This window comes from Glycine soja, chromosome 14 (genome assembly GCF_004193775.1).
Source record: "Glycine soja cultivar W05 chromosome 14, ASM419377v2, whole genome shotgun sequence".
In the NCBI taxonomy this organism is placed as follows: domain Eukaryota; kingdom Viridiplantae; phylum Streptophyta; class Magnoliopsida; order Fabales; family Fabaceae; genus Glycine; species Glycine soja.
The window spans coordinates 7,047,607-7,118,642 of record NC_041015.1 but is presented as its reverse complement, the minus strand read 5'-3'; the positions used below and the strand labels follow the sequence as shown (position 1 = coordinate 7,118,642).

The following is a 71,036-nucleotide window of genomic DNA, read 5'->3' as shown; positions in this document are numbered from 1 at the left end:
TCCAAATCCAGGCGCCTGTCCAAGAGGTACAGATGCCTAACAATCCAGGGATGCAAATGGCTCAAGCACCACAACCATTGGCACGCATAGAGCCACCAGCCCAACAGGTCGAACCAAACCCGGGTATAGTATTGGTAAATAGGAACCAAAATGCTGATGAAGTAATAGGGAATATTCAACAAAACCGTTTCGATAGGCAGAATAACCTGGCCCAAATGGTCGAAACGATTTTGGTTCAGAATGGTTTGAACTTAGGCTTACATAGGCCTAATTTTGTGTCTCCATTGTCTGAGTATGTGTTACAGACAGAATTACCAAGGGGTGTGAAAATCCCTAAGTTTACTAAGTTTGCAGGAGAGACAAATGAGTCCACTGTCGAACACATTGCTAGATATTTGGTCGAGGCAGGGGATTTGGCTAATAATGAAAATTTAAGAATGAAATTTTTCCCTAATTCCTTGACTAAAAATGCTTTTACATGGTTTACAACTCTTCCTCCTCATTCCATACATAATTGGAACCAATTGGAAAGGATTTTCCATGAGCAATTTTATATGGGACAATCTAAGATCAGCCTTAAAGAGTTAGCCAGCGTTCGACGCAAGGCACCTGAATCAATTGATGATTATTTGAACAGATTCAGACTCTTAAAGGCAAGGTGTTTCACCCAAGTCCCTGAACATGAATTAGTCGAAATGGCTGCTGGTGGTCTAGACTATTCGATCAGAAAGAAATTAGATACCCAGTATTTAAGGGATATGGCTCAATTGGCTGATAGAGTTCGGCAACTCGAACGATTGAAGGCTGAAAAGGCTAGAAATTCTAAATTCCACAAGAAGGAAAAGGTTGCATATGTCGAAACCAATGACAGTGACCAGGAGTTCGATATTATTTATGAAGATATCGAAGACAATGAGGTTGATTTAGCAGAATTAAAACCTGGACCTCCTTATGTTTGTAAACTCCTTAGACCTTCCAATGGAAAAAACCCTGTTGAACCTAAAAATGATAAATTTGTGTCTAAAACTTATACATTTGACATAACTAAATGTGATGAAATATTTGATTTATTAGTCACAGATGGCCAGATTGTTGTTCCTAAGGGCTTGAAAGTACCCCCAATCGAACAACAGAAGAAAAGGGGTTATTGTAAATTTCATAATTTCCTTGGCCATAAAACCTCACGTTGTGTTCTTTTCAGGGATTTGGTTCAAAAGGCTCTCGACGAAGGGAGGCTCAAATTTGGTGAGAAACCAAAGGTTGCTCAGGCAAATGCGGAAATATCCAAAGCTGCTGAAACTCTTTATGCAGAACCTCAAGAAATAATGATGGTCGAAACAATGGAGGTGTCCCATGTGCAAGTTCAGGACATATCTGAAGAGGATTACAACGAACAAATGAAGGTTGTGTATCCTCAGGCTGAGGAGGAGTTAATTGATTTCTTGAACAGATGCAAACTCGAAAACAAAATTGTGATGCTCTGCCCTCGCTGCAGTGCAGTATGTGATAAGGAGGCTATTGAGGGCCTCAAGAAATACCAAGTTGTTAACAAGGGGGCAAAGCAGAACCAACGTTTCGATAAAGGCAAAGGAGTTATGGTGCAGTCGAATACTAATCAGAAGTCTGGTCGAAGGAATACTTTCACTCCTCCGGGTTCAGTTCCGGTCGAAAAATGGATGCACCAGGGACTCATAAGGTTCAACAAAGGGATCATGGAAGTAGGTGGTTCGAGTGGAACGAAGCAAGTTGGCCCACAAGAGGCTAATAAGTACTCTTATAGGAACAATTACAGAGGAAAGAATCCTATGACGAGGACTCAATGGCGTAGGTTCCAGCGTCAGAAGAAATTGGCCCAACAGAATCCGCAAACGGGCCAGTATAAAGAAGTATCTAGGAGGCCAGTAAAAGAGAGGCTCCTTCCTCCAGTGGATGAAGATAAGATGGAGGATGAGGATTTACTGGATTCTGAACCAGATTTCGATGTCATCTGTGTGGTATCTATCTTGCCATCTGAATATGATGTCCAATCTGAAGTTACTGAGATCGAAAGTGAGTTCGATCATTTTGATATGGTTGACCCAAAGCCAGTATGTTACTATGTTATGAATAATGGCTGTGTGGAAGAGCAATTAGCTTATTTCGAAAAGCCAGATTTTCAGATGAAAAGTCATCTCAAACCTCTCTTCATCAGAGCAAAAGTTGAGAATGTTGGAATCAACAAAGTGCTCATTGATGGAGGAGCGGCTGTCAACTTAATGCCTCGATCTATGCTCTACAAGATCGGGAAACATGACACTGATCTATCTGCCCACAACATTGTGCTTTCGAATTATGAGGGTAAAACTGGCTATTCTTTGGGAGCCATTCAAGTAGATGTTGCTGTAGGCAGTATAGTTCGACCAACTCTTTTCCTGGTGATACAGTCTAAGGCTAATTTTAATTTGCTATTAGGAAGGGAGTGGATTCATGGAGTTGGGGCTGTGCCATCTACCCTTCACCAGAAGCTCATTATCTGGAGGGAGGATGGGATTGTGGAAAATATAGAGGCGGATCAAAGCTTCTATAAGTCAGAGGTCGATAATGTTACTGCACAAACCTTTGACAAAAAGTTGGCTAACATAGCACCTTGTGGTGACAAGGAGGCTGTTGTCGAATCGAGTGACAATGTTGTCCACTCTGTCAAACTCCATCCTACTTATGGGTTTATATGGGAGAGGGAGGAAATTGATGCTGTTCCCTCTAAAGATGGAGTCATTCCACCAACTGGGTGGAATACATATGAAGATTAATATGACTGAGGCCATTGCATGGGCCAGAATTACGGCTTATATGGCCGAAAATAGACTAAATACGGCCTTTGAGGCTGAATCTCAACAAAATATGGCAGTTGAAGCCAAGATCGAAGATCATGAAAACAGAGAAACAAAGGATCGAAGACTGGATTGTATTTATGATGATGAGCCGCTGGGTTTTGAGAAAAATCCCATAAGTGAGGCGCCAAAGATGCAGGCTCAAGATCCTTTGGAAGAGGTCGATATTGGAGATGGCTCGATTAAAAGGCCAACTTATATCAGTGCCAATATCACCTCAAGTTTGAAAGAAAAGCTGGTGCCTCTTCTTAGAGAATTCAAAGACTGTTTTGCTTGGGATTACCACGAAATGCCTGGGTTAAGCAGAGAAATGGTCGAAATGAAGTTACCTATTAAGGAAGGAAAAAGACCAGTAAAACAACTACCAAGAAGATTCGCACCAGAAATCATGTCCAAGATTAAGGAAGAGATCGAAAGGCTGCTGAGGTGTAAATTCATCAGGGCTGCCAGGTATGTCGAATGGTTAGCAAATATAGTCCCTGTCATTAAAAAGAATGGAACTCTTAGAGTATGCATAGATTTTAGGGATTTAAATAATGCTACACCTAAAGATGAATATGCTATGCCAGTAGCGGAAATGTTGGTAGATTCGGCAGCTGGTTTCGAATTTTTAAGCATGTTAGATGGTTATTCTGGTTATAACCAAATATTTATTGCTGAAGATGATGTGTCGAAAACAGCATTTCGATGCCCTGGTGCTTTAGGCACTTATGAATGGGTGGTTATGCCCTTTGGGTTGAAAAATGCTGGGGCCACTTATCAAAGGGCCATGAATTCCATGTTTCATGATTTTATTGACACATTTATGCAAATTTATATTGATGATATAATCATCAAATCCTCCTCAGAAGATAGCCATTTGGATTATCTAAGGCAATCTTTCGAACGAATGAGGAAACATGGATTAAAAATGAATCCATTAAAGTGTGCTTTTTGTGTACGTGCAGGAGATTTCCTTGGTTTTGTGGTGCATAAAAAAGGCATTGAGATAAATCAAAATAAGACAAAGGCTATTCTTGAGACGAAGCCTCCTTCGACCAAAAAACAGCTTCAGTCTTTGCTAGGAAAAATCAACTTCTTGAGGCGATTCATTTCGAATCTAAGTGGCAAAGCTCAGATTTTTTCGCCATTACTTCGACTCAAGAAAGATGAACCATTCAAATGGAATGAAGAGCATCAAAAGGCTTTCGATGAAATTAAAGAATATCTGATCAAGCCTCCTGTGTTAATGCCTCCTAGTCGAAACAAGTCTATGAAGTTGTATATTGCTGCGTCTGACAAGACCATTGGTAGCATGTTGGCTCAGGAAGATGATGATGGCATAGAACATGCAATTTATTATCTTAGTCGTGTACTAAATGATGCAGAAACTAGATATACTGCCATAGAAAAACTTTGTCTTTGTCTGTATTTCTCTTGTGCAAAACTTAAGCAATATATAAAGCCTGTTGATGTTTATGTGTATTCTCATTATGATATTATTAAACACATGTTGTCAAAACCGATTTTACACAGTAGAATTGGAAAATGGGCTTTAGCATTAACAGAATATTCTTTAACGTACAAGCCTTTGAAATCTGTTAAGGGTCAGATTGTGGCTGATTTTATTGTAGATCATTCATTGATCGAGATGCCGCAAGATTATGTCGATACAGAGCCTTGGATTTTGTATTTCGATGGATCGAAACACAAACATGGAACTGGAATTGGAGTTTTAATAATATCCCCCAATAAAGTTCCAACTAAGTTCAAATATAAAATCAAAGGGCTTTGTTCTAATAATGAGGCTGAGTATGAAGCTCTAATTACAGGCCTTGAAATTTTAATTAGCCTGGGGGCAAGAAATGTTAATATAAGAGGTGATTCAGAATTAGTGTTGAGGCAATTAACACAAGAATACAAATGTGTTAATGAACACTTAGCAAAATATTTTGTTATAGCAAGTTCTCTTCTGAATCATTTCGATTATATTAACATTGAGCATGTACCTCGACAAGAAAACCGAGAAGCAAATGATTTAGCCCAAATAGCTTCAGGGTACAAAATGTCGAAGGAAAAGTTAACTCAGTTGATCGAAATAAAAGATAAACTGGTGTTACTAGAGCCATTAAGCACTAAATTGCCAATGCCAAAACTTGTGGGGGCAAGTACACCACAAAATAATGGAGATGAAAGTATGGATGATCTCCAGGGAAAAATTCATGGTTGATTTAGATGAGGAGAGGTTAAGAGCATTAGAGGTTTTGACTAAACAAAAGGAAAGAGTTGCTAAAGCTTATAATAAGAAAGTGAAGTCAAAAACTTTTAATGTTGGAGATTTAGTTTGGAAGGTTATCCTGCCCATAGATAGTAAGGATCGAGCCTTGGGCAAATGGTCCCCAAATTGGGAAGGACCGTTTAAAATAATTCAGATCTATTCGAATGGTGCTTATGAATTAGAGGAATTAACCCCTCAGAAACGTACTTTGAGCATAAATGGTAAATATTTGAAAAAAATATAAACCAACATTGCTCGAAGTTAAAATAAGCATAGAATAGACGGAAATAATGGAAACATAAAAATGGCGATAACAGTAAATTGCCACAAAAGGGCATTTGTCAATATTACATAAAAAGTAGAATCGAAATACAGAATTCGAAATAAAGAAATTATAAGTTCTACTAATGCATGACTAAGTCCTCATATAGTTTCTTCAGGGTGGCCATCTCTTTGCTCAAGACCTGGTCAGCACTCTCCATAGCTCTCGCCTCATCTGCTACCGCTTGAGATGCACTAAAGGCCTTCCCTCCCTTTTTCAGCAACGAGTTTCTGAATCGAGTTAGCGGCCTGCTCCTGGAGTTCTTTGCGTTTGGCCTGCTCTGTTATAATTTTCTGCCTTAGATCATCGACCTGAGACAACAAGTTCGTAATAGTTGCTTCCCAGGAGGAGATGTTATCATCACAGGCTTTAACCTCAGAAGATCCTTCTTTCGCCTCTTTGGTAAGACGTTCGACTTCACGTTGAGCAGCTTGGGCTTTCTCGAGCAGAAGGATATGTGCCTGTTTCTGGGCATCCAGTCTGGCGCTATTTTCGCGTTTTTTCTGCACGGTACTTGCAAACTGGTCGATGATGGCCTCGATTTGGATAACTTTGCCTAGAATCTCATCAGAGGTAAGGGGGTTATGCAATTTCTTCAAAAAATTCAGGTGGCCAAAAGCGGCAGAGGGGTTCTCTTCAATGGATTTAAGTACGTCTTCCCGTGCGTATTCCATTGATAACTTCAAGAGCAGGCAATCTTGGCGTACTGAAGAGGTTATGTCAGCATCAGAGGAGGACGAAGCACCAGGAATCTTTTCACTTGAGGTGTTGGCTTGACTGGTGTTCAGCAGGAGTCGAAGGGCTGCAGCAGGGTCTTCGTCTTGCATTTGAATGAATGTATCCTCTGCGATCCCTATGCTAGCGGAAAGCTTAGATGTCGAAGACGCCGGGAAAATGTCCGAACCTCCAGCTTCAGCCTCTTGTATGGCCTCTTCATCGGAGAAGTTTTCTTCAGATGAACTTTTCTGACTCGATCCATGAGGGCTGCTGGGTCCCATGCCTTGACCTTCACCTTGTTCCTCAACATTCACTGCATCCGTCTCAGGAGCGGGAGATGTTCGAGCATGTGAGGGTATTTCTTCTACAGAAACATTTTGTTGTACCTGATTCGAATTATCATGGAAAAAGGTTAACAAATAGTTTCGTATAAGCTATGATTTAAAACACATTAAGAGGATGATACCTCGATGGCAGGTTGTGCTGGTGGTGAGGTCGGTTGATCGACAGGGTTGCCCATCTCAGCAACAGAAGGAGTAGCCTCTACTTCAGTGCCGTCAATATCGGTCGAAGGTGGTTGGACATTAACAGTTTGATTGTCACCTTGTTCTTTTGAGGGCTTGATCTTTTTCTTTTTCTTCTTGATTGGCTCACCACCCTCAATGGCCACAGAAGGTTCAGACTCGACCTGCTTCACTTTCTTTTTCTTCTTAGGCATTTGAGCCTGAGAGTTGCCTGTTTCTGTTTGTTCAGCAGATTTGGTCGAAGTCGAAGGTAACTTTCTTTTTCTTATGAGTGGTCTTTCCTCTTCTTCCTGCATTATGAGGGTAAAGAATTGTCAGAATATAGACTTGAAAGAAAGTTATAATATTGACATTAGAAATAAAACTTGCATCTTTCTCTTCGTCTAATTCGATAACCACACGCTTCGAGCGTTTTGAGGTTGTGGTAGTCTCAGTGCTATCATCTTTCTTTTGACTCTGAAAAATAAAGAAATATGAGGCAAAGACGTTAAGAGTAAAAGATAAGTTCAGAAGAGTTACCTTCTCTTCTTGTTTCCATTCTTGGATCTTCACCCCAGTGGGTTTCTTGGGTCTCACATCAGCTCGAGACGTTTCAGCAATTTTCTTTGTCATGATTGTTTTGCCTGAAAGTAAGAATATTAGAAAAGGCAAAAATACATATCAATTTAGAAAAATCAAAAGTAAGTTAGTACCTCGAGCTTGAAGGTTTGAGCGGATATTCTCGACCGTTGGTTGTGTAAAACCACTCTCAAGTCTGGAGATCATGATAGTAGTGTCTCCAACTGAACGGCCCGAATAATATTTCTCCCACCAGGTAACAAACCCTATGGTGCAGAAGTGGGAATGGTTGAACTCAAAAGGATGCAAGTTATAGTTTTCATCTAGAGAAATCTTCAAAAACTTCTTGAAAGTTTTTTCTGAAAGATTGGCTCCTCTTATAACATCTCGAGGATCTTCGAACAAGCTTTTAGGACGGATTTGCGAGAGGCCAAATTGTCTTGAAACCAAATTAGGCTGGTATCCAACCAAGCCTAAATAGTTCGATTGAACACCTGTACGACAAGACAGGATCTGTGGATTCAAGTAAAATGACCATATTTCGTTCACTTCTTCTTCATTGTCCGGATCGACAGCAGGAAAATCGTCAGTGAACCAGGCCGGGCCAACCTCTCGACTAATGAATGGAGCATGTTGGGGAAGAAACTTGTCAAAGCTCAGAAAAATCCTCATGTACTTTAGGAACAGCTTTTGTGGGTTTTGATCGAAGGTCTTGGGTGTTAATCGAAGTGCTCTCTGGCCTTCGATCGAGCGATTCGAAACTTCTTCAGCATAATCTTGTGGGATTATTAATCCCATTTCTTGTTCGAAAGTGGCATTAAGCCACAATTGGAGAAGCCATATAGGCCCAGACACTAAGAAGGAAGACCCATCCTTCGATTTCTTCAGATCATCACATGCCTCACCAAGCGATTCGTATAGCACTGCTAACAAGAGGCATCCAAATCCAAAGGTCTGACCTTCATGAATTTGTATTGCCATTGGAATAAATCTTTTGGCTACTTGCAAGGATTTTGTGCAAAAAACATAGTGAGATAGCCACAGGGTTAAGAAGGCTACATGCTCTTCATCAGAAACCTCCTCTTCGACGGATCCTTTGTGTTCAGCTATATATTTGGAAAAGGTGTTCTCCTTATATATTAGCTTGATATTGTCACTAGAATTAGTGGGGTCATACGTTTCTCCGCTAGGCCTAAGGCCTGTGAGGGCAGCTACATCTAAGAGAGTAGGGGTCATCATACCACATTTAAATTGAAAGGTGTTGGTAGAAGACTCGAAAAAGTGCATAGCTGCTATCAGCATTTCTGGTCGATATTCAGGACCAAATCGAGAGAATTGTATCAAGTCAAATATGCCATATGTTTTCCAGAAATCCTCATACGCTTGTTCGACTCGATCAAGCCAAGGTAGGTAATCCTTATGGGCTATTGACGGGGCGGATCGAAAGAGTTTGTGGGGTTTGCTTAAACAATTGAAGTTGTAAGGCTCACTATCAAAAATCCTAGGTTCGCAAGTTGGGTAGCAGGGAAATACCTTGTTCATTGAACTCGAAAGTGACTCTTGGTCTGGCAGAGGTCCACCGAAAGCATAAACTGTCCTTTCTACTGCGAAGGGGATCATCACCTCCGATTCCCAGGTTTCTGTGTGTTCGGCGTCACCATGTGGTTCTGGAACCACCTTTTCTCCATCATGCCTGACTGTAAAACGATGCCATTTCCCAGCAAACGGAACTGCTTGTCCTTGCGACATTGTAAGAAGTCTGAAAAGAGATGGTTTTTTCTCGTGAAGGGTTTGGTAGTTGTTGGAATCAGTGAGTGAGAGCTTGGGTTCACGAAGAACGGTGGCAAAGGTCGGAAATGCGGTGAGGTTGATGATAAAAGGAATAATGAGTATCTGGAAATAAGAAAGCTTCGCCGGAGATAATGGATGCAAAGAAGAAGAAGGGTTTCGGGAGCAAGGAAGAAGAAAGGTTTTTGAAACAAAGAAGCTGAAGGGGTTTTCTGAGGTTCTCTGTACTATTTATGGGATTTCACTTTTAAAAAGGGGAAAAACAATATAATAAGAATCAAGGGTCAGAAATCAATCACATCAGATTTCCCTTTTAACTCCCCAGCGTGACACGTGTCCCACTCTGCCTAGAAAGGTGGGATTAATGATGGGTAGTGGGAGATCGAGGCGACGGTTACATTAAACGTGCCATCGTGTCGCCGTTTCAGGAAAGCTGGTAGAAGAAGAGAAAAAATGTCAACTTCTCATCTTCCTTCGAACCATTCGAATCGAAGCAGACATTTTTTGGGGGCAATTTGTTAGCCCATATTTTCGACGAGCTAAAATATGCTCTAAGTATGCATTGGATGTCGTCTCGAGGTTTGAAGCGTATTACAGAGCAAGAGTCTGGTCAGGACCTGCTCGAATCGAAAAGAGAGGAGAGTCTTTAAGAAGGAATTCCCAGGTTCAAAGAAGTATTTACGAAGTACAAAGCTAAGACAAGAAAGAGGACTTCGAGCCATTGGGTAATTCGAACTGGTGTATGGACGAGTCGAAGTCGAGGCAGCAAGAGTTCTGGACTTAGCGTAGTTTCTGAACAAATCTTCACTAAATCAGTTCGATTTCGAGTAATGTGGATAACCGTTCTAGGGAGCAGTTATGTGTGCATGCAAGGTGTACGTAGCAGGACACTTGGCATTAGGATAGCGTTCGACCGTTAGGGCAGTTTATTTTCGAAAATCTATATATAGCAGTTTTTAGTTAGATTTCGTGGTCGCAATTCATTTATACAAATCCTTCTATACTCAAAGTACCCAGCGCAGAGAGAAACGAGTACGCAAGGAGAATGTATGTTTGTGAACCATTTTAAGTTTCTGTAAACTTTACATTTCGAATGCAATTTACGTTTCACTTTATAATTTCTGCCTTTTAAATGGTTCATTCGATCGAATGAACTCACTGCTCCTTTACATTCTGCAATTTATCTTCCTTTGTCAAGTTACTTCCAGCATTTCGATTTCTGTTAAACAATTTTACTTTCTGCAAACTTCAAAACCATCAAGTGTTCGTTGCAACGATGAACATCAGAAACTTGACATTTAAAGCAAACACATAATTGACATGCTCCTGAGATTCACTAGTTGGTCTCGCAAGCAATTAACTTAGACTAGCGGTTGTTTACCAAATTCCAGTGTAAACACAGAGTCATCAATATTTCTGAGGTCACCAAAACCTGTAAGACCTGGGTGGGTTGCAAAGACAAATATAATCTACATCAAGGTATATAGGTTGTTGAATTATAAGAGTGTTTCCGGACAGTTATAGGAAAGTGTTTCTAACACTAGTAGAGAAATAAAAGGATTTATTCTACATTTAAAATATACTAGAACAATAATAAATAAAAAACTTTAGAACTGTGTACTCAAATATGGATTTTTGAAGTAACAAAATCTTCTTCAAATCATTTAAAGACTACACATATTTATATCGAGACAAATCATTGTTATCAATTCTTTGATAATAAATCTTTGTTATCAAACCTCTTATCATTCAAAATATGTTAGCTGAAATTGGTTAGCCGATGAGATAAAGCTAAGAAGAGACAAAATAATAGTCGATATTGCTAGAAAAAGGAGATAAAGGATGAAATAGATAATTTTGTAGGCTGATTTGAATTCGATTTCGATTAAGTTGTTGAGATTTGGTGAGTAGAGGATCAATCGAATTCAAATAAAATGCGCCTCTAAGCTGGATCCAAAAAACAAGAAAGCACAACGAGAATGGTTTTCAGCAAAATCCCACGAGCAATAGTTGCACCTAGAAAATAAGAGTTGAAGGTGAAAGCAGGAAGCCCTAGCTGAAGTAGGCAATATGTTAGTCGATATGGTAGTTAGGGAGTCAATAGTGCCCGAACGTTGTAAAACACAATTATAGACAATTATTTTAGGTGTTTTAGTATAAATATGTGTTTGAGAACGTTTGAAAGGAACTCAGACCAAACAATCAATGCAATTATAGTTTTCCCAAGTTATTTTTATAGCCAAATTTATTGATTTTAGTTTTAAATTCCATTTTCTTTATCTTTGTTCAAGTTATTTTGAATTCCTTTTGCTTTCACCTTCAATCAAGTGCTTCCTATAGAGACTTGAGAGGCCATATCCGGTTGAAAGGCACATTTCCCATTTCAACATTCAAATCACTTGATTCAAATTTTGGGATAGTGTTAGAGCAAAGTTAGCTGAATCACATTCAGCTAGCAATTGGATATTCACGCAGCAATAGAAACCTAATAAGAGCCAACCTTTTTCTACTTCTCAAGTAGTATGGACATTAAACTCTTGAGCTTTTCTAGTTTGTAATGATGCATAACTTCTGGAATAATTAATCTAAAGCACATTTAAAAATCCTTTATTTATATTCTAGAACAAACATTCCAAAACATAATAGAATCAATTTTGGAATCAGTAATCCGGAATGTATGAGAAAGCAGTGTGAATTAACGGATTGCGTTATCCGAAACTACAAATTCATTATTTTAGATTATGTTGTCTGGAGTACAATAATTTGATTTAGGAAAATGTAATCCGAAATAATAAAAAAATTGTAGCTCTAGATTACACAATTTTTAATTCACAAATAATTTTCATTCCAGATTCGGTAAACCTGTAATATTAGCAGATAAAAAAGGGGTAATTCTGGGATTTTAAAGATATAAAAGAATAAGTGGGTGCATGGTGAAATTGTGGGGTGCAGGAAGTAACATCCTAATTTAAATGGCTTGAAATTTGAAAAAGTGACATTGGGTAAGACATTTGGGTTCGTGGGCCGGTTTTCGGCATGGGTCACATACAACTTTAGGCTGATGCACAAACTTTCACTATTGTTTCCTCTACTTTCCATTGTATTTGTCCATTCCAGAATGCAATTTGTATTCCAGGACTTTCCATAATGCATTGAAGAGTGTAGGAAGTTTTACCCACAACTTAATTGCACTTATTCATACAAAAAAAAAAGTTTAAATCAATTAAAAAGGAAGCTTGGTCTATACTTTTATTGGTTCAGAATTCATAAAAATACTTGAATGAAGATCATAGTGAACGAAAGATCAGACTCATCAGAGTGTTTACAACGAAATAGACCAAAACGGTATAAAAATAATTGAAAACATGTTGAGATTCTTTTTGGGTTTCTTTCTGGTTTCATTTTGTTTTCTTCTTTTAACGAGTCCTAAATGACATCATTTTCAGTTCCATCCATACCTAATTTCTAACATTGTTTCAGCCGCTAAGTAGTCACGCAGAATAAGTCCGTATTAACAGAACTATAAATAGGGAGGGTTAATTCAACAAGTTGGGGGGGGGGCTAATTTGAAACTTTGATAAATCATAAGAAAAAATTGATTTTTTTAAAAAAAAGAAGCCGAGGGAAGAATATATATAATTTTTTCATTTTTTTTCTCATTTCGACTTTCATGTAGTGAAAAGTCTGCTTCTCGTCAGAAATCTACAAGAATTTTGATCATGATTTCTTCTTTGATTGGACATATTATAATAACTAGCAACAAGTTAAATTGAGTTAGATCAATTGAAAATTTTCAATATTTTCGAAACAAATGATTTTTCGGCGATTAGCTTTTGCATGACGTTTAGCACTTTCTGATTTTATCCGCTGCCAAAATCTAAATTTGATAGATGGTGTCAATACATTTACTTCCAATATCAAATTCATTAATTAGTATCAATATTATTGACAGATGGTGTTCTACTTGACTTGCAGAACGATTATGTCACTCTCAATATATAGTCGCTTGTTGGACAGCAGCTTTCGTTCAGTAATTCTTTATACTAATTTGTAGCGAAAGTAACTCCTAAATTTGCATTTAGTGTGCGAACCCACGCAATAGAATAACAGTAAACAAAAATGCTCTTATGTCCCCTTCCTATGGATAACATCTTAGTTTTTATTATTGAATTCTAGTCCAATTCTCCAAAATGGAATTAGTCGTAAAAAATATATATAGTAATTAGAACAAAGACATTAGAGCATCTATTTTGGAGAAACGATTCAGCAATTTTCAAGGGTGGGGTGTAATTTACAAATAACATACGGAAAAACAGCAAAGTTAGGTGGGGTGTAAATGTGTAATATACTAATATGTGTATTTTTTTTCCCTCTTTTTTCTGAGACTTTTGAGAGGGGGTGCGGGGATACTTCCACCTAACATCTTATACAAAAGACCTAATGTTCGTATGGCCAAAGGAATAGTCAAAATCGAATGCTAGAGGACAAAATCATTCAAAAGGCTTATAACACACATCTAACCTACAGTAGAATTGATTCTATGAATTCTAATTAAACTCCCTATATTACATTACAATAACAAAGACCACTTACATTAAAGGTCCATAGTGATTCCAAAAGATCCGTATACAAATGAACGGATCCCAAAAAAAATATATAAAAAGAATGCATTACCTCGGATATCTTGTTGTGTACTTCCACATTTAACACAACCCTTTACAATACTTGTTGCTATTTCATACTTCCCAAGTCAGAAATCTTCTAACAGGCTGCTATTGGTTTACTTTTCATATGTATTTTCATGTGGAATTCAAAATTATATCCATAAAGCCCCTGTGATAATAGAAGGGAGTCTTTGTTGATTGAAATGTTTGACTTTCCCATCATATGAACAATGTTTATCACTCTCAAAATGCAAATTTACATGAGAGTTCATTCGTCACTTCCACTGCTAATTCTACCTGAAATCACAAGATCAAAATAGGAAGTTATATTATGGACACGTATTTCTCAAATGAAGATGGGCAGCAGAAATGAAGGCTTATCAAAACACCTGATGATCTTTTCCCTTCCATGGCTTCTTTCTTCTCTTGGCAACTTGAGCACAGGAAAGGTCCATCCCAGGGACGAAATTTTCGAGAGTTGGGTGCACCCTCGTGTATTGAAATCCCCTCTCCAGGTTTTATCTCTACTTGACATACTGCACAAATAAACAACTTGAACATGTTGCAGACCGGATATTTAGTATCTAACCTGCATTACAGACAAACGCATTTTATCGTCAAGAGAAAAAACCAGAGAGCATGTGGTTAACTTTCACAAGCTGTTGCAAAATTAAACCTCTCTGAAAGCATGGCAGATCCTTCCTCGTACAATTCCTCTACTACATCTGGTTCTGTGTACTCTTTGTCAATATAAGAAGATGATTCAGAAGATTTTTTACGAAACATGGACTTAAGCATTCCCTTTACTGGCTTCTTTGTTTGTGGTGCAGAAACAGGTGGCTTCTCCTGAGGTAATATATCAACAACGATGCAGGTTGTATCATCTCTAAGTCCCTTTGCTTGTACGGCTTCCTGAAGATAGAAAGAGACAGGTGAACAAAGGGGACAAAAACATAATTAATGGCACCAAATGACAGTTATCAGGAGAAACAAATGCAAAGTTGCAAACAAGGTATCTTATGATGCTCAAGTCAGGATTACTATTAACATGAAAACAGGCCCGCTAAACAAAATTCACGAAATGATTCAAAAGATGAACATCAATCTCACTTTAACAATATGTGGTGCAGCAGCATCGGCTGGCATTCCACGACAACAATCAAGGGCTACTTCTGCAGGTAGAGAATCCCAAACACCATCACTGCAGATAACAAGCCGGCCTCCAGCAGTGGACAGCTAAATAAAGATAAAAAAATGGGGAGGGAAGGGAAGAAATTAAATTCTTCATTTAAAAAAGAAAAAAAGAAAGAGACATATATTGCATAGAAAACAGAAGATAAATTCACAACCAAAGAATTCAATCATTTGATCCACATAATATCCTGAACCATCATGCAGTTGACAGAAATACATTCCTAGAAGAGATGAACAAAATGAAAATCCATGTAGGATCAAACAGAAGAAGACAAAGGAACTATTTAAACTAAGTAGCCTTTTGAGCAAAAAAGTGTGCAAGAGAAAGGTTACTAATTAACATAAGCCCAACACTGCTTTAAGTGAAAGATGGAGTAGTGACCAACCTTCACTTGCTTTACATACGGTACAGGGACAATAAATTCACCAATATCCATATCTCCAATAGATCGTGAGAGACACAAGCCACCAGGCCAACATCTCAAAGGACCAACCTTCAATAAAAATTAATCTAGTCAGGCATATTAGTATCATAAACACTTTTCTAAAGAGAATATTGGTAAACAAACCATATGGTCTGTATAGTACAAAATCTAAACAAAAGTGTACCCATAAGATTGTAAATGTTTTAAAGAAACAGAGTACTATGCATATTAGTTTCCTCTCAGTTTTGCAGGATGTGATTCACCCAGTTTACTTCTTAATCTCTGATTATGTAGTGGAATAGGGCAAGCATCTTGTACCAAAAATATAAGTATCATAAGGAATCAGATACAAGAACAAGCAGTTCTCTTTCTTATTTTGTGGTGATGGGGAGTGGATGTTGAAGCTAGTTATGGAGGAAACACCATTTAAGTTAAAAGGGAGCATGATTAAAAGGGAATGTACCTCTGCACCTCCCCCTGTATTTAGCCGACCAACTTCACCACCGCTAGAGGTGATCCGCACCCTCCTAATGAAAGTAAAAGAAGGGTAAGTCTATGTTATAACAGTGAAATTCCAAACAGTTACAAAAAAAATTTAATTTACTTACTCTTCTTCATTTGTTTCTAGCCTGTGATCTGCGGACAAGTAATAAAGCTCACCATCAGAAGATTCAAGTACGCAACGGGAATCACCAACTGATGCAACTGTTACAACCCATCCTTCTATAATGACAAAGGTGACAGTTGTTCCAGATTTTTGGCCTGCAACAACAAAATATAATAACAAAAAAATATTAAATCAGAAGTATAAAAACTGTCAATCACAAGTCAGTTACACCATTAACTTCCATTAGTAATTGATATTCTTCATCAACAATCTAATATTCAAATATGCCAACAACTAGCATGATGTTTTAAATCTAGGTTGCAGTGCAATGCAACAGTGGCAGTTGCTGCAATCAAGAGGTAGCAATTGCATCATGTGATGCAATCTATAATTTAACTCCTAAGCCAACTCTACGGTCCATATAAATAAACATAAATAATATTAAACAAATAACAGTCACCATGCACTATCCATTACCATTAGCATCCTTAATGGTCAAGCTTATGTAAATTTAGTACTAATAAACTTTACTGGCATGGACAATTAACCCCCCAACACGAGCTAGGGGTCTATGGAAAAATGTTACAAAAAGAAGAAATAATCCAGTATGTTTTATTTCTAGAATCTCAAGCTGAAACTAAGCAAAATTCACTAAAATTCCAAAAAGGGGTAAGCACATAAATAATTTTTAGAAAGGAACCTACAAACTTAACTAGCTCTAATCAAGGAAATACGAAACTGCACAATGGGGATATTTTAAGAAAGAATTTCCTGTTAAGAAATTTGCACACTCAAGTCAAAGCAATGTCAAACTGCTAAAAGGTAGTGGGAGCTGATACCTGGAATAAGTTTAAAAAAAACAATCCTTAAACCAATTGCTATATACACTTTCACAAACCCTTGCACACATGGTGATTAAAAAAAACAGCCTTTCCCACTTTATATAGTAGTTTCTCATCAAACATTTACAATCAAGATGTTTAAAAATCAGAAGAACTATGATAAGAGGCAAGATCATGATAACTTTGTTTTCAAAATGAGCCTGTAGCAAACCTTCTAATAAAGGTTAGAAATGTGAAGTTTATACCAAGAATTCAAAATATGCAGCATATTCAGCTTACATATCTGCAAAGCTTTTCTTTATCTTTTTATTAGTTAACATTCTAACTTTGAGAAGCCTCTGAGTGATAGATGACAATACAAGATATTTTTGGTGATATTGACATGAAGATTTAAGTTGGTTTGCATGAGTTCCCTCTTAAACAAAAAATTAACAGACGACAGAGCAAACACCAAAAGGAATGAACTATCCATACCTTTCTCTTGAAAATCTTTATCAGTTTTTACAAAGCCAGCAACCAAAGCCCTAGGCAATGCTGCTATCCACTCATCTCTGTTAAGATCGGGAGGAATCACACTTAAAACATTATTTAGAAGATTCTCCTTAGCATAAATAGCAGCAGCAGATCCATTGTGTCCATCAAATAGCTGTAAAAACGCTATCAGAATCAGAAAATGAAACAAGTGAAAATGCCCCCCAAAAAAAGTTAAAGAAAAAAAATACATTGAGTTATAAGCATTCAATGCATAAGAACAAAATGGCTATAGTACTTCCTGTGGTCCAACTAAAATGACTGCGTAAGAACAAAATCTTAACAATAAAACCAAAACTGCGGCAAAAACACCTAGACATTATATTAGTCTGTTCACATCATCAGAGAAATAAAGTCAATAGTATGTAACTTGTCACTATCTAGCTCAGCCATATGAAGTCTAGTACATCAAATATAAGCATATAAACAACACATTGAATTCTAAGTACATATACAAAAAGTAGCCAGTCCACAAGCCTGAAATCATTAGCATTTGCCAGATTTGCCATAAGATAGTTAAGTGACAAGGAAGATGCTCAATCCTTTTTATTCTCTCATTCTTCGTGCCATAGCATGATAACATGTAAAATACATAAAATTAAAATCTGTTGACAAGATGCAACACATTAAGTCCGAAAAGAAAAAATAACAAGAAAGCAATGTTATGTTATGTTATTCAATCTGGAAAAGCAAGCAGTGAGAAACAAACATACCCCAAAAACTGAATATGTAGAGACCCCATCACCCACGACCCTCTGGCATTCCGTCTTGAGCAGTGTTAAATCCTCCCCTTTCTTGCTCTGGCATGCTTGACCATGAGCAATCTCAGGTTTCTCAATTTTCTCGTTCGCCAATTCACGCCTCAGGAGAACTGAAAGAGGAACCGTTTGGTGATCACTCCTGGCAGCCATTTTTCACGCCCCCCACTCAATCCTCAAATTCCAAATATCACTATCACCACCACGACCGCCGCCGCCACAACAACAACAATTATACAAACAACAATAACAACAAAAACACGTGCTGTGAAGCTTTAAGCCTCCATTCCGTGCAATTAAATCCAATCCTAAATAAGGAAACAAAACAAAAACGCGTTAATTATTGGAAATGGAAAAAAAACAGGCATTAATTGATAACCAAATAAATCACAATCTCAACACCGCTTTCCATGTTCTCCAATTAATCCAGCGTTTTCACGCAAAATTGACAATTAAGATCGTAATGTAGACAAAACGAGGACAGTAATGAATGAAATTACATTAATACCGTTTGCCACGATCGGAAAAACATAAATAATAAATTAAAAAAAAAAACTCTGAACGTTTGTTGTTGATCGATCAGGTAAAGACAAACGCAATAAGAGATTCAATTCAACAGAGAGAAATACGGCAATGAGGGAGGAAGAAATTCACGAAACTAAGACATCGTTTGTGGAAATTACAAATCGGATGCGAGAGAAAAAGAAAAACGTGAATGTGGAAAAATTTATTTACAGTGAAGAAGAAGAAGAAGAGGAAGAAGAGGGGAAAATGGCGATGAGGTTCACGCGCGAAAATGTGGAGACACGCTGAATTGCATTGTTCTGTGTGATCGAGAAACGCGGATCCCAGCGTCCTGCAAATATTCCATTGTTGTTTTCGTTTATAGAGAGAAAGAAAAGAGAATGGAAGAATAAAAGCGCAAAGTGAACCAAATTCATTTTCTTTCCGATAAAAAAGAAAAAAAAAAAAAGACACAAAGCATGATGCGCTGAAATGCAAAAACGCATCGTTTTCAACTTCGCTCGGCTCTGCGAGCCATTTATGAGCCAGCGAGGCACCCAGTGTAGTATTCTCTAAACCAGGTCAACGTCACTCTTTGACTTCGTTTCCCTTTCGTGTTGCTTCCTATGCTCCTTGAGTGTTGTTTATTACTTTGTTTCATGGATTATCTTTTAAATATGAGATTAAGTAAAATTATTTTTATGTTGGTTATGAATTAATAAAATAATTATTGGTAGATATATTACACTTTTTTTTAAAAATGTTAAAAATAACATTTTTTATCTATATGAATCAAAGACAACACTTATATATCATATTCAATTAATTAAATTAGACTTATTTAATATTTAAAAATAATATTTTCATATTATATTCACGAAAAAAAATTAATTTTTAATAAATTTTAATCAACTACAAAAGAGTCTTTGAAGAAGAATGTCAACTATAATGTACCTATTATTCTTCTAAATTAAATTCACCCAAAACAGAAAAGACAGGATTATCAAACTTTGAGACCAAGCTCGTACCTAAGTATCGGCATAGGTGGAACAAACAAATAGTAAAGCAATTCTAATGAAAATTCTACGTAGAAAAGAAATTTGTGTAAGTATATGTCGATGGTTGTAATACAAATTCTTGGGTAGTTGAACGTTTAACTGGTCCTACATTTGTTTTTGAGGTGATTGGCTCATCATCATCATCATCATCAATTCAGACGAAAAAATTGCTTGAAAACGTGCTTCTGATTGCTTTCTTTTTGTTACTTTATCTGAATTGGCGCCAATTAAGACCCCAAACGACCCAGTTAGAACCTATAGTCAACTACGAAATACTACAATCCCATTTGGCACAGGGTGTCATGCAAGACACAACCTTCTTGGAAAAGTATGTATTAATATATGGAAAGCTTATTCTGCCATATTAAAATATTTTTCTTGAGAAATAATCACAATTGATACGTTGACAGAAGTGCTGGTGTACTAGTGTTATCCGTGATACTATTTGATACAGGTAATTTTCCGTTAAAAAAAATTAGAAGAGAATTTCCATATACTTTTTTCGTACAATTTTTTCACATGTTTGATCAAAATAATTTTATTATCAAGCGCGCAAATCAATTAGTGTGAAACCATTAACTTAATTGATAGTTTTAAATTTGAGTTCTAGATATTAAATTACATTAAATATTCAAAAAAAATAATTTTATCATTTATATTAGTCTTATCTAACTCAAGTAATATAAATCATAATATCAATCAATTCACACGAAATTGTTTTAGAATATGTAATTATATTAAATATTTAATTTTTTTTTATCATTCATAGCATTTCTAACCAACTCAAATAGGATTGTTATAAATATGATTGTACCGAAAACAATTGTGACGTGTAAAAGTAATGATTTAAAAGGTTTCTTAGCATTACTCTTGTTCTTGGTACCAATTAGTGTTTTCCTAGTTCTTTTTTTTTTTTTTTTACTTTTTCTAATGTTTTTTTTTCTTTTCATTTAGAGATAATCTTGTTTAAAATTCGATCGAATATTAAATTGAATATTTTTCTGTAAAAATTTAAACTTTAATTCACCATATTACAAGAGACTAATTATTTCAATTAGATCCAATTCCGATTGATTTTCCTAATGTTAATTTGAAGTGAAGCCGTGGTTAATGGTGTTGAAGCTGATTTTGCATTAGGCATGGGCCCATTGCTAACTGGGAAGTAGTACGAATAACTTAGTTTCCATTTCATTGATCCAACCTAAAACATTTGAAACCAATTTGGAGGACCCGCAATTATCGCCGTCAGTTATCGTTATCAGCAATCAACCAATCAACTAACCAGTGCCGGCCTCATCCCTGCGCGTGCATATCACCGCCAATAGCAAATCCTCAATTTAAGAAGGTTAAGACATGGGAGTGTTCTTTTTTTTTTTGGGAATTAGGGAGAGGGATTTATTTCATGTGATTTCTTTGACATGATTATGTCGTGTGATCAAATCTTTGTCGTATTTAACTTTTTGGGCACCATCTAATTGCATCCAAAGCTTAATTTAAATCTGATATGGACTTGAGCTTCATTAATTCATTGAATTGGATCGGAGCAAGTCATAAACATACATCGTTCTGCAGGCGCGTGACGGCTCCAATGTTGTATATTGAACATACCCCTTGTGAAAGAATCAAATCAACTATTCATTATCAGTTGGAAAACTTTATCTTATTTATAAGTGCAATGTGTCATTTTCCCAGTTAGCCTTGAGAAATTCAATCAAAATCCTGGCTAAGCTTTTCATGGATAAGTCAATGTAAATTGATACAAGTGATTAAAAATTTAGAATGAATTCTAATATTTATTTATGTATATTTGATTATTTTATACATTATCAAATATTGTTGGCTGAATAATCCTATTTAGGAAATCATATCATAAGTGTCTTTTTTTTATCAATAATAATTTATAATCATTCACACATTTCATTTAGGTACCCAAGGATTAATTAAATAGTTACCACTTGATAAAATTATTTGCAATCGAGGCTTGTAAAGTACTCATCTTTTGGATAAGTCTTTGCTAACAACTTCAATAAATCATTATTGTTTTGTGTCAGATAATATTTTTTTTGACCCATATGAATCGAAACACATCCAGTTTAATTAACTGAACTAGATTCCTCTAATTCATGTCCCACATTATTAAGGTGTTTCTCAATTTTACTAAAAAAAAAGGAACTTTTGATGGCTCATCTGATCAATCATCATATACAGTCGTGGCTAAGCTTGAGTGGGCTACCCTGTAACGCATTATAATGAGGATGCGATGAAGAGAGTAGACCCAATGCTATGATATTCTTCTTTTTTATTACTTTTAGGCGTATAAGATGCTCAAGCCAGAGGAGAGGGACTTGGACTTGTGCATGCTTTTTGCAAGCTGTAAACATCCACCTTCTCAAGCGAGTGTTGCCATCAAATATCAAATATATCAAACCTTCAAATACGCGTATTGGGTACAGCTCACTACACCCTATTATAAGCCAAAATCAAAGTGATGTTTTTCTGCGTACTAATATGCGAAACTAGAGTTTGGTAATACATGTCTTCCTTGAAAATCCAGTGATTAATTTGCCATGCAGGGTATTGCTGCGACCGTGTCAAAACGACGTATTAATAATTCATTAATGATTACATCCACCCACGTTATATGTGATTTGGATTGGAAAACACGTGGTTCTCTACTCTCTTGACATGTTGGCCCATCCTACCAGGTTCAGAATGGGATGCGTGTGTTGTTTTTCTCTTCTATTTCTTGTTCAATTTGAAATTCCGTGTCTTATTAACACAACAGATCAACAAAGTGGCTTTTTTTTTTTATAAATAATATGTATTTTTTTATTGAAAATAATTTTGTTCCAATATTATAAGTGGTAAAATTTAATCTTTATTTATTTAATACAATTGCGTATCCAATAAATCGAGAAAATGACTACAATACAATTGTCTGTTTTTGCTTTTCTATTTAATTTTTTAAAAGTAAGAAAAAATTGTAAAATAAAAAAATGAAAGTCGATGAACTATTAATTTAAAATGAGATGAATTCATTAAAGACTTTAATTAGTTTCTCAACTTTATAATTAAGATTTAAGATCATCATCCTAAAAGTATACTCTTATTCTCCACCTGAAACCTCTGCCAATCAACAATCCTACAATCTTAGAGAGCAGAAATGTAACACTCTTGGAACTTGCATTAAAATCACATTGAGAGCACAAACATATTTGACCTAGATCTCTATGCACATGCACCTTGATCGATGCTTGGAAGGCTTGATAGATGGATCATTTGGTAGACAGCCAACCCATTATCCCATGTAATTGGAGACTTGGTGTAGAAAATTCTAGAGAAAATTGACACTGTATTTAAAGATTATTTTGCCACACCAGATAATTTTAAAATTCCATTTTCTTGTAAAAAAATCATTTAAGAAATTCTATTATTTGATTGAAGAAAAAAAGAAGAGAAAAGTAACTAATAAAAAAACTCAACAAAATTTCCGAAATTTCAAACTTCCAAATTTTCTCTCTTCTCTTATTTTCTTTACTCATAATCTAGATAAAGTTAGTGTTGTAGGCACAAATGGTAAGTCATTAAGCAATTGGACTAGTGCTGTTTTTGGGGATACGAAATGCTCATTAGAACTACAAACGACATCATTTTGTTCGATTATCATGTTCTTTGGTTTTTGTGGTCACTCATCCACGTGGATTCAGAATTAGCCATCAAAGAGAAAAATATATTTTAAAAGAAAGAAAAATATTAATCAGTGTTCTCCAGACAGACATTGATTAAAGGACTTAGAATAAAAATATTTTTATTGAAAGACAAAAAATTATATTTCTCAAAATCTTTTTTACGTATTTCTTTTTATTAATTTCTCAACTAATGTCTTGAAGACACGGATTAGTAATACCTGGAAGAAAAATCATTTGTCTTTTCATTTTTCATACCACATGCACGCATCTCAATTGGAAAAATTATCAAATGGTACACAATCAATGCAAATGGACGATAAAGACACACTGTCCAATGGGTTGTTTGCTTGACAGATTTCATGACCGCAAACAACCCGACCTATGACTTCACTTAGAAGGTGGCAGATTGACTTGCTTTTATGCCTTTTATCAAACAATACCTCAGTTGGGGGGGTGGGGGGCTAACCTAAATGATTATAAATTTCTTCATAAAACTAGTTTGTAAACTCAAAGATTAGGTTCCCATCAAGAACGAGCTTCAAATAATTGGATTTTCATTCAATAAACAGTGCCTGCTTATCATCCAATTTTGAATCTACTAATTGATCTCGAGCACAACTTTCTGAAGTGCTTCTGCTGTCAGAGGGATGTGCAAACAATCTTGACCATCAGAATGCTTCTTAATCTTGACCAGTTCATGGTCTTTAAATTCAGTCAAATGGGAATTCAGTGTAATCTGACTGCTAACAAGGAAACGTTCTCGACAGACTGAGTAGAGATCACTGATTGGCATTCCTATAAAAAAAGAAAGGAAATTTTTTAACAAACCTTAGATATGAAAAGAACATACCAAGTAAATGATAGAAACTTGCCTTCGTCAGGGTGAGAGAGTTGATGTTCTGCAAGAATTTTGAATACACTCTGAGCATTGCGTGTCAAACTTAACAAAACTATAGTAGCTGTTTTGACAGTTTGGCTGGCGCTACCATGTGCAAGAATCATAGGATAAAACATGCCTTCCACCTTGTAAGGAGCAAAAGTAGGAACGTGATACCAGCACCAATTGAACTGTGTATGAGCCATATTCTTGTCCCAAACTGCCAGCAGAAGATGAAATTGTTAGGCAATAGACAAGAGATTAAGAACCTTGACACAGTCACATCCTTCATTTCTTTTCCTACAGCAATAGCATAAAGGCATTTCTCACTGCCTTGTCAGAAGTCAGAACCAAGTTTTCATAGAGGCCATTTAGATCTAAGTCCTCTTTAATATTTTTATTTGGAGTTTTGCTTGGTCTTACCTCTAATTCTAACTATTGGACTATTCTCCACTTGACCTGCTCTTCTTAGCACTTCTCTAGGTCTTCTCTTCTTCTCACGATACCAAACCCTCTCATATGTGATTTTACCATATTTTCCTCCATATGTGGACTCTTACTTTAACTAACACAGAATTTCTGATCTTACAGTTCAATTTTTTCCTCCTACAAACAACTTCAAAGAAGTGCATGTTATTAGAATTTTAAGGATCAAGACCAAAAAGAGTCTTGATCCTTTAACTTTCTGAAAGGGTGAGATACCACTTAGTCCTATTGTCCAGTTAATCAGAGATAAGAACATATGATCAGAACCTCATAGGACCTCTAATAATGTGCAGCATAGATCAAACAAAAATTTTAAACATTTCATTTTACAAAGGCATTTATACTTTTCTTATTGTACATTAATATTGCACCATTAAACTTCTATTCAAACACTCAAAATAAATCTCAAATAGATAATAAGGTAGAACAATTCAAACCTTGGAGAATTAATATAACTAGACATATGTTTAAAGCATATACAAAGATGGCACTTACAAGAATAAAACATTTTGCAGAAGATAACGTAACAGTATTAAATAAACTTACACAGAGGAGCATTAACATGGTCAATAGAGGCAACAACACGAATCCGGGCACAAGCAGCTAGTCGAGCAAGATATCGTTGGGTTTCAGAGTCCCTTAATCCAGGTCCATCAATATTGTGAATAACAACACAAACAAAAAAATCACCATCCTCTATTTCTGCTTGATCCAAAAATGTAAGAAGATCGTCCATGGATTGAGAATTGGATGGCTGCTGGCTCTTGGGTAAGTCCCGGTGGGAAACCCTTTGTTTAGCTTTCATTTGGTCCCACAGAACTTCAGCTAAGGCTATAACAACCTAATATATTTTAAACAATGTATATTGTATTAGTGATGGTATGATCAAGAGAACATGCTTAGAGCATATCACACTCATAATACTTCATACAAAAATTTACTTTTGGACAAAACTTAGAAGCAATTCCGTAGGTGATTTTAGTGTTGTTCTTCTATCTAAATTAGAGTTTTATCTTGGTAACCTATGTTAATTTTTAATGCAAACTTTTATTACACAAATTACTGAGGTGAAAGTGAAACTCAAATTCTGATTGAGGAACAGTTCTAAAAACACTTAAAGAACTACATCTAAAAGCCTGTTTGATTCTCCTCTCACTTTTTTTGTTTTAAAAATTGTTTTAGAAAACAGAAATCTGTTTTTTTTTTAAAACAGAAAACAAACAAGGCCTAAGTTTTACTTTTTTTTTATTTTTCTCCTCCCTTTTTTGCCACCGCAAAGAAACAACAGAGCTCTAATCACACATGGGGGAACAAACCTGTTTCAAGTTAATGGTTTGAAGATATCCATTAATGACAACTACAGAATACTCTGTCAGCTCTGTTGAAGCAAAATCTTCAATCAGAGCCTTCTTTGATCCAAATCCATACATCAGAAGCCCAAAACCGCACCTGAATCATCCAAGCAACCAAAAATAAATAAATAAACATCTCACCATAAAAACCACTTCAGAAATGAAAAAAAAAAAAATCACATCTTTTCTTTCGAACCTTAGCGCAAAAATCCATTCAGGATACATGGTTTTGTACGAATCCAACAAGAGAGTGATCTCGTATTCATGATTGGGTTCAATTTTCGACGCGGCATCCCTCAATTCCTAGTAAATTACGAAATAGAAAAGAGCCATTCAGGAATAGAACAAGAACAACGTTGTTGAGAATCACAAGTTACGAGTGAAACCTGTTCATCAACGACATCGATGTCGGTGAGCTTGTGTTTCGATTTCTTGGCGGAGGAGGAGGCGAGTTCCTTGGCCAGAAAATAGTTCCGTGAGAACTCGAACTCCTCGTCATCGTCCTCTTCCCAATTGCCATTGGCGTCCATCGTTGAATCAGTGTTTGTTTGACGGAAACACGATTCTCTCTTTCTTTCTCTATGCACTTGTGTGCCCTAGACGATTTTCCCGCCAAAGTTCGCCTAGTTCGCAATCGGGTCGGATTTTCTTAGATCGTTTACGGTTCATGAATACCCGATCCGAGTGCTTGCCAAAAAAGTTTTCAATTAGGTTTCATTTTTGTGCATTATAATGTAGAAATTTGTACACAATTAACTAATAAAAGATTATAATGAGTTGACTTTTAAAGATTTATTACAATTTTTTAGAATCTAAATGTATGAATTGTTTACTCTATTTAATATGAGCTTATTTTAGTACTTTACCATGCTATTTTTTTAAAACGTTATTTTATGTAAAAAAAAATCATTTGATATAGAATTTAAATTTATAAATTTTTAATCTAATTTTTATTGTTTTTTTCTCTTTGTAATTTTTTGTTCCCATTTCATGTTTTATTTTCTTTTATTATGTTATAGATGTGAAAAATCATTTATTTTATTGATACCTAATGTTTGAAAAAAAGTTGACTGCTTGTGACATTTTGCGATAAAAACTCTGATGCAGGAATACTTGGAAATCTTTTTAAATGTATTTATTTTACTACATTTTGCATGGTTATGTATTATGGACTATTCATACCCTGTAACTTTTTTTCGGGTTCTGCTATTATTCACTGCTTATGACATAGCAACCACAATTCAACGAAATTTCTCTTAGCCGTGCAAAAAAAAAGGATGCCTTTAATTATCAGATCAATTCATTGTCTCAGTTATTAAGCGTGTAGAAACTTGCAATGTTAATAATCATTACCAATGCTTGATGTCTCACAATCGAAGTCCGAATATATCATGTAAAGATAATCTGAAACATTTTCTTGAAAGATTTCACTACTTTCTTAAAAACTAAATAGACAATTTTGAACTTTATATAATGTTTAATACACTAAAGTTTTTTAAAAGAATTAAATGAAATGAAAGTTTGAAAAAAAAAAGAAAGTCTCGCATCGCTGAGGATAAACACTTGAATAGTCTGTTTTGCAGTGCCACGAACCGTCTTAAAGAAAGCGACATTGTCCGCGACTCAACCAGTAATTTTTTTAGTTTGTCATAAACTATTGTTACAACAATTATTCGCGTGTGTATCATAATTATTATATATGAGGATGAAGTTACTTTAAGAATAATTCTTTTAAAATCATTTTTCATCCTCACAATTATTATTTTTTTAAATTTAATGGTCAATTGTTAAATTTAAAAATAATGAATGGTGAGAATGATGAACTTAGAGTAACTTCATCTCTCTATATATTACATAGCAACTCCATGCATGATTTGAGTTTTTATTTCTTCTTCTTGCTGATACTTAAAGAGTATGTTTAACATATCAGTAAGTTAGTCTGATACATATTCGATCACTAATTAGTTAGCTTAATTTATTAGTTTGTTTGATCAAATTAAGATGTTTAGTATTTAGTAAGCAAGCTTCTTATCTTATTTAAACTATTTTCATGAGAGTATCTAAATAAGTTAAAAGGAGCTTATGGGAGTCAAACTTTCCATAAAACTCTTCCAATTGCATAAACTACTTTAGTTAGCTTTTGTTTTTCCTTTCATTTTTAGCATTATTATTTTAATACACTTTTTTTAAACCTTTTTTCTTATTGTTTTATACGATCCTTTCTGAATATTTTAATATACTTTCTTACTGATTATTTTTTGATAAAATATATTTGGTGTTTTAAAATTCATTGGTCTGATGAGATGATCATCACGTACAACTCATAGGAGGAAAAATTATGAATGAAATAAAATATGCAATATTTTCTGACAAAAATATTCGATTATTAGAGAAAATTCAATATACTTTTAATGTCATCTTAGGACATAAATAAAGCATAAGACCTTGACAGGGTGATCCTCTATTTTACTTTCTAGAAGTTGACAATGGTGGAGAGTTACCAACAAAAGACTCCACATAATTCAAGTCAATAAAAGAAAAAATCAAGTTAGTTTGAAAGGAGGGAAACTGGGAGAGGTCAGTGCTATATTACAGACTCTTACTTGACTCACTAATCAAAACTTTCACCATGTGATTATTGAGTCAGATTGCAAGTTGATAGTGGATCAGATTCACAGTAACGAAAAATATATTTTTGAGTGTAGAATAATTCTTAACCAAATTAGACTGTTCTTTCGATTATCTCCTTTTATAAATATTCAATATGGTAGAAGACAAGTTAATTAATTTAGTAAAGCATTTCTTAGCTAGAAATTCTATTTTGTTTGGGGTTGAAAGTATTCATTATGTGATTAATTCTTCGTCGTATTCAGAATATTATATCAATAGAAAGAATTTGATTATGGTGTTATAAAAAAAAGGAGAGAGAAGAAAAAGCAAGAGATAATATCATAATGGAATGGAATAAAGTGCACCTTAAGAGGCTTTTCCCCTTCAATATACATTGTGTTGATTGCATGTGCATGATTACGTGATATTATAAAGTGCACCTTAAGAGAACCTATTACTGTTGGGCCAACACGAATTGGAGGCTTTGGGTTACAAGGGATACAATATATCAGTCCAAAACACTTAAAAATGAATTAAAAACTACAATTACATATATACTTTTTAATCAAACATACCCTTAATCTTATTTCAATTCGGTACATTATTTAATTAATATTTAGTTATGTTGCAACTTGCAAGTGTAATCACCTAAATAAACAAGTGAAAATAGCATATAATATATAATATTCAATAAAAAGTAAAATTTGTCACACATAAACTACGTTAAAAATATTTAAAATTTAAACTGATAGCAAATAAATTAGTTACAAGCATGTTCACAGAGTTATTTTATTTTTCAATATAAGTAGATGTATAAATAAATTTAATTTTTGTAAATTATTGACATAACCTATTCATTTACTAATATAGTCACAAAATGTTAAACTTATCAAATAAAAATGTTAATAACCAAATAAAAATATTAAGCTTATTTTTAAAACATAATAATCAAAATTGATTTTCTCACAGTTATTTAGTTTTGGATAAAAGTTAGAAAATCATGAAAGAAAAGTAGAAAATCCAATTACATTACGTCATTTTTTCCCTGACAGAGGCGCACGTTAGCTGGCATGAACAGGGAACAGAGTCGTGTGAATCAGAAGCGCATTTTAGCAGGAACAGCAGGTTCACCATCAATGATGAGAGGAACCACCGTATTGATTAGCTGATCCACCCAATTCCCACCACTCTCAGACGACAAGCAGCGTACGTTAGCACCCGACCGGTTCTGTTTCTTCCAATGTTCCACTTCATCACTCCCCAACAAAACTAGCTACCAACGATCTATTTCCATTTTGGGGTCGCAATATCTCACCTTAAATTCACCAAAGTCGCATCCTTTTTCGAGAAAGCGAAAGCGGGCAATGGTGGGATGAGGATAAAAGGGGAAGAGAAGAAGTCGATTTGTTCCTACAAGAAAATCACTCTTCTAATTTGCCTTTTCAACATTGTTGTTGCTCTATACTCTCTTCGCTCTCTCTATGCTTCTCTCCATATCTACTCTGGTAGCGTTGCACGAAACAGTAAGTCATGTCGATCTTTTAAGGATGTTAAGAAGATGTTTGTCTTTCTGTAATGTCGTTGTTTCCCCTAATAACACAAACAAAAGGGTAGCAAGAAGTTTATGCTTTATGGTAAATTTTGAACCCCCCCCCCCCCCGAAAAGGGTATTGTAATGTTTTGATTGAGACCGGGAAAGTTCAATTTTTTTAATCCCTTTTTTGATTTGTGACTTTGTGTTGTGTTTTCAGTTGTGGTGTATAGGCCAGATCAGATTCGGAAGATGGAAGAGTCTAACCGAATCCGGAAGGCTTACAAACCAGTGGAGTTGATGAAATTGGTATGAACCGTTTTTTGTATCTGGCTCGAGCAAACACTTCTTGGGAAGTTAACATCAAGTTAATTTTGTGAAACTTTTGCAAATAGGTGAAGGAATTTGAAGGGGAGTTTTCAGGAGAAACTGTGGTGGTTGAGTTGCCGCGGCATTTGAAACAGAAAATAATTGATGAGGTCTTGCAGAGACTAGGGAGCTTGAATGGAAGTAGCAAAAACATCTCTCACTCCCAGGTCATGGCCAAGGAGCGAGGTGAGCGTGTTCTTGTAGGTTGTGCTGATAAGCATCTGTTGTTAGTTATTCCTTCAATAATTAAATGAGAAGCTTTTTGTATAAATCATATTCTTTACGCTTAAATCTGGATTAGCGAAAAGGGTGGTCGGAGGTATCATCTTTACCTGGTCAATTTCATGTATAGCAGTGTTTTTTTATTTTTATTTTATATACAAATTGAACTTCCTCGGGCATATGAATCCTCCTCTCACATTAACTGGAATACAAATACAACCTAGGAGATGGGAAAGTGTTTTACTGTTGCTTGTTGATCAAGTTTTATATATTTTATAAGAAAATTAATACCAATTTTACATGATCAACTTTATTTTTATCTTGAAGTATACGTGAAATATGTCAATTGTGAACTTGATGGAATCTAGTTTATTTTAATTGGTATTAGAATTAATGCTGCCACTATATGACACAAGAGGATCATGATCTCATAATAATAAGACCATTGACACTAAGATTTGAAAACATTTTTTTGTTGTAAAAGTAGCATATTTACCCTGGCATGAGTAATTGATGGTATCACATTTCATTTTTTCCCCTCATTTGATACTGATGTATATCACAACTATAACTTAAAAGTTCTTATATTTAGTAAAATACTTGCTAACCATTGCCACAAGGTTGGTGCTTAAGGAATCAAAGTGAAAAGTTTTCATTGGAAGTAATATTTATTTAATGTTACCAATAAATTTCTGCTGCAATTTTTAATAAAAACCTTTTTTTTTTCTTTACCACTGCCCTTAATATAATAGATAGAAAATTGTTAGGAGTGAATTAGTCCTCACTATTAAAAATGGATTAAGCCTAATTCAATTCCAAAAGTTAGCTCGAGGGCAAATGATTGCCCATGCCTTATAAGGAGTACTTCAACAATATTCTAGCTGATGAGACATCTTAACACACCATCATGCCTAGGAGTAGACTTCTGGATCATGAAGTTTGCAGGATTGAATATTTGCAGATGACCCAATATTAAAATTGGATAGGCTTTGATAGCTTGCTAAAAATGGACTAGGCCCAAGTCAACCTTAAAAATTAGCTCCAGGGGTGAGGATTGTCCAAGCCTTAATAGAAGTATTTTGGCCATATTCCTTACCAATGTGAGACATCTTAACACTCATGACCTATGAAGCACGGACACCTCAGTCCCTTGTCGTGTTCGGTGTCCGACACGCGTCCGTATCAGTGTCCGACATCGACACGACACCCGTACTACGTTCTATATTTTAGACATTACAGGTGTCCACGTGTTCGTGTCCGTGTCCGTGTCGGTGCTTCATAGCTCATGACTGCCCAAAATTGTCATTATGTTTGATTTATGAAATGACAAAATTATTTAACATTTTCATGTTATATTTAGATTTTAGACCAATGATGACGATAGATCAATGATCAATTAAAATATTCAAAATTTGATGTTGTTTGTAATTAACAGGGATTTCTTTTTGGACCAAATTAGATCACACTATTTAATTAAAACGTTTGTTAATTCTAGGTAGAGAGACCAACAGATGTATAAGGTATGCTGTTAAAAAGTGAGGGAGGGGTGTGTGACATTATTTTAGGTTGGAAGTCAACGTATGAGGCTTTATGATGTCCAGTTGAAGCTTTTATCTGGACCTGTGGATTGTTTGGATCTATCATTTCTTTTTGGGGGTTGGGAAGCAGGGATTATTTTCCTTCCAAGATTGCATCACCAACATTTCTTTGATGCCATGTGGCCAAATTCTGTGTTAGAATGAGGTTCACCTTTTGTATTTGAAGGTCTCTGTTTCTTTTTTGGGAGGGGGGGTATGTGGAGAATGGGGACTGCTAGTCATTTTATTTTTGACAATAAAACTGATAGCTGTTCTGTATATGATAATTTTGTACAATTTTGCTGATATATTTTTAACATTGACCCTTTCTATACAGAAGCAATTGAAAATTGGCGCAAGGAAAAATTGGAGGAGGTTAAGTTGGCTGTTGTCAGAGGGACTTCCAACTCAACCATTCCCCATGAAGAGGCAGGTATGAACAAATTTCTCTGCTTTGTTTCTGACATTTGAATTGATTGTGTGACACTTTTAGATGAAGTTTGTTAGATATTTTTCTTTATAGCCTTAAAAAAAAGATATTTCTCTTTATACTTTGTACTTTTATTCCTGTACTTAGTTTACCTGTTACCGTAGGTTACTTACTTTCAGTTAGACAGTTATAATTGACAGCTCAGTGTTGATCCTCTACCTATATATATTGCTTTTAATAGAGGATCAACACCTTTGTACATTTTCAGTTAGATCAATAATATCAGAGTTCAATCTCTCTTTCTCTCTTTTCTTTCTCTATATCCAAATCTTAATAAAGTTTGTCTCTTTGTACCCTAACAATGAACGCTTTGCATGACTTTGGCACCTTGTGTCTAATGTTTATTTCAATTTCTTAGGAATGCTAGTAAGAGCTTTGGAGTCTGATTGGGCTGTGCTTTCTGAAGAAATTGGCCTTTGGATACCTATTGAGGTTGCTAATGAAGAACATAATGACAAACCTGAGGGTGCATCAGAGATAGGTAATTCACCACTAAAGTTGTTTGCTGGAATCTGTTAACAACTTATCATGCATTGTGTTAGAATCTGGAAGTGTGCACATATTTTTCCGTGGGAAAGTTAATATTTGTATTTACCATGTATACATTCTATCCAGAGGAGGAAGTGCTTCCCGGCAGACCCCTTCCACCTGAATGCAATCCTGAACTTCATACGGACTATGATGGCACTGCAGTAAGATGGGGTCTTACTCATCACAAAGATAGTGCAGCTGATTGCTGTCAGGCTTGCTTGGACCAGGCTAAACGTGCCAAAGAAGGTGAAAATAAATGCAATATTTGGGTTTATTGCCCATCACAATTTGGGTGTCATTCACCAGATATCTATCAACACAAACATCAGGAATGCTGGCTGAAATATGTAAGATGCACCCCATGAATGTGATTCACTACTTTGCCCCTTCTCTGTGTAGAATGCTTAATAGCCTTTGATTCTATATTCTCTGTGAGATCTTACAAAATACTCTGAAACTTTCAAATAGGAGTTTAATTTCTCCCATTGGTCAGTGTAAATTTTTAACACTGTCAACTAATCAGAAATCATGGTATGACTTTTAAAGCAGCTAATGTAAAAATTAACAAACATTCTTACATAACAATTTGTGATTAGATGACAGAATAAAAATGTTTTGCACTGTCAATGCATAGACTATTTACTCTTGAACTTTTGATTGAATTTAAGTAAAATAGACTGACATTGTAAGTTTTTTACTCTCCCATCCAATCATAGATCTCCATGTATGTTAAATTTGTTGACTTTTATAATACTAATTAAGATGTCATCCCAAAGGTGATTTCTGATTGGTTTTAAAAAGTCATCCAATCATAGTGTAAAAGTTTTAACTAACAATACATGACAATTAAATTCTTCTAACAATCTTCTTCCTAGTCATGTATATTTTAACTTTTGCCTTCTGGCTAATATACTCTTCTTGGTATTCTGAACACAGGCTGAGAAACCCAAACTAAATTTTAAGGATAGATATCCTGAGTGGTATCGAAATTCACACCTATCTGCACCGGTGATTGTTCCATGGGCATCTGGAGTTGTCAGTGCATGAGATAAACAACCAATGCCAAAGGAGCATGATCAACCCCGCGTCCAGGCCTACCTTGTAGATTGCAGGCACGCAAAGCTCGCTTTGGTAAAGCCTTTGTCATGCTTTGTGGATTATAATGTTGTTCTTCAAAATGTTTTTGCCTTTATGATGAATGGTTGAAATGGGGAGCAAAGAATTCCCCCTAATGATCGTTTACTCATTTAAGACTTGATTTCAATCTAAGTGCCAAGGATTTTTCCCTCAAGACCAGGTCCAACCATCCAAAACTGAAGTGAGGTGGATTAGATTTGTTTGTTTTAAATTCTTAGATGATGTAATGGGACGTTTAACCACCACAAAAGGCTGTGTTGGTTACGCGATTGGGAAGCCAAGTTCCTGTTGGGAAGATGAATTGTAGATTGTTAGTCAATTATTTGCTTCCTTTGAAAAGTGCACTGGAAAGTGTTGTTTCCTGTTAGTCTTCATCAAAATGTGAAACTAACATGCACTAGCTAATGAGGAAATTGTTTTGTTGTGATGTAGCTGAAATCATAATTATTGTATCTGTGGGATTTATTATGTTATTGATATTGATGGTTATCATCAAAATCGTGAGGTCTATTCTTCCTTTTAATCCATCATAATTCATAACCATACGTCCATACCTCGTCTATATCACTTATAGCGTAATACATAGTCCAATTAATTTTGTTGAACAGATTTTGAAAATGCAATTATCCTTAGTATGAACAGTTTTTTTTTTATCATTGTTGCTTATATTATATTTTCAACTAAGCCATTTTTTTCACTTCCTTTAACAACTTCTCATAATTTTCATGAGCTCTCTTCCCTTTTTCATATTGCTCCTCTCTCTTTTTTCAGTTTTTCTTCAGCTTCAATCCTCCTGAACCTCTCCACCTGGATCTTCTCCCTGAGTGGTCCAATCTCTGCCTTAAGTTTGGCATCCTGTTCACCAATTCTTTAACTTTGTCAAAATCGTCTGTTTGAAATGCGACATGCAAAACTGAAACAAGTTGAGAAATCCTTTGCCCATTTTGCCCTCAAAGTTTGAGGGTTTTGAGCTTCTCCATGGCCTTGCAACTAAAAGCCGAACTTGGGTCTCCACCTATGTTCGCTTCGACCACCCATAAAAACTATAAAGAGATGAGCATTTCTCAACTTGTTTCAGTTCTGCGTGTTGCATTTCAAACCAATGATTTTCACAAAGTTGAAGAAGATTTGGTGAACATGGACACCAAACTTAAGGTAGAGATTGGGCCACTTCGGGAGAAGATCGAGGTGGAGAGGGCTCAAGAGGATTGAAGCCGAAGAAGAGAGAGGAGCAATGTGAAAAAAGGGAAGAGAGCCCCAGGAAAATTATGAGCAGTTGTTAAAGGAAGTGGAAAAAATGGTACAGTTTAAAATATAATATAAGCGACAATGATAAACAAAAATTTCTGTTCATTATAAGGATAACTATATTTCTTAATCTGTATATTATTTTTTAAAATGGACAAGTAGCAAAAAAATGGCTTTTATGACTTTCACAAAGTTCATAAAAGAATAACTATTTTGTTAAAATAAATTAACTTAAACACGTTCTATACAGTTTTTAGGTTTTACTAAAAAATATTATGTAACAAATCATATATATATATATATATATATATATATATATATATATATATATATATATATAATTTAAACACGTTCCATACAGTATCTTTTAAGTAAAGTTATATCTTAAATTATTTTTTTACAAATTCTCTTAATACCATATAAAGAAAATATTCAATAAGAATAAATAGTACATTTTATATTTTAAATCTAAAAATACATTTATTTTTTTATTTAATAGTGAGTACATAGAATAACTTTTTTTATTAATGTCTTTATCCTTAAATATAAGATTCTTTTAATTAATTCATATTTTTTAAGAAATTTAGTTAATTTAATTAATAACATTAATTTTGTATTATTTTTTAAAAATTATCCTTAAGACTTATGATCTTTCTCCTTTCACTTAATTACCTTCTAACTAATTAATTAATTAATGTGTCTTATTCTTCTTTTTACTTAGGTTAACAAGAAAGAAAATACATTTATCTTTTTGAATTCATAACATTAATTATAAAATAATTAAGGATATATTTTAGTATAAGAATAATTAATAAAAAAGTAATTTGAAAAAAGTATAATAAAAACGATAAATAAATTTTAAAAAGTACTCTTATATTTAGAGATGCAATTTAAATTTAATAAACTCACTTTGAAATTTGAATAGCCTATTAAATAAATTTTTACAATCAAAGTATGGGGGGGGGGGGGGAAACAGCAGTTGGTACTTGGTACACAACTTCACATGTTCTTGTTACGATTTGCGTTGCGTCCCCAAACCCAAAAAGGCTAGCTAGGGTTTTAGATCAGATCAGTGTGTAAGAAAATCAGTAATCAGTAATCACTCAGCATAAAATTTGTTTTTTTTTTTTTTGTTTCCGATGCAAAAAATGTTACACAGCAACACATTCATCATTCACTTCCTTTTGTGACAAATCGCTCATACCGATTAAGAAGATCTCGTGTAGCAGACTCACCGACATGGGTCCGGGGAAGGTCCACTGGAACGTTTTTGACGGAGTGAAGATAATCGCGGCGACGCCGGAGGCACTCATGGCGGAGATCGACTCCGCGATCTCGAATCTCGAATACTCACGCACCACCGCTCTTATCGACGCCGACGAGGGATACGACGCGCGCGTGGCCGACGAAGCCTACAAGGCGGGCTGCGCCGCCCTTGCCGCCGGCAAGCTCGACGAAGCTCTCCGATCTCTCAACCTCTCTCTCTCGAAGTGCCCTCCCGATAAGGCCGCCGCTCTCGCAAAACTCAACTCGCTAATCTCCCTCACTTCTCACCACCTTCAAGCCTCTTCCAAATGACACCGCGCAGTTACTTTCGTTGTTGCGTTCTCGTGAATCTTGAAGTGTAAAATTGTATCAGGTTAATCGTGTTTTTGTATGTCACTAAATGTTCTGATTCTGAATATGATTGTGATCAATCTCTTTTTTTCAGCCTACACTGGTGCTTGATCTTCTTGTTTCAGTTTTTATTACTCTTTTCAACATTAAGAATACGGTTCAATTAAAGAGGAAAAAAGAAACATAATGTAAAATTCACCATAATTAATTCAAGATCCACGAATTATGTTAAAAAAAATGCATGAAGTAGAAATGTTGATTATAAATATGAGCAAGGTTTTACAATATTTGATATTGCAGGAAATTGTAGATAAATTCAGTTTACAATTGTAAGAAACTGAGGCTGTGGTCAAAATTACAGCCACAAACAGTTTGCTAAACTGATAAATCCAATTGATGTGGCTACCATATTAATCATATTTTGACCAAAATTACAGTCACACTAGTTTTTAAAACCTTGAGTTAATTATGAGGTAAAGATCCAAACAAAACAAATTAGGTGGGACACGCTAGTCTTTAACAGAAAATTTTCATCATAGTGTGAGCTACATTGGTTATAATTCTTATTTGGACTATGTTTTACTTAATGGGCATTTGGCTCGTTAAGCTGCATGCTTAATTAGTTGGTAATGACACAACAATGATGTGTTCAATTACTGGCCTTTCCACTAAAAGGACGTGGTTAAGTGGTTTCCCTCGATCTCCCAAAAGATCTTACCATTGTAGCAATCATTTCTCTCTATTTCCATTTCACTGTCACAACTTATTTCACGAGTGGGAAAAAATTAATAATCATGGTTGTTTAGTTCATAGTTGCATAATTCTCTCAATGACCCTTAACCCTGTCCCCTATGTATATTAGCATGTTAAATTCACTGAACTGCATACTGAATCACAGTACCACATTATTGAATAAAAATCTTTTAATAATAATATCAAAAGGGTCGAATAATGTACCTACACCAATGGCATACATATATCCGTGCCCATACCACGTACATAATTGGTAATTACGTCTGTCTTATTTCCAAACTGTAAAAACAACCTTATTTTGACGTGAAGACCAGGGTATAGTTACATTACATTATTATTAACCAACCAACTTAATTGTCTTCACATGTCGAACCTGATTCATGAATCATGATGCAACTTATTTAGAATCTCGTGATGAATTTTTTTTTTATTAATAAATATTAATTATTAGTTTATTAGTTTTTGTTAACACAGGAAAAATCGAATACGCAATCTTTTTCTCTTTCTTTTCTTTCTTAATCACCCAATTAGTCCAATATCTCTACTCATGATGAGTTTGTATTTTTTAGTCTTATGTGTTCTCCTATGTTTTCTATCTAAAACTAATTCAGATCTTTATTCAACAAATATGAGATATTGATGGTGGAAGAAAAAAAGTGTAGTGTACTGTAGACACTAGAAATTGGTGGTCTCACTTTTACTTTTTTCTTTTTCCATCAACAGAAAATGTCTTCTTTTTTTTCTCAAAAATCTTTTTGCACGTACAACAGAATCCCCTTCCATGTCATGCAAGTCAATTTCACCTTTCAAAACGATGCAATAAGGACACTTAGCGCAAAACATAGCGATGCTCTTGTCCCTTTCTGGATTATTTTTTTGCACGAAATAACTTCCATTGGACGGTAACCATTAACCAGTTAACACAAAATACAAATTTATCAGATATATATAGCAGTATCTTTTGTGGGTGGCACGTCCTATTAAGCATGACTTTAGCTTCAAGTGTAACTCTGAACAAGCACCACTACTTAAGGATATAGATAATTAGATAAAAACAAATCGGCCTAAGTTACCAAAGGGTTTTGCTATTTGAAGTAGTCAAACAAGCATTTGAATTTTCTTGCCATTCATTGAAAAGTGTTAGTAGCCCATTTTAAATTGTCTTTACCTTAAAGAACGGAAAGCTTATTAGTGGGGGGTTTCAGTACCGGGCCACTGTCAATGAAGCATATCAATTTGAGCATCATAAAGTGTTTGTGTTTCTAGTTTCTAGTTGTTCAATATATATCCTCTCATGTGAAAAAAGTTGATCAAGTGATCATTCACACCATGGGTGGCGTCTTCTACCATGAAGAAAAGCCACCAAACCATACCAAGAGATGCAAATTCATTGCAGGGACTTTGAAAGAAGTGTTTTCACACTGTCAAACTTTTAGTTGTCTGAGGCTTTCAACTGCAAGCCTTGAGGAGGAGTGCCCCATCATTGATGATGTTGATGAGGTAAAGCAAGTACTTTCATCAAACCCTTTTGAAAAGTTCTTCACTTTGTTAAATTGTCTGTTATTGGATGAGCGTTTGCAAGAATGATTTTAAAATAACATGATTTATCTAAGAAAGTTTTTATTCTAAAAGCAAGTTAATAATAAAACTCAATATAAAAGTCTTGATCTAACCTCAGAAGAGCTAAAGTCGCTTTGATTCAAAATCAATTATAGACCCAAAATCAATTTCTTAACATGAAATCCAACCTACGAATATTTATCTAAAATTATGCAAGCTAATATTTTAACGTGATTCTGGATCATCTAACATGAATCCAAACATGTTATGAAGGTGAATTCCATGTTCAACTTTGAAGTAACCTTAGTTGTTGTCATTGTTCTTTTGTGCTGCTTCCTCAGGTGATTGTTTCAGAGGTTAGAAGCCAAGTTATGGAGAAACAAAAGCACAAGCCAAGCCCATTGAGAGAAGGTTTTTCCTTGGCATACTCTCCTGCAACAAGGGAACTGTATGTCACTCACAGTCACACAATGGCACCACAAGCAAGGGTGGTAGTAGGTGATGAAGAACACGACGAAAGAGAAGAGTTTTTTTCGGTTAAAAGTTGTCTCTCGTGCTGTTCTTCGAGTGCTGTGAGTGACCAAGCATTTTATTCTGTGAAGACAAACCTGTCTAGATGTTCAAGCATGAATGAGGTTGAAGTCTCAGAATATTGGAGACGTTCAATAATTCAAGAGTTTTGCCACTGCGAGGGATGGCCTTTTGGGCTGAGCCGTAAAGCTGTGTTACTTCCACCACTGCCTAAGTCACCGTCTGAGTCATGGTTGTCGCGCAAAATACAACGAAGTACCAAAGTTACCTGAATTTATTTGGCTTTTACATGTTCTGTTTTTTCCTGTCTTCATATATAGACTATATGAACTCTCGCACAATTAAGTAACACTTGATTGATCAATAATCTTTCCAAAATAACACGATCTTCGATGGCTAACTGGCTGAACACACCAGATTCAGATGAGAACTATTCATTCAATCAGATCAGTTTATTAAAAGAATATCATTCTGTATTTGAATCAAACAAATGTAGCTTCAATTTTTCTACTGATATAGACAAAATTGATGAATCACCAAGAACTATACATTCAATTATCGATTAGGAGCAGTCATTGGTGCACACACACAAATAAAATCCATAGTTTCCGTTTATCTCATCTCATAACTAAAATGGAATCAATTTCTAAACTATCCTTATTAAAATAGCATCCGTATTCAATTTATTTATTAGGCAAAGCCAAAAAATGGGAAAAATCTAAAGCCACACCACCCCTCTTTTTGCTTGGCTTGGTCATGGACGAGTTTCGTTTTGTCCAATACAAATGTCTCTGCATTCATAAATAAATATGCATTTCAATAAATTACCGTAGCTGCTTCCACGTACCATTTTTTGTTGTGAGAAGTACTAGCAATCCCCTCTCTAACACTATTATTAATTTCTGTAAAAAAAACTATTATTAATTAAAGTTTATTAGAAAATACAAAATAATGAACAAAACTCTTTGAAGAAGTGAGAACCATAAAAGTTTGCAATTTTCAATAAAGTTTATTCAATAATAAAAATGTGATCAAACGAAGGTGTTCTAGCTTTTCTTGTTCTGTTACACGTGCTTGCAGAGACTGGATGTAGATACAAATGAGTAGAACAATATAATTAATTAACTTCTTGACTTGTCATTTTCATATGATCAATAAGATATATACAAGTCCTTAGAACTTCACCAACATTGTTACTTGTTAACTTCGGAAAATGACATTGAGAACGAAACAAAACGTTGTTTAAGGATAATCACAGTTAACAAAGTTAAGCGCTCTCTTATTTCCATGCCATTCAACGCTTGACAACAAAAAGGTCAGGAGAAAACAAATCAAAGAGTCTACCGGCATCATCAAAAGCATGGATATGAAACAGAGACAAACAATTACATGCAATGTTTCTAAATTGTTGCTTCTATGCTCTTTGCTCAACATATGAACCTGCAAGTCCAGAGGTGCCAAGAACCGTAACCTGCAACAGAAACCTCAGATTAGATAAGGGAATGGGAATTGGTCTACAATTCTTAAATGTAGCAATGCTATTTCCTATGAGAGTATTTTTACAAAAGAGTAACGCTATTTGGTACGAATATTTTTTCATGAAAACAGTACGAATCCCATTTGTCTTATTTTGATTGGTTAATTGAATAATTTAAAAAATGAATACAATTAGGGAATTAACAGAAATCACCCAGGGGTGTCTTCGTATACAAGATTCGTGTATTAACCTTTCATACCAAACATTGTTTCCCTTTACAAAAACTATCACGAATGGCTAATAAGTAATAATCAATCATGGTGGGAAAGAGAAAGGGAAAATTGAAAAATAGAAAACGCAATTGACAGAACATACCAATTTTCCTTACATTTTCTCCTTTCCAGAGTCATTTTCCGAAAGCATATCCATACTACTTATTTTTCTTATTAGTAACTATACAGGATAAACTACCAACCAAAAAATGAAAGGAGGAATTTAAGAAAGCACAGGCAAAAAAGTTAAAATGATATTCCAGCAAATGTGTCAATAACATTTACCTGCACATTTTTTCAAGGACCTAAAAAATAAACCATGTCAAAAACTTGCAAATGCACACAAATTTTGGAAATCAGAGTTGTTGATGATGGCTGCAGTGCGGTGGTGTCAGCAAAGGGAGTGGCAGCTGCCAATTGTCGTGAAAGTGGCAGACTTTTTTGTATGTCTCACCTCACATTTCTCATTCAGCCAATGGGAGTGAGATTTATGGTGTAGGCATTAGAGTGAAACAGAAAAGAGAGAGACAAAGAGATACAGTGCAGAGAACTATGAAAACTAACACACAACACTGCAGCTAAGGAGCTCATTGATAAACTTGCCCCAGAACTATGAAAACTAACACACAACACTGCAGCTAAGGAGCTCATTGATAAACTTGCCCCCATTGGTCACCATACACAAACTACTAGATAAATAGGCAATAATAAGTTAAAATATACAATGATACCTTTCCCCATTCAGCACCAAGGCCACTGCATCTCATTTTTAGGTGAATCATCTTTGCACCCAATTCCGTCTCCACCTTCTTCCGCAGGTAGTTCTCATCAGGTCCAAAGGAATTCAAATAGGTGGAGTAGCGATCAAAAGTGGTACACAGAGCATTTTTTATATGATCAGGCAATGGCTTTACATCCTATAAAAGAAATTGAATTATGAGCTTAATGTGATGAGAATAGAATGCGATAGTGCAATTTCACAGGCACAAGTTTAAATTGAAATACCTCGCCACTTAATCCAATGCTGTCATCAAATTCCAATTTCAAGGAGACTAGAATCCCACCAAACTCCTCAATAGCCTCGGCTGCGCGAAACACATTTTCCACAGCCTCCTTGCCAGCTTTGTCATCAGTGTTTTTAGACAACACATTCTTAACATCAGATACAACAGAATCCGGAAGCTCACTCCAACTTACTGCCATCAAATCCTTGAAAGCATTGTAAAGTGCAGGGTCCTTAATATTGGGCACGTGGGTCAAATCTTCACTATAGAATCGCATGCTCCCTAAACCCATCGAGAAAGGAGACATGCATTCTGTGCATGTTTTTTCATGCAAAAACTAATTCAGCATATAACATCGATCCTCAGGTACAAGACCCCAGCTCAAAAATCATATAATCAACATAAATCCTGTTTGGGTAAATTTCCCTATAAGCATTTTAGAACAAGAAAATAAGTAGCTTAAATGAATTAAGTTTCTCTGTTAAGCTAAAATTAGCTTACGCAGGCTAATTCATAGAAGCTCTCTCATCTAGCTTCTCCGAAAGCCAATTTTAACTCTGAGAGAAGCTTAATTCATTTTACCTTCTTATTTTCTTTTCCTGTAAGTGTTTGTTGAGAAATTTATCCAAACAAGGCTAAAGTAAACTACGAAGCAAGTCCAGAATGAACCACATACAACATACTAGTATTTTTTATTTTTCTTTCAAGGTTTTGAAATTGTGGTGTGAACAACGAGTTTCATTATTAAAGAGAACCGTGACGCTAACAACAACACGAAAATTATCGTCCGCACAACACCAATTTTGAAACCAGAATACAAAAGCAATAGCAATAGATTGATTCAGCTGTGGAGTTAGATACCAATCGAAGTTACGAAAACAATAACGAAGAAACGTTATTTTAGCAAAAAATAAACAGAAATGAAGACTAGCTTCTTGTTCTTAAAATCGTCAGATTCAAGTACATTGAATATTGATTCAATCAATCAGAGACGTGATGAAATCAGATTAATTGGATCGAGTGTTGCAGGGGAAAGCGCGAACGACGCCGGATCAGTGATAAAAGTGATCAGAAAGCAAAACCTAATAGAACAGAAAAAGAGTACCTGAGTGTGAAGGAGAAGGAAGAGGATTGGGAGAGCGAGAGATAAGAGAAGGTCGAAGAACGACATGGTTGATGAATGGGAAGGCATGATAAGATCTGCAACTCAGTGATCGGAACAGTGGTCTCAGTCGCATCATTTTCTCCATTTTTCTCTTCTTCTCACACACACTGCGAAATGCAACTCGAAGATGCTCGCTCGCGACCTACCAAAAACGTTACTTTTGCTCCTGTATATTATGTTAGTATTTTATATTTGAGTTAAATGTTTAAAATGAAATGATAGTGTCTTGGCTCATCAATACAATGAATTTATGATAATTATTTTAAATGCTAATTAATTTATTATATATAATGAACCGTGAAGGAATAATTATATAATTTCTTTTTCTTGAAAGATTAAACATGTTAACATAAAAGTTTGGATGTGTTTATTAAAGTTGATTGGAATAATGGTGTGTCATGTTAATTGAAATAATATCATTTTAAATAGTTTTATTTTACTTTTTTGTATTTTTAAATGGTTCTATTTCAGTTTTAAGTTCTTAAGATGGTTTTATTCTGGTTGATCAAATTTGTGAAATGATACATTTTGATCATAACAATTTCCTTTTTTAGACTCATATATAAGAAAAAAAATAATATTATATGTTGGACTTAAATATGAGCAAACTAATTTTATCCTATTTAATGTTATTATTTTTAAAATATTTTTAATTTAATTCTAATTTTATTTTTAATGATTCTTTTATTCTTGATAACAAGTTTCAATGAAGAACATTTTATAAATAATCTTATTTTTAACTTGAGATTAGTAAAATTAAATAATATCAATTAATTTTCTTAATTATTGTGAAATTAGTTATTTTTACTTATATATGAGTTCAAAGGAAATATATATGATGTCATAGTCTAGTGAATATAGCTGAAGACATTCTACCAAAATTGTTTCTATTTAGATGGGTTGGATGTTATAATATATTTATTGTTTACAATTTTTTAGCATTACTAATTGACTTATGTGCATGTAAAGATCAATTTGAAGTTAGACACATTAGTCATCTGCATACCCACACATAAGTAAGTTAATTAGTGATGCTGAAAAATGAAAACAATTATTACATTACAACATCAACCTTTGTGATAGTTTTGGTAGAATGACAAAACCTTTGTGACAATTTTGCTAGAATGACTTCAATTAGATTCATTAGACTCTAGCATTATATGTAATTATTATGACTAAAACCTTTGTGATCAAAACCTCCACAACATTTGTTTAGGAAAGTGTTTCCTTAAGTTATTGTATGTGTCTAAGACAAAATCTTTGTGACAATTTTGGTAAAATGTTCTCAATTATATTCGTTAGTAACTGATAGGACCAAAATGGATTTTTTTTAAAAAACTTAAAAGTATCAAAATAAAATCATTTAAAAATATAAAAGATCAAAATAAAATTATTTAAAACATTGTCATTTCAATTAACATGTTATGTTATCATCCTAACTGACATTAACAGATATATCACACTTTTCTATTAATATAAAAGACAAAAAGTAACATTTAATTAGCCTAAAAAAAATAAACATAAAGTATCAAATATGAAGTTCACTACCTCCGTTCTTGTTTTTAAAGTTGTTACGTGAAAACCAAGAGATGTAACAAATATGGGTAAAATAGTATTAGTGTCTGAAGATCTTGAAAATGTCCTAAGCCAAAAACTTCATTAGGTTACACCAAATCACCAATAGATATATAATATTGAATTTGCGGTGTTGAATACCAGACCCGGAAAAAAATTTGGTAATTTAATCTTATCCTAAGTCTTATACATACCAAATTGAATCAGATCAAATTACCAATTTTTTTTTTTATGTCTCGTATGGTGGCATACTTGAATCTTTTTACTTTTGTAGGTTTTTGCATTTATAGAGATAGATAAATGTAAAGACTTTCAAAAACAAAAAATCCAAGTATCTCTTTCGGGAAATATGTATAAGAACTGCCACCATCAAAAGCCATCCTTACTACTTTAATTTGGCCATCAAATCTGAGTTGCTGATATCCATAATTTATTCCAAGAAACTCAACTTGGTATAAATCACATAGAATATAGTATGTGTCACATATAAATTAAAGAAGAATCAGAACAAACTTCAGAATAGTGCATAACTCATCAGAAAAGAGAAAAACATATACATAAAAACAAAAACAAAAAAAAACATGGAGATTTTCTAATGAAAACGATATAAAATATTCAAGAATAAAGCTTGACATTCTCATAGTGGAACTTTACAGAGTATTTGAAAAAAAACAAAAACATAGATACAAATGCATTAGAATAAGATCAAATTACCAAACAAATTGGGATTAGGAAATTCACTTAGAGTTATAAATTAGGATGAAGAGTTGTGGTCTACCTGTTGGAGAATTGTGTTAAAAGAGGATACAAATAGATAAGTGTAATCACTATTCACTTATCACTGTTCTCGCTTTGGTTCTGCATTTGTTCATGTTAAAAAACGCAATCAAATTAGATAAGCAAAACATGATAATGGATCTCTGTGCATTTTGAACATGACTCTGCGGCTAGTATTTGTTAAATAATAAAAATTGAAACATGTTTTTACCTCTCTGGTTATTCTGATGAGCCATTATGAAGATGGAAATAGACATGGAAACGGAATTGGTACCCGTGGACACCCACTTAAACCCATCCCCATTTTGACGGGAAAAAATTGAGTTGATTGAATTCGGATTTGGATTTTTTCCAATTCTTAAATTCGGGGGCGAGGATGGGGGCGGTTTTGATAATGCTTATATCTGTCCTCACCTTCGTTCCGTCCCTATTAAATCCCAAAATTATCCTTTATATATATATATATATATATATATATATATATTTTATAAGTGTATATATGTTATTGTTGTCCAAAATTGTATTTATTTTATGATTATTGTTTATATATAAATTTTTTTAAGATATTTTATGTGTATTTTGGGGGTGGGGAGAGGAAAATCGACCCTTGTCGGGTGTGGGGATGGGGGGCATATTTCTAGCCCCATCGATCTTCAGGGGCGGAGACGGGGTGGTTATGAGATTCGGGAGAGAGAGTGAGATAAGCAAAAATTGTTCCTTGCCTAGATGAAAAGAAAGAAGAACATTGGATTCGTGGAAAGATATGGGTCTGTCCGGGTTTGGTATACATTGGTTGCAGCCTGCATGAGTAAAAAAAATAGGCTACAAGTTATCACATGATCTTTTTAGTGTTTATGGGTTGTGTTTTACATGTAAGCCGCCAGCCAATCTTGTATTTGGATTTTGGCAGATGATATATTTAGGGTACATCTTGTACTCTTTAAAACTTTTTTCAATAATTTTTTTTTGCTATTAATATATATATATATATATATATATATATATATATATATATATATATATATATATTGTGTTTCTTTATATATTAATAAAATATATTTAATTTCCATCTATCAACAACAAATTATCTCACACAATGTGGTTAGATCTCTATTCATTTCATTTGTTACTTCGGGATAAATATCAACGGTCTACTTGTTAAGTTAACACAATTTCTCTGAAATATTATTAATATATTGATCGACTTAAGAATAACAAGTCAATGACAAGCTCAACTTTAACACAAGTCAAAAATGTCTTAGTGGGAATCGATTTGTGATAAGCTCACGATAAGTTAAGGATAACCCTCGTAATAAGGTCCCAACAAAAACACTTGTAATAAGCCACATGACTATTAGAGTCATGAAACTTGAAGTTCAATCAATCACAAAAGATATAAAACGTACATTGATGGTTACATGTTCTTGAAAAAATCAAATTTAAAATTCCCTTAATCAACCAAATAGAGAACGAACAAATGAAATAGAAAAAAAAAAACTTCTCACAAATGTCAAATGCTGCAGGGAGGAAGAATAATGAAGTTGCAGGCTAGGTAGAATTGTATGTGTAAATAGACATTTGGAGAAAAAAATAGGTTTCCATAATGGTATATCAAGAGATCGAATGTTAAATCTTTGGCATTTGGAGAAAAGGTTAAAGTTGCAAGAAGGAAAAACAAAAAGAATATTAGCAAAGCAGATTAGAGAAAATACCTGTGTCAGCCCAACAATACCTTTAGGTTCTCAACATCACACTGAAGAGTTAAATGAAAGGAAGAAGGAAGCTATTTTGGGGGAAACCTTTTATCATTCCCTTATTCATATATAGAGGCACAATTCAAATTCATGTAGTTATAGAAACAATGAGGCACATTAAAAACGCAGAAGATAAAACATTGCAAAAGAGAGGAAGATTTATTGTGCAAATAAATTGCCATTATGAGGAAAATTTGATGAGAGTATTAAATGAGATAATTATAAGGGAGAAAATGTTAATGAAAAAAATAAATGGAATTAATGTGAAAGTTTAGGATGAAAGATTTGTCTGATACGTAACACGATTTATATATATTAAGATTAGATTATATCATAAGCTACATTTTTTGTTTTGTTTTTAGAATAAACAAGATAAGGAGAGGATCAAATTTTGGCTTGTTAGTTTTATTATCTTTTTAAGAATTTGCAAAATTCAATAAATTTAATCAAATATATTATATTTTAAAATAAAAGATACCGTATAAAAATTATCTTAATTATATTCAATAGTTATAAAATCCATCACAAAATGTTAAACAATACGATGATTCTAAGGAGATACAAAGTTAGTTGACTTCTTATAAAAGAAGGGAAAAGAAAAACATTGCAAAATTGATTTTTTTTTAATAACAAAAATTAACAATTAATATTTATTAGTAAAAAAATAATAACTATATAATTTGACTAACCCTCATTTGATGTTACCATATAAGAATATACTTCATGCATCTCAAAATAACTGCAGTTTTATTCTTTGAAAAGAATTTCAAATTGATTGATTTTTTTTAATTTTCAATGAAATATTTAAACACTTATTCCAATTTTATCTTATAATAAATAATGTTGTTTTGAAAGACTTAATAATATATTTATTGAAATTAAGAAAAATAATAAAAATATTTTAATAAAATTATCTCATAATAAATACTAATTTTTATTATACTAATTCTCTTAGAATATTTTTTTTTTATCCCTATAAAACGGAGAGATTAATTTATTTATTTTTATTAATCCTCAACCTATCAAATTTTGCATGATGAAACCTTAGTGACACCAAGAAACCACAGTTCTGGTAACATAACACCATCCAAAGTTAGCTATCTATCTCTCTCCATCATCTCTTTCTCCCCTATGGACAACGACACAAACCACCTCAGAAGTAGCACACGATTTCCCCGGTCTCATCCGTGTATTCACCGATGGCGGCATCCAACGTTTCACCGGAACCGACTTCGTTCCACCCTCCACCACTCCCCACGTTACATCCAAAGACATCACTCTCCACCCTCACTCCACTACTCTCTCCGAGCGCCTCTTCCTCCCAACACCACAAACCGCCGCCGCCACCCGCCGCAACAACCCACCGCGAGCTCTCTTAATCTACTTCCACGGAGGCGCCCTCTGCGCCTCCTCCCCCTTCACCGCAAACTACCACAACTATGTCGCCGCAATTGTCGCCGAAGCCAAAGTCGTCGCCGTTTCCGTCGACTACCGGCTAGCCCCGGAGCTCCCTATTCCGGCGGCGTACGAGGATTCATGGGCTGCACTACAGTGGGTGGCGTCACACCGTAATAAAGATGGACAAGAGCCTTGGTTGAATGAGCATGCAGACTTTGGTAGGGTTTTCTTGGCTGGGGACAGTGCTGGTGCAAACACTAACTATGCTCCTAGGCGACCCGGATTAGGACATTGAAGTGGAAATCCTCGGAGTGGTTCTTGTCCACCCGTATTTCTGGGGCTCGGTTAGAGGAGGCGGTGGTGGACAGGCTGTGGCGGTTTGTGAGCCCGATGAACCGGGTTAACCCGGTGGTGGAGGGTGGCTTTACTATAATGCTTTGAGTAGGAGTGGGTGGATTGGGGTGGTGGTGGTGGAAGTTGAAGAGACTCTTGGCGAGGGTCAAGCGTTTCATCTTCATGATTTGGTGAGGGATAAGGCTCAGAGTTTGATCAAACGCTTGGGTCTTTTCTTCAATAGAGACCAGCCTCCTGCAATTTGATTCACATTGTTTGGTCTTTCTATTTTCTGTTATGTGGTGTGGATCATGCACGGTGTGACTTAAAAAGTAGATGACTGATAATGAACTAGATAAACATTTAATTGTCACATCACAAGGACAAGTAATAATCAAAACATTGATAAAAACAATAATAATAACCAATCTCCCCCTATCTAATGTCTTTGTTATTACTACAAATTAACAATTTGATTTATCCGTTGAAAAAAAAATACTACCATAGTAACCCCTAAGGCCAAATTGCGAAACATATCTACATTAAAACTCTTAACAATGCTAGATGACATCAGTTATCAGAGGGACGGAATGGATTAATAATTTACAAATTTAGAAACTAATTTGCTATTTTATTTATTTCAGAAACCAGTTTGACTGATCCTTACTATTTCAGGAATAACAATTCACCCAATATTGTAAATTATAGTACTAAAGTTCACACGCAGTTTTAGTTGCTCCGCGATTCCAATTACAACTGAATCAACACTTAGTTTATATGTAAAATCCTACGGCTGCCAAATAAACAAATAAAACTGGCGCACGATCACGAAGACCTCCATTACATTTAGAGAGATTAAAATATGATTTTCATCCTCTAACATGTAATGTAGCTTTGCTCCTGCATTTTAAAGAAAACACAAAATGCAAAAACTTACAATAAAACAATTTCTGTTAACAAACATGTCAAGAGTATTAATGAAATGTTGCTAACTATAGTAAGGAACAATACAATGGACGATGCTAGCTAACTCTAGAAAACAACCGTGTCAAGCATCATTCCCAAAGTCTGAACAATGTTTGATGACATCAAATTGGAAACATGCTCTTCAAGGTGCTTCTTAGCATCTTGCCTCCCCACATTTGCAATTGCAAGTTTTTCTGGTGGCAGTTCATCTTCCTCCTGCACTGCCTTGTTGTACTTGGCTGCTAAACTTAGCATCTCCTGCATTACCAGAAAAAGATATATATATTATCTCCTGAGTTTGTGTCATTCAACTTATTTAAGAAAAATGCTTGCTATTTTTTTTTTTTCATTTTTACAAGAAAATCTTCAAAATATAAGCAATTCATTCTCTAAAAAATCCCAAACTGTGGATTTGGTTTTGAAACACTTATTCTGCTTTTAAATAGATCTGGAAAAATAAGTGACTATTTCCTTGGAAATAATTTCAACCAAGCATGTGCTGTATCTATACAGGTTATGAAAAGGTGTCATCCAAGTATATTGTATATTTAATCTAACACTGTCAAATTAACACTAGCCTAAGTGTCTATACTCTGTTGCAGACCAAGGCTGCTCTGCACCACTACACCTATATAGCGATAACTATGTGCCGAGTATGGAGCTTTTAATGCCAAACAACCAAACAGCTAACTTCAATCACTAAGTATCCCATTCCAAACTCAGTGGAGTCTTTGTCTAGCTCTAAAGAACCCTAAATCAAAAAAAAGTATATTGACTCTTGTCCCACCTCAATCTCTTCACAATATTATGAGCATCAATTTGGTTTTAATGACAGAAAAGAATCACACAACTACTATATTCTCACCACAAAGCTAGACTTGTAGGACATCCTTTAACACTTTAGCATTGGCTTTCAAAACACCTTTAGTCCAGTCATTCAATCTCAAACTACTGAAATAGTGCATTGAATTGCTCTCTCAGAAGAATTGCATTGGTGTCATGAACTTGAAATTTCTTCTTGGTTATGACTAGTGGCTTCACAAACTCCACTCTTAAATCTACATATTTATCAAAATGATCTAAAGATTACCAATTTTCTTGAATAACTTGACAGTATTCTTCTGACACAGAATAATCTACTTTTCTTTACCACTTTAAACAAGCACTAAGTTTTCCCTAGAAGATCTAGAACATCCAGGGTCAATTTTAGGTGTGGAAATTATTCTCACTTCTAAAGGATTCTTTCTCTCACAACATTATATTAGCAACATTATGTACAAATCCTCCATGAGTGATGCCAGGCCCACAACTACACTCATGTCCACAACTCATTCCCTTCTATCATAATCTAATGTTTCTACATGACTGATGGTGCCACTCATTCCCTTTCCACAACTCATTCTGTTGAACTAATTTTTTATTCTTATGTTTGTAAATGTCTTCTACAAATATCATGTATGTTTATAACAATAATTAGTGAAAACCATTTCACTTTAAATCTCTTTAGGAGGGAGGGAAAAGTTGACTGAGACAAGAAAATGACAGAAAGTAACAAGAAAAAAACCAATTATAGTATGTTTCTGAAATTTACTAAACCAAGACAGCAGAATCTCCAATTGAGTACCATATCAATCATTAATTGTTGCTGTGCAAAAAGTCAGGAATGTGTGCAGTAACATTTAAATTGCACTTTGCCTTGTATTATTTATGCAAGTCTCATCTCATATATACAATAAATTTGACAAAGAAAAAGTTTAAAAACAAGTTGAAGTGGGGAGAAGAAAACAGAAATTAAAAGTTTGAGTCATTTACATTGAAAAATCTCAACTTACCTGAACAGTCTGTTCATTAGTTTTAGAATGTGAATCAAAATGCCTGAGTGTCAAACCATCAGTCCACTTCTTTTTGTGAAGGTTAAGCAACATCTTCTCTTCAAGTTCATTCTTTCTGTAATTAATTGCTATGGAGTAATAATGTCTATTCAAGCCATGGATCAGAGCCTAAAATGGAAGTTACAAAGACAACATAAGTAACTGACAAAAGTCAAAGAAAACAGAGTAGCAGCCATGCTTTTGAATGGAATATCAGAACACTCACTTGGATAGATGGCTTGTTTAGATGGCCCAGGTTGGAAGTTGTCTGTCGTGGTTCCTGACCTAGCATCATAGTTTGTGGATTAATCAGCCGGAAAGCATCAATTACCACTTTGCCTTTCACACTCTGAATGGGGTCCACCACCACAGCCACTGCCCGTTGATTTAAAGCCTCAAAACTCTGCATCAGATAAAAGTACATACATATTATATACAATTTTCTAAAACCAACACCCCTATTGGAATAAGGGTTTGTCATAGCTCACTTCACTAAATTCCACATCTAACTTTTCTCAATCTACAGTGAGTTTTAGCCACCAATTGTCCCATTGATTTGTAAATTATAAAAATTAAGCTTTGAAATTTAGATAAGTGTATTCTACCAACATTTCTTAATCCTATCGTAGCTACTAACATCACAAGAATGAAAGTACTCAAATTTTCTTTTATCAATATTCAATAGTAAATGGTGAAGTACAATTTAATGATTCAAGCAGTATTACTTCTTGAGTTTCCATCCCTAATGTCAAGGTTTCGGGGGTGTCTACAACCACAATGTGACCGCAAATGTGGCCACATTGTTTACAAATCCCTCAATATTAAGGATCGCAACAAAACTGCAACGCAATCACAATTTAAAACCTAGGATGTCTCACATTTAGCATGTACCTCAATTTTTGTTTAAAAAACAACAACAAAGCCTTATCCCACTAAGTGTGGTCAGCTACATGGATCACATTATGCCTACAGCTCTATTAAACTCATTTAAAGAAAGGCAACAAATTTTACACTCATCATCAAGGAATTGCTCACTTAGTTTCAATTTTCAAACACAAAAACAGTTCAAAATGATACAAACACATGCTGCCACAATGAAACTAAGAGACCAAAGAAGCGGCCAAAAACCTGTTGCGTATTAATGTCCACTCCAGAAAGCCAACACCCAAATCCAGGATGCGAGTGATACCACCCCACAACCATCTCCGGCCTGCAACAACAAAATGCCAACGTTTCAACCATCAGACAACACAAAACAAAACCACGCGTGTACAAATCGGAGATATAAGATGAGTTGGATGGTTAAGGGAGAGAACGGAAGAGGGGAAAGGCCGCAGTTCGATCACCTCTGCTAACAAAAACTAACATTCTGACAATCTATTCTAACATTTGACAATCAAAAAAATAAAAAGTGTACAAATCAAGTAACAAAAAAACCCTCCTTCACTAAAAAAAAAAATAAGAAAACTTTAACTAACAACAAAACAAACACAAAAAAACACCTTCCAGTTTGCTTCAACATATCAAGCATATTAGTCTGAAAAACATGATCAACAGCTTCAACGCTAACACCGGTCCCACTCTGAGGCATCGCAAACACATCCACAACGCGAACGGTGTACTCATCCACGAACTCCCCCAACATCAGACCCATCACTTCCATGGGTACCCCAGCTCTTCCTACACAGAAATTAGGGTTTTGAAAATTATCAGACAAAAACAAAAACAAAGGAAAAGTGGACCAGTGAAGGGATCGAGAAGAGAAAAGAAGAATTCTAATAGCGTACCGTGTTTGAGCATTTTGAGAAGGGCGAGGGAGGAGATGTAGACCTGCTCGGAGGAATCGAGGGTGGGGGAATCCGGTGGGGGATGGCCCAGCGCTCCACCTGCACCCGCGAACATCCTCTGAAGCCTCTCCATGCCCGACATCACAAAACCTAATCTTTTGTTTTCTTTTGTTTCACGAAAAGAAACGAAGAAATGATTGCTTGCTTCGCTTATGGTTTTCCAGAGACGCTTAAATACGACGTCGCAAAGGTTGACGTTTCGGCCAAGAAAGTAGAAACCATCATGATGAGAATAAAAATGGCTTCCTACCGTGTTTCGGGCCTATACACAAAAACGGCCGACTAATATATTTTGCTTTTGGGATTACTATTGGCCCCGACTGCATTGCTATTCGCCCACCAATATTTTTAATTTCCAAAAATACCCTTCTCCACATTGTATTGTGGAATCATACTTCCCCTGTATTAGTTGGGGTGCAAAAAAAATTACACAATGGGAGAATGATTTTATTGTGTAAAAGAGGTGCAAAAAAAACTACAACAGAAGCAGAATCTCGTTATGCATTTTTCAATGGAATTGTGTTTTTGTTGGATTAAGTGGGGGTAAAAAATATATACAACAAAAACACAATTTTTTTGACAATGTACAATGGAATCATTTTTTTCACTGTATATATTTTTTCACCTCCACTTAATCCAATGGAAACACAATTTTGTGTGCCCAAATATCCATACAAAAATGCGATTTCATTATGGCAGATGAGTGCGCGGTGACACAATGATGGTGGAGAGGAGTTGCGCATGCAGAGCCTTAAAGGTGGAGGTCGAGTGCACGTAGGAGATGTCGTGTGTGGTGGCATAACGATGGTGGAGAGGGATTGTGTGTGCGGAGCCTTGAAGGTGGAGGTCACGCGCGTGCACGAGCTCTGTGCGATAGTTATGGTGGGGACTGTGCATGGAGGAGATGGGATAAGGTGGTGGTGCAATGCAGAGGTGGCCAGTAGTGATGATGGTTGTGTGACTATGATGTGGGGAAGGTGGAGCTGCGATTCTAGATTTGGTTAGGGATTGGGTGAGAAGAAGTTGGGGATAGAGGGAGTAGGTGAGAAGATAGGGGAAGAGGAAGGAAGAAGCGGAAGGGGAAAATAGACTTTTTCACGAGGAGGTTGGGGCCAATAGCAAAGTAGGTTAGGGCTAATAGTAGCTCCCTTTGCTTCTTTTGTTTTGAGTAAATTACACTTGCACCCCTTTTGTTTTTCTCAAATTGCATCTTATATCTTTTTTTTACATTACTTTTACCCCCCCCCCCTTTTGTTAACATCATTAACTAACGTTAATTGAAATGTGTGAGCAGACAAAATTTTTATAACATCTTTGTCACACTCGCACCCCCTATATTTTTCTCAAGTTGCGCCTGATACCCCTCAATTTTTTTACATTACTTTTACCCCCCTTCTGTTAACATCGTTAACTAACGTCAATTAAAATATATGAGCATATGAAATTGCCCTAAAATATTTATTAAATACTCAATAACAAATTAATAATTGACTGTATGAATGGACTTTTCTTAAAGCAATAACAATTTTTCCTTTAATACTTGAATTTTATTTCGTTGTTGTTAACACTTGAAGAAGACGCAACTCTTGATTGAGACATTATATCAAACACCTAACCATCAAAAATAAATTTTCAAGAAAGGAGTTAAAAACACAAATGTAGAAGCAAAACTAAAATTTGAAGCAGAGGATCATATTCAATCAACTGACATTGCTGGGAACACGTCCAACAAAAACACAGCAACCAAACGATCTAACACGCACCAAAAAAAATAAACTAAAAAAAAGAAGAAGAAGAAGGAAGGAAGGATGTTAACACATGCGTACCAAAAAGGTGGATTCACATCCAACAAAAAGGTGGATTCACGTCCAATTAGAGAAAAAATAAAAAAGAAGGAAGAGTGTTAAAATATTTTCAGATTGAAAATGGTGTTATGTCTTTTATGGAGTTAAGAGGAAGAAGATGAAAGTATTTTAGACATGATTTTTCATTAAAAGTTATATGATCAACATGTACATACTTTCTATTAAATTATTAAATGGTGTTTAGGAGGAAAGGGGTCTGGGTATAATGTGAGCTAAATAATTAAGAGATTTTTTGTAAAGTGCAAAAAATGACGGTATCGGGTATAATTTGGAAAAAACACAGGGTGTGCGAGTGTAATTTGCTATTTATTTTTTTAACTAGACTAATATATTTTTGTTAGTGTTAGAATATTCAATGATTTTTTTGTTTATTTATATGAAATATCTAACCCGACTGGCCACCTTTGATTAGATTATTTCCTTCTATTCATGTATTTTTATTCACTAGACTCGAATCTAAAACTTTATTTAAAGAGATTAAGTCTAATATCACTTTGATGAAAAACTTATTGGTAGAATATTCAATGATTACTAATTAACAATATTTTAGTGTTAGAATATTCAATAATTATTAATTACTATTTAACAAGACAATATAATGTATTTATATGTTTTATTTCTATAAATATTTGTTTTTATTTTATTTTTTCAAAATCAACTAGAATTTCGATTTAGTCAAAAGGCATTAACAATATAAAGATTTTACATATTATTATTTAATTATGAATTTTTATGTATGATAATAAAATTGTGAAGTTTCTTAATAATTGGTTAAAAAAATATACGTAGTTTACAGTATAAAATATTTTATATAAATAATTTAATGAATCAAACTCTAAGAATTTACTTATTTATTGTTTTAAGAAATAATATCTTTTTTTGTTTTGTTTTTAGATTCTCAAGGCTTCTCTAATCTACCAGCATTTTTCGCTTTTTAAATCCCATCAAGTCTAGAAGCATTGGACCTATAGGAAGATCGCTACAAATAGTAATTGTCATTGTGTGCCCATCAATTAATGATGTATAATTAATTATGATGATTTGTCAATTTTCCAGCAATGATGAAGGGTGACATGAAGGAATTATTAAATGGTCTGGGATCATTATGTGCTTATATTCTTAGTCAATTTTCACATTATAATAGTTGAATTTTATTAATTCTTTCTTAAAAATTGAAGACACGGGAGGAATATGACATGTAGAGATTGGTCGAAAATATAGAAAAGTGATAATCTTAGACCATTCAGTAATTACCACGTGGTAGAGAATGATGAGGTACAAAGAATTAATTGAATCAAAACAAATGAGTTTGGTAATGCATATATGCAGTCTCCAAGGTTTGACTTGCAATTGAAATGTTTGGTTGACTTCTTCTATGAAACACACTCTATTTATGTTAAGTTTCAATAAACAATATTAGTGCATGTTTGGAATTGTTCATTTTAAAAAATAAAATCAAAAGATCTGATCTCTAGATACTTAGATCTAAGAGTCATTAACACCAAGCAACACTATAAGATGTGTGATGTGTGTGGAAGAAAGACGGAGAGGGAGAGGGAGAAAGAGACATGAGAAGAAGTTTGTGTTGATTGAGTTACCTGGTTAGGAGAACACGCGCCTTGTACTCACTCTCAATTATTATGATTTTTCTGAAAATTCGTCGTCATTTTAAGATTTTATTTTTAAAATGCTAAATATATTTACAAAATTGCCACCTATACACAAAGGATGTCGGCTTTTAAACAACCGTCCTTAAATTGGTGTCGTAAAAACTACCTTTTTTTAGTAGTGAAAAACAAATAAATACATTTTCATAATAGATTGAACCAAACACAATTTACTCTTCCAATTTTGTTTTTGCTTGATTTTTTGTTAAGGTAACGCACAAATATAGGAATCTAATGAGGTGAGTACGCATTATAAAATTCCACATGCATGGACTAGAAAGTTTTGTGAGAACCCACTGTAATATTCAATATGGATTAATTAGAAAGTTGTAATAATCAGTCTTTTTCACTTGAAATTTGAGTTAGAGCTTCTTTACTTTCATTTTCATATCTAGTTTTTTTTAGTTAAAGATTACGAGTGTTCTTAACTTATTAGATCAGAGATTAATTTCGCTCACAGTGTATGATTGTTGTTGGCCCAAGATAATTTTACAAATGTAAAACTGGAACACAAATTTTTCATTAATTAAATTGTTCTCACTTGCATACCTAGTTATGATAGTTAGGCTATAATTTTGATAATTATTTTTTTGGTTGAAAGGTAGAATTAATAGAAATAAAGTTTGGATTAAATGGTTTGAAGGCCATTCTTTGTAACTTGAAAGATCAACCGGAGCTTTTATAAATTTTTATAAAATTATTTAAAATTTAAAAGTAACTTAAGTTAAAAAAATAAGATTATTTATCAAATTTAACTTTGTGTTTTTTAATTGTAACTTTAAAGTTTTTCTCAATACCAAAAAGCCCAATAAAAGTTGTTTAAACAGACTGACCTAAGGGAAAAACATTTCATACTTTGTTTTTTTTATTAAACTAACCAAATTATTTATGTAAATACAGTAAATACATTTTAATTTTTAAAATATTTTTTATGTATGTATTTGTTAATTTTTCTACTACATTTGTTTCTTTTTATAAGAAACAAGTTATAATATAAAATACACTATAATCTGTTTGTTAAAAAAGAATGAAGATAGTATTATTTAAGCATAACTTTGTTGTATTGGAAAAATTGTAGCTTTCTTACTATTTGTAAGCAAATTCTTAATTATATGCAAAAATCTTGTAAACATTTATGTATGAAAGTACGATGCCACTACCTAATTGTCTCCTTCTGACTTATTTGGTGTAAAAATAGATTCAATATCGGCAAACTTGTATTTAGGGGTGTTCAAATCAAAACACATCCAAAATGAAAAAAAAATTATTAAAAAATTAAAAATCAAATTAAACTAATTTTTTTTTGGATTTGTTTGGATTTTTTTTAAATCGATCCATTTGATTTAATTTGCGGTTTGTGTTTTTGAAATCGAACCAAGTCACAACACTTATATTAACATTTATATTGTTTTAGTGTTATATGTTTTATGAGTATATTACTTGAATTTTACAGTATTTTATGGTCTTATGTATATGAAATTTATAAAATATATAACATTTTATTTTTAGATGATTTTTTAAAGATATATTTGATTTAAAGTGGATGAAAATTTGACAAATTTTTATTTTAGAAGGTTTAACATATTAAATTTCACAAATTATTATTATCAATTTTTAATATAATTTAATTTAAAAGATGAAAAAAAGTATATAAAATTTATTGAAATAATATTTTAATAAAAATAAAAAAATCAAATCGAACCAAACCACAGAATATTGGTTTGATTTGGTTTAAAATTTATTTTAAATGAAAACCAAAGTGAAATAATATGTTTTATAAGTATGATTTAAATGATTTTTTTTTTATGAATAACTAAATTAAATCAAGCCACGAACATCCTACTTGTATTCGATCGAAGATAATTTTGTCACATTAGAGGTAGAGTGAGGTGCAAGTGATCAAATTCAAGTCTGTAGGTACATATTCCTTTGTCATACACTCCTCCTAACACATATGCCATGAAATGCAAAAGAGCTCAATACCCAAACTTGATCCTAAAGGTATGCAACCCTTGAACAAATTAAGATAATGATAACAATATCTAAACACGTACGGTTGAATATTGGGTATGAAAAATGAATAATTTAAATTTGATTTAAAGATATTAAGGGAATAAATATGATGATATTGAAGGATAAACAATAAATTATATATATATATATATATATATATATATATATATATATATATGTATATGTATATGTATTAAAAATAGAATTAAAATAAATTGGCCCCCTACCTACTATACATGTAGGTCTGTTTGTTTGATATGCTGTCTGCTCACCATGCATCTCCTATAGAATGGCCTACATCTTAATTAACGAAGACACGATTACCTTGTGAAGAAAGAATATTACTCTGCACATCGATCTTCCTAGTATGTAGTGTATAAACAAGACAACACAAAGGGTTGCTGTATCTATTTAAAATTAATCATTCATCTGTGTTGTTGGAAACAATAAAGTCACTGTTTTAGCTACCATAAGTTGAATAACAATTTAATTCTTTTATCATCGTGTGTGTGAAATGAAAAATACCGATTTTTACTTGTTGTGTGCGATTTCGGGGGCCTATAGGAGACGGTGTTAATTTTTCATCTTGTTTTCTGTAAATGGACTTAGATGAGTGTCTTGAAGAAAATGAAAAATAATTTTAAATCCCTCTATAATACTATCTATAATACTATAGTATCCATCAATTATGCGTTTATTTAAGTAATATTGGATTCAATTTTTTTTAAATAAGATATTAGATTTAAGTTTTGTGGACGAAAAAAATATAATTAGTTAAACAAATCTTATTAAAATTGGTTAGTCAATTTTCTTAATAAAAATTAATCCTTAATAAAATTGATTGATGGATATTTTGTATTTGGTTTTGATAATAATAATAATAATAATAATAATAATAATAATAATAATAATAATAATAATAATAATAATAATAATAATAATAATAATAATGTCTTTCAATTATATAAGCCTTTTCTTTTTTATGATAAGTATTAACTAAATGTCTTTCAATTTTTTTTGTTTGAAGATTAATTTCGTCTCCCACAAAACAGATATATGTCTTGACTCTTGATTTGTGATTTGTCCGTCCCTATCCAGAAAACACGATTAACATGTGAAAACTGATTAAAATAATGTAAGTGTCGAAGTACTCAATAACTAGCTCTTGTTGAAAACGATCTTATCCATGCATGTTTCAAGGAAAATAACTTAACAGCAATAAAAATTAATTACTCTGCATATTTATTTTGTATGGTTGATATATATATATATATATATATATATATATACACACACAGTTTAAGAGTTTAATTAAGATAATGATCACACTTATTTGTTGTGCAAAAAAAAAATCATATCCATGATAATATTATATGAAAATCAATATTGCAGAAAAATTCACATTAAGTTTATTTTTTCCTTCAGATTTGTATTTAGAATCTGCTGAAAATTCATAAACAACAAGATTCTAATAATATATGTATTCTAAGAGAAAATCAAAGTATATATACTATCACATAATATGTGGGTTTGTCTTTTTCTTTTACATGAAATTAATATTCTTTCATGATGTGATATCATGCACAGCTGAAGAAGAAACCCTATTTGAATGCATCGTTGTCGGATATATGCATTTCAACTTCGGCAGCTCCAACATATCATCCAGCTCATTCCTTTGAAACCAAAACCCACCACGGTGTCAGCAAATAATTCGACCTTATAGACGGTGGCGTCGCTGCAAATAATCCGGTACACAATTGACCTATACTATAATAATTCAAATAGTGAGTGAATTTCAATTATTTAATTCAAATGAATAAATTAAAACTAATTAAAACAATCTTAACCATTCCTAAATGAAGTCATTTCCCATCATCACTTTGTGGATATATGGAAGATATTTTCTACAAAGAGGACGACGATTATCATTTTTGGTTCATAAAAAAAAATAAAAAATTGTGTTTCTATATTATACATGCTTCTATGTCTCATATAGTTGTATTAGATTTTCATAATTTTTTTAAAGACTTGGACCCTTTAATATGGATACGTATTGGTTAAACATCCAAGGATGTATATTGGTATCGGATACACGTGAAACAAACAAATTGAAGTATGGGTGCTTTGCTGCAATTAATTAAAATAACCTAGATATATAGTTTTAACAAATTAATTAATTAACTAGATAGCTTAAGCTATTTAATTAATTGATCATATAATTTGGCCTTCCAGGCTTTGGTAGACATGGCGGAAGTGACGAATCGAATTAGCCATGAAGGGCAATGTGGTAACTTAAATGTGAAGCCAATTCAATACGATCGATTTTTGGTGATATCGTTGGAACAGGTTCTCAGCAAAAGGAAATGAAATACAGTGCTGATGAGGCAGCTCAATGGGGCATCTTTAGTTGGGTAACCACAACCAATGGTGGCACCCCTTTACTTGATGCCTTTAATCATGCAAGTTCTGACATGGTTGACTCTCACATCTCCTCCCTTTTCAAGCTCTCAATTCAGAAAATAACTATCTCCCTATCCAGGTTCTCATTTCATATCTATATTTTTTTGTGTGTAAATAATTGATATGAAGATGAATGTCATCAACATTCTATCTGACATTCTTCCGATACGATAGAATACTCTCTGTATGATTGACTGGCTGAAATTCGTTTATTTTAATTTGGTGGATCTCGTATTTAAATTAAAAGATAGAATTATTAATAATAAGTGAAATTTTCTTGTAGGACGATACATTAACTGGGGACATGCCTTCGATAGACTTGGCCACGGAGAAGAATTTGAATGATCTCGTCAAAGTTGGGGAATCATTGTTAAAGAAACCAGTTTAAAAGATTAACTTAGCTTGCAGACTGGTGTTCACGAACCAGTTAACTCTCATGAAACAAACGAAGAAGCCTTGAAGAGGTATATTAAAATCCCATATATATATATAATTGAGTCATCATACTCATATTATGAAGATAAAATTACTTTTATACTCCTTCCGTCCTAAAATAATTAAAGATTATGTTATTTTACATAGACTAAATAATAATAATAAATAAATAATAATTTTATAAAATTAATTTTATATCATTATTAATTTATTTATAATATTTATTGTTTATCATTAATATTATAAGGAATATAAATAAAAAAGTAATTAATATTATATTAAAAAACTAAAATAACAGTTATTTTTACAAAATTATTTTTTTAGACAACAATTATAATGAGATATAGGATTAATAATATTTATACTAACAAGTTAATTTCTACCCGTACAAAATTCATACCCATTGCATGGGAACATTGTTAACGATTAAATTTTTTATGATTATTTTAATGTGCCTTATTTTAAGTCACAGTTTCACGCTTAACTAATTAATTTTGTTTCATCAGGTTTGCGGAACGACTATCCAAACAGAGGCGATTTCGTAAATCTCAAATGTCTGCCAACGGGAAACTTTAGAAGTCGAAAGGATAACAATAAGAGTATATGATCGTGGTGTGATAATTATGGTTGGTGGTTGTGATAAATATGTGATTTTAAAGCCTAGTTATGGTGCATGCATGTGCTAGCGTGCGTCAAACTTTCTATTGTAGTGATCCTTATTTCTTTGTTTGTTTTTATGTTACAGAATGCTTCGTAATTAATTTGATCTTTTTGGTTTTTATCATTGAATTTGAAAGTCTATTTCATTTATCATTGAATGCTTTGTAATTGATGATATATAATTAAAGCTAACACATACACATATATATAAGGAAGGATGCTGAGTAATTCACTTTTAACCGTTATATTACAAGAAAATAAAAGATAATTAAGGATCAAAAGTAACACTTTAAAGTAACTTAATATTTCCTTTTTTTAAAGATATATCGTCCTTTCTCTTTTATATATGTCATACCCTAATTTCGTTTGGGGACTATCGTTCGTTAATTTTTTGATCTTTGTTGATCAACTTACGGTGTTGAACGTCAATTACAATGCAAAGCAAGGAACCATTCAATGTTTTGATCAGAAATGTGAAAAATACCAAAAAAGAGGGGCAAAAGAGTCTTTTCATTGAGTTTCCTATACCCTAGCTCGTCCAAGCTAGCCTCTGGCTCGCCTGGGCCCCCAAATTGCTTTAGGGTGAAGGAACCAACTCGCCTGGGCAAACTGCCTTTGCCCCAAGTGCCAAGGTTCAGAAGGTGAGGGAATTAAGAGAAGAGAGAAAAAAGAAGAAGAAAGAAGAGGAAACGAAGCCAAAGCACAACCGAATCGCAACCACAATCATTCCCTACGTCATTTTCTTGTTCTGTGTTCTTCATGCGACCGTCGGTTAATTTTGTTTTTAAAATTTGAATGTGATCTATGTACTCTTAGGGGTCCCCCTTGTTATTATGTGCACATCCATCTTCTCCATTTGTTATTGGTGATCTCGTTTTTCTTTGTAAAGTTCAATCTTAAATGATCACTAGTGTCGTAAAGTTGTCTTTAAAGAGACTGAAAGTTAATAAACAAAATCAAGATAAAACCAACCCATAACTAACTTCTTTTTATCAAATATCACTTGAGATCGTTTCGAGGTCTAATGCCTTAACAATTCTCTTCGCTTTTCAAATTTAAAAGATCATTTCAAGGTCCAACGCCTTAACGATTCTCTCCGCTTTTCAAAATTTAAAACAACGTTTCAAGATCTGACGCCTTAAACGACTTTTTGTTCGCAATTAAAAGGAATATTTCAAAAACATAAAAATCAATTTAACACATAAACATTCAGACTTAAAGAACTACGTAGGTCAAAATTCCTCATCGCACCTAAGAATACGTAGGAGCAAGGACAACATCCTTGCCAATCCCAAAAAAATAAAAAAGGGAAAATAAATAATATTGAAGTCACATTTTTACACACTCGATTAAAGGTTGTCGTCCCTTGTGACGAGTGCGTTGGGTGCTAATACATTCTCCATGCGTAAACAACTCTCAAACCTTATTTTCAAAATTCGCATACCTCGTTTTGTTTTTCTAAAGTTTTCCTCGAATAAACGTTGGTGTCAACTCCGCTCGTTTTCTCCCTTGGAGACGAATGCTTTGACTTATCTATTTTGCCCTTGTCCTCCCGTCGAAGGATAGATTGCGACAATATATATATATATATATATATATGATATTTATATTCTTGTGGGATGTCTTCACATACATGTTAAGATTTGTAATTGTAGTAGTTTGATTTTATCTTACATGATCTCATAATCAAGTTATGGATTCAATATTTTATTTTTTATTTGTAGAAATTAAAGATAATATCAAAAAGTTTATAATATCACACATCTTATATTTAACCAACTAAATTAGACCCATTAACATGAATTTGATATCCTATAACATTATTAAATTAATATTATACTTACAAAGTTAGTGATTGCACAAAGCAACCTGGGGGGCTATTTTACGGATGATGTATTTTGCTTTTTGCTTAATTAAGGCCGGTTTGAATAAATTTATCTAGAAGGACTTTTAGAATAACAGCTTATCTAGAAGTTCTATTGTGAAAAGCTCCTTCTAGATAAGCTAATTATGTGTTTGAATGATACATATTGATGTCATACCTATGTTTTGTTTGCTTTGGGTTAGGCTTCATGTTCTCCCAAGCTTTCTTGTCTTGTTCCTTGTTTTTAATCTATTTATGATATCAGGCTTTGGTGTTCGGGCTTTTGGTTGTTAGGCAATCTAGTTGGGATCAATGCAACCAATTGTTTGTTCCATTTGTAGTTTTCATAAATGGATTAAATTTCCCATCACTCAAATGATTTCTTATAATAAAGTAATGTAAAGTCATACAAGCAATAAAGACTTTATCTCTAAAAAAGGAAATCATATTATCTAATATGGTTCATCTCACTTATATAAATCAAGACTAGGATATGACTCAAGGTTTAAAAAGTGTTTATAGAAGTACTCATAAATCATCCATAAATAAAATCTTCATATTAGTAACGAGATTTGAATTTACCTTCTTATAAAATATATGAGTTTAATTTTTACTAATTGGATTATCTTTTGTTGACCTTGAACTTGAACTTTAGTTATCTTTATATGAGCTTTCGTTGTAAACTCTCTTAGTTTAAAAAGTTTTAGACTTCAACTATGCTTATACATTAACATTCCTCTTGAGCTAAGATAAAGTAGTTAATGAATCTTACCATTAAAACTTTTCTAAGTGAAAACGATAGAAATCCAACAAGTTTTGTTTCAAAGAAGACTTGGGTGTGAGTCTAGCTAGAAAGGCGTGTCTGCAAATAATACTTGGGGTGATTGCTTGGAGAAACAAGTTAAAGAAAACTTGTGTTAAACCTGAAGACTTGATAGTAAAATAATACAAGTACAAGTCTCTTATCTGTTACTATTATTGAAACCTTTGATTGGATATAGTCTTGAATTACAGATGAATTAAGTATAAAACTCTTATGTTTTTATGATTTATCCTACACCTTATATCTTTCTTAAAATGCTTTAAACGGTTTCTAAAAACTTAACAAGTTTTAAGACTATACTCATGTTTAAAAAGAATTTATATTAATTGTCTTTTCAAACTAGCTAAGTATGTTATTCTACATAAGAAGTATCTTCTTATGTAAATAGATTTGTGAAAATTAATTTGTTGAAAACACAATTCAAACTTTTTTTTTTGTTTTCCTGTGTTTTATAACAACATAACCCTAATTTGAAATGATAATTTGATCCAACTCTCTTCTTTATAGTGGAAGGATATTTGTTTAATTGGTGAAGGTAAAGGATTGGTTTATTTAGGAAGTTGTTAAGGTAGGAAAGGGGTGTTTATTAAATTTTGGTATGATATAATTTGGATGGGTAATTAATGCTCCAATGAAGGACTTAATTTTTATGATATTTTTAATTCAGAAAATATAAAATAAATGGGTGTATATATATATATATATATATATATATATATATATATTTTGTTGAAATGGGAAGATGCGGTTAATTTAATTGGAGATGGACTTTCTTTTCTTAGGAGCACAATATATTGTTTGAATTTTGTAATCTTTTGAATTCTTTATGTCTAACTTAGTGTGGATGTTAAATGGTTGTGGAAGTTTGACAATTCAAACTCTTATATGTAAAATTCAATAAACACAGAGTGTGGATGTAAAATCAATGCTTCAAATTTGCAGTTCCAAAACACACTAACATGGAGGAAAAACTTAGAATATCAAAGTGATGAAATGATGAGTTTAAACAAGCACATGCCAAAATGTGCGGAGTTTAAAAAAATAATTGGTTTAGGGTTTGATTGTTTGGTATTCTGTCTCCATGCATGCTCTTCGCCTTATCGAAGACACGATTAACATGCGAAGAATTACTCTCTCTCTCTCTCTCTCTATATATATATATATATATATATAATTTGTATTTTAAATACAAGGCAACATAAGAGGTTACTGTATATGTATTAATTATTCAAGCAAGCTGTGGCGGAGAACCAAAAGATAGTACTGTGTTTTTCGTGTTTGATCTGCCCTACGATGAATCGTTTGAATATTAAATTCGTCTCCCATAAATCCATTCATCTTTTGATTGGTCCGTCACTATCAAAAAACATGATTAACATGTGAAGTATATAGCTGGTAAAAAATAAAATAAAGTGTAGAAGTAATCAATTTGTCTTTGTTGAAAATGATATTATCCATGTTATTTTGGAGATTAATTTGACACGCTTAAAACAAGCCAATAATTAGAAGGATTAATTTCCCCGAATGTTTATTCAGTTTGCTGATCTATATATAGAACTTCTCATAATCAAATTAAGCCATGAAAACTAGATCTTCTGAATAGCAATAAGCTTGTTGAAGAGTTTAGGAGTTTTCTTTGCCCTTTAATTCAACTCAATGGAAGCAACGAAAGAACTTGTATCTCCAATTCCATGCGATGATGGACACCTTGTTACCGTTCTTAGTATTGATGGGGGTGGCATTCGGGGAATCATTCCAGGAATTATACTTGGCTTCCTCGAATCAGAACTTCAGGTAATATGCTAACTATATAAATAGGTACAAATTAAAAAAAAAATCATTCACTAGAGGGCTTAAACTTTAAAGTAAATAAATTTTTATATATACTTTGTTGTAAGATTATAATTATTTTTATAAAAACTTTATTTATTGAGGGGATTTGATCCCTTCCTTCCCCCCTAATGCTAAGTAATTAAAGTCAACTATACTAGTTAACGTCGTGCATCAAAATATATTGCTATAGATCGATATAATATAATAAAGATCACATCACGAAAACGATAATTTTATTGATTATTATTACCTTCTGGAAGTTTATGTACGTAGTACGTAGTATACTTATTTTAGTTGCGTGCAATTTATTTTATATATATAGCTAGTACTATATAAATTAACTTTAATTTAGTCTAGGTCTTCTAGCTTAATTATAATTAACATTTTAATTAATGCCAACTGTGGTGCATGATTGCAGAAGCTAGATGGAGACCATGTAAGATTGGCAGATTACTTTGATGTGATTGCGGGAACAAGTACTGGAGGATTAGTGACTGCAATGCTCACTGCTCCAAATGAAAATAACCGACCCTTGTATGCAGCCAAGGATATTAAGAATTTCTACCTTGAGCATACCCCAAAAATCTTCCCACAAAATAAGTAAACACCATATACTTTACCATGCATAATTAAACTTCATTCCAAATCAACCATGCTATATATATTTTATCTATCAATATATACTAATTTACAGTGTAATGGTCCTGAATATATATATATATAGGTGCTGGAATTTATTCTCATCTATGGTGAAGTTCACAAGAACTCTGTTTGGACCACAATACAACGGCAAGTACTTACACAGGCTTATTAGGGAAAAATTAGGAGAAACAAAATTGCACCAAACTTTGACCAATGTCGTCATCCCAGCATTTGACATCAAGCGCCTTCAACCTACCATCTTTTCCAGCTTCCAGGTTCATCCTTTTTCTCTTAATTTATTATATAAAATATATTTGTTATGGAAAAAAAATCATATTCACAAGAAACTAATTATCCAAGGAAGTTTTATTTGAAAATCAAAATTACAGAAAGTCTTTTCTTTCAGATTTTCATATAAAATTTGCAGAAAATTCATAAATAATAAGGATTGTAATAACATGTATTATAGGAAATAAAAAAAATTAATATTATCACATACATATGTACGTGTGTCTTTCTCTTACATTTATATGAAATATTAATCTCACATGTGATATATATATATCACAGCTGAAGAAGAGGCCAGATTTGAATGCATCGTTGTCTGATATATGCATTTCAACTTCGGCAGCTCCAACATATCTTCCAGCTCATTCCTTTGAAACCAAAACCCACCACGGTGTCAGCAAATTCGACCTTATAGACGGTGGCGTTGCTGCAAATAACCCGGTACACAATCTTATAATTCAAATGAAAGGAGTAAATTTTAACGATATAATTCAAATATGAATAACTAATGGTTAAAACTAATTAAAACAATCTTAAGCATGCATAAACGATCCTAACTCCGTTCTTTATTATAAGAAACAAGTTATAGTATAGTGACGAATAGAGGTAGTATTATATGATGAGTAAGATATATATAAATCATCAATTTAATTGACAAATAAGGATGTGGTATATATGTTAATTTGGTATTCCAGGCACTGGTGGCCATGGCAGAAGTTACGAACTAAATATGTCATGAAGGGCCATGTGATAGCTTAAATGTGGAACCGATGCAATACGACAAGTTTTTGGTGATATCATTGGGAACAGGTTCTCAGAAACAAGAAATGAAATACAGTGCTCTTGAAGCAGCTCAATGGGGTATCTTGAGTTGGGTAACCACAGCCAATGGTGGCACCCCTTTGATTGATGCATTTAGTCAAGCCAGTGCTGACATGGTTGACTTTCATATCTCTTCCCTTGTTCGTGCACTCAATTCTGAGCATAACTACCTCCGAATCCAGGTTTTCATTCCCTATTTTTTATGTCATAATTCAACAAATATACTTTATTGGTTTTTAATTATAAAATTCTTTCAATTAATTAACATTTTTTCTAAGAAAAATAGATAATTTAATTAATTATATTAAATTTATCATGTGTATTATCATTTCAACATTTTCCTTTTCTTATCACTTTATTTATTTAATTATTTTTTATTATATTTAAAGAAAAAATAATTAATATATCTAAAACTTATAAAAAGAAACCTGCATGAATATAAATTTTTTTACATAATCATTCTATCACAATCTATAACTCATAACCATAATGTATAATAAGTTTGTTAATTTTTAAAATAGTTATTTTAAAATAATTCAAACAATGATTTATTATTAAATAAGAGTATAAAATTATTATTTAATGCATAAACCTTAAACTCAAATAATAATTGTCATATTTAGAAATAAATCCTTATATTAAATTCATTCAAATTTTGTAGGACGATACATTAATTGGGGACATGTCTTCTGTTGACATGGCTACGGAGAAGAATTTGAATGATCTCGTCAAAGTTGGGGAGTCATTATTAAAGAAGCCGGTTTCAAAGGTTAACTTGAAGACGGGCGTTTATGAACCTGTTAAATCTTATGAAACAAACGAAGAAGCCTTGAAGGGGTATATTAAAATCCCATATACGTATATATATTGCCAAATAATTATTAATTAATATAAGAAATGAACATATATCATTGATTAATTCATCATACTCGTGGTAATTACGTTGATAATATTGTTATAGTATATACTTATAGTATTTATACAAACAATTTAATTTTTATTATACAAAATCCATACAAATAGGGA

The 71,036-nt window shown here is 33.7% G+C and overlaps 7 protein-coding genes and 3 pseudogenes across 8 annotated transcripts in view; 6 read left to right on the top strand and 4 right to left on the bottom strand.

The window, feature by feature from the left end:
* Window positions 1-2,789, top strand: part of LOC114385281 — a 2,961-nt gene extending 172 nt beyond the window's left edge. The window contains exons 1-2 of the mRNA XM_028345295.1: window positions 1-658; window positions 755-2,789. The exon at window positions 1-658 is cut by the window's left edge and continues 172 nt beyond it. Coding sequence (XP_028201096.1) covers window positions 1-658; window positions 755-2,789 — 2,693 coding nt within the window. The remainder of the gene's footprint in view (window positions 659-754) is intronic.
* A 10,568-nt stretch (window positions 2,790-13,357) lies between these two features.
* On the bottom strand, window positions 13,358-19,008 carry LOC114385365 (probable protein phosphatase 2C 12). Of its 2 annotated transcripts, XM_028345411.1 has the most exons (10): window positions 18,793-19,002; window positions 18,013-18,365; window positions 17,243-17,414; window positions 15,928-16,081; window positions 15,783-15,846; window positions 15,281-15,388; window positions 14,811-14,936; window positions 14,377-14,612; window positions 14,090-14,289; window positions 13,358-13,997 (listed from the first exon to the last, which is right to left on the bottom strand). In XM_028345411.1, the coding sequence occupies exons 2-10, from the start codon at window positions 18,208-18,210 to the stop codon at window positions 13,969-13,971; spliced, it is 1,287 nt and encodes a 428-aa protein (XP_028201212.1). In that variant the 5' UTR covers window positions 18,211-18,365; window positions 18,793-19,002; the 3' UTR covers window positions 13,358-13,968. The 2 variants fall into 2 exon arrangements, with proteins under 2 accessions (XP_028201212.1, XP_028201213.1); XM_028345412.1 differs by lacking the exon at window positions 14,811-14,936 and having other exon boundaries at window positions 18,793-19,008.
* A 4,519-nt stretch (window positions 19,009-23,527) lies between these two features.
* On the bottom strand, window positions 23,528-26,634 carry LOC114383501 (origin of replication complex subunit 2-like). Its single transcript, XM_028343181.1, has 6 exons — window positions 26,410-26,634; window positions 26,220-26,326; window positions 25,988-26,120; window positions 25,218-25,512; window positions 24,181-24,405; window positions 23,528-24,103 (listed from the first exon to the last, which is right to left on the bottom strand). Exons 1-6 carry the CDS (start codon window positions 26,551-26,553, stop codon window positions 23,907-23,909), a joined length of 1,101 nt encoding a protein of 366 aa, XP_028198982.1. The 5' UTR covers window positions 26,554-26,634; the 3' UTR covers window positions 23,528-23,906.
* Window positions 26,635-29,660: 3,026 nt separating this feature from the next.
* LOC114383636 lies at window positions 29,661-34,988 on the top strand. The gene is made up of 7 exons (XM_028343349.1): window positions 29,661-30,156; window positions 30,385-30,473; window positions 30,560-30,719; window positions 32,670-32,765; window positions 33,181-33,303; window positions 33,438-33,700; window positions 34,290-34,988. Exons 1-7 carry the CDS (start codon window positions 30,006-30,008, stop codon window positions 34,398-34,400), a joined length of 993 nt encoding a protein of 330 aa, XP_028199150.1. The 5' UTR covers window positions 29,661-30,005; the 3' UTR covers window positions 34,401-34,988.
* Window positions 34,989-39,227: 4,239 nt separating this feature from the next.
* On the top strand, window positions 39,228-40,608 carry LOC114383594. The gene is made up of 2 exons (XM_028343289.1): window positions 39,228-39,608; window positions 40,010-40,608. Exons 1-2 carry the CDS (start codon window positions 39,438-39,440, stop codon window positions 40,469-40,471), a joined length of 633 nt encoding a protein of 210 aa, XP_028199090.1. The 5' UTR covers window positions 39,228-39,437; the 3' UTR covers window positions 40,472-40,608.
* A 705-nt stretch (window positions 40,609-41,313) lies between these two features.
* On the bottom strand, window positions 41,314-44,285 carry LOC114385307 (succinate dehydrogenase subunit 5, mitochondrial-like). Its single transcript, XM_028345324.1, has 4 exons — window positions 44,058-44,285; window positions 42,954-43,264; window positions 42,680-42,865; window positions 41,314-41,670 (listed from the first exon to the last, which is right to left on the bottom strand). The coding sequence occupies exons 1-4, from the start codon at window positions 44,200-44,202 to the stop codon at window positions 41,614-41,616; spliced, it is 699 nt and encodes a 232-aa protein (XP_028201125.1). The 5' UTR covers window positions 44,203-44,285; the 3' UTR covers window positions 41,314-41,613.
* A 4,482-nt stretch (window positions 44,286-48,767) lies between these two features.
* LOC114385280 lies at window positions 48,768-50,220 on the top strand (annotated as a pseudogene).
* A 397-nt stretch (window positions 50,221-50,617) lies between these two features.
* LOC114385081 (26S proteasome non-ATPase regulatory subunit 14 homolog) lies at window positions 50,618-54,819 on the bottom strand. The gene is made up of 6 exons (XM_028345049.1): window positions 54,579-54,819; window positions 54,294-54,471; window positions 53,920-54,001; window positions 53,018-53,194; window positions 52,753-52,920; window positions 50,618-51,178 (listed from the first exon to the last, which is right to left on the bottom strand). The coding sequence occupies exons 1-6, from the start codon at window positions 54,718-54,720 to the stop codon at window positions 50,987-50,989; spliced, it is 939 nt and encodes a 312-aa protein (XP_028200850.1). The 5' UTR covers window positions 54,721-54,819; the 3' UTR covers window positions 50,618-50,986.
* Window positions 54,820-55,442: 623 nt separating this feature from the next.
* On the top strand, window positions 55,443-63,654 carry LOC114385279 (annotated as a pseudogene).
* A 4,343-nt stretch (window positions 63,655-67,997) lies between these two features.
* Window positions 67,998-71,036, top strand: part of LOC114385488 — a 3,308-nt pseudogene continuing 269 nt past the window's right edge.

What these genes read in the sequence shown, in the direction of transcription:
- LOC114385307 (XM_028345324.1), bottom strand. Translation starts at nt 44,202, where the DNA reads ATGGAGAAAATGATGCGACTGAGACCACTGTTCCGATCACTGAGTTGC. An exon ending in TCCTTCTCCTTCACACTCAG is followed by an intron (nt 43,265 to 44,057) that starts GTACTCTTTTTC and finishes AAACATGCACAG; the next exon opens with AATGCATGTCTCCTTTCTCG. An exon ending in GCATTGGATTAAGTGGCGAG is followed by an intron (nt 42,866 to 42,953) that starts GTATTTCAATTT and finishes TTTCTTTTATAG; the next exon opens with GATGTAAAGCCATTGCCTGA.
- LOC114385081 (XM_028345049.1), bottom strand. Translation starts at nt 54,720, where the DNA reads ATGTCGGGCATGGAGAGGCTTCAGAGGATGTTCGCGGGTGCAGGTGGA. An exon ending in ATGTTGAAGCAAACTGGAAG is followed by an intron (nt 54,002 to 54,293) that starts GTGTTTTTTTGT and finishes TTGTTGTTGCAG; the next exon opens with GCCGGAGATGGTTGTGGGGT. An exon ending in TAAACAAGCCATCTATCCAA is followed by an intron (nt 52,921 to 53,017) that starts GTGAGTGTTCTG and finishes CTTCCATTTTAG; the next exon opens with GCTCTGATCCATGGCTTGAA.
- LOC114383636 (XM_028343349.1), top strand. Translation starts at nt 30,006, where the DNA reads ATGAGGATAAAAGGGGAAGAGAAGAAGTCGATTTGTTCCTACAAGAAA. An exon ending in TGGTAGCGTTGCACGAAACA is followed by an intron (nt 30,157 to 30,384) that starts GTAAGTCATGTC and finishes TTGTGTTTTCAG; the next exon opens with TTGTGGTGTATAGGCCAGAT. An exon ending in GGTCATGGCCAAGGAGCGAG is followed by an intron (nt 30,720 to 32,669) that starts GTGAGCGTGTTC and finishes CTTTCTATACAG; the next exon opens with AAGCAATTGAAAATTGGCGC.
- LOC114383594 (XM_028343289.1), top strand. Translation starts at nt 39,438, where the DNA reads ATGGGTGGCGTCTTCTACCATGAAGAAAAGCCACCAAACCATACCAAG. An exon ending in TCATTGATGATGTTGATGAG is followed by an intron (nt 39,609 to 40,009) that starts GTAAAGCAAGTA and finishes CTGCTTCCTCAG; the next exon opens with GTGATTGTTTCAGAGGTTAG.
- LOC114385365 (XM_028345411.1), bottom strand. Translation starts at nt 18,210, where the DNA reads ATGGCTGCCAGGAGTGATCACCAAACGGTTCCTCTTTCAGTTCTCCTG. An exon ending in TCTGCCATGCTTTCAGAGAG is followed by an intron (nt 14,290 to 14,376) that starts GTTTAATTTTGC and finishes TCTGTAATGCAG; the next exon opens with GTTAGATACTAAATATCCGG. An exon ending in GGAAGGGAAAAGATCATCAG is followed by an intron (nt 13,998 to 14,089) that starts GTGTTTTGATAA and finishes TTGTGATTTCAG; the next exon opens with GTAGAATTAGCAGTGGAAGT.
- LOC114383501 (XM_028343181.1), bottom strand. Translation starts at nt 26,553, where the DNA reads ATGGACGCCAATGGCAATTGGGAAGAGGACGATGACGAGGAGTTCGAG. An exon ending in GAATGGATTTTTGCGCTAAG is followed by an intron (nt 26,121 to 26,219) that starts GTTCGAAAGAAA and finishes TGGATGATTCAG; the next exon opens with GTGCGGTTTTGGGCTTCTGA. An exon ending in ACTCTCTCACCCTGACGAAG is followed by an intron (nt 24,104 to 24,180) that starts GCAAGTTTCTAT and finishes CTTTTTTTATAG; the next exon opens with GAATGCCAATCAGTGATCTC.